The 72089-nt window shown below is 44.8% G+C and overlaps 3 protein-coding genes across 3 annotated transcripts in view; 2 read left to right on the top strand and 1 right to left on the bottom strand.

Annotated features, from left to right (window-relative positions):
• LOC145354060 (fructose-bisphosphate aldolase B-like) overlaps window positions 1-3277 on the top strand; it is a 10215-nt gene extending 6938 nt beyond the window's left edge. The window contains exons 5-7 of the mRNA XM_080205189.1: window positions 96-249; window positions 419-618; window positions 2808-3277. Coding sequence (XP_080061315.1) covers window positions 96-249; window positions 419-618; window positions 2808-2903 — 450 coding nt within the window. The 3' untranslated portion in view covers window positions 2904-3277. The remainder of the gene's footprint in view (window positions 1-95; window positions 250-418; window positions 619-2807) is intronic.
• Window positions 3278-12414: 9137 nt separating this feature from the next.
• Window positions 12415-36199, bottom strand: LOC145353711 (sialic acid-binding Ig-like lectin 13). The gene is made up of 6 exons (XM_080204479.1): window positions 36168-36199; window positions 29251-29507; window positions 22628-22957; window positions 21631-21936; window positions 17756-18022; window positions 12415-12560 (listed from the first exon to the last, which is right to left on the bottom strand). The coding sequence occupies exons 1-6, from the start codon at window positions 36197-36199 to the stop codon at window positions 12415-12417; spliced, it is 1338 nt and encodes a 445-aa protein (XP_080060605.1).
• Window positions 36200-36409: 210 nt separating this feature from the next.
• Window positions 36410-54617, top strand: LOC145353710 (B-cell receptor CD22-like). The gene is made up of 10 exons (XM_080204478.1): window positions 36410-36455; window positions 36837-37214; window positions 37858-38163; window positions 41447-41704; window positions 43451-43717; window positions 44670-44720; window positions 45087-45236; window positions 46954-47035; window positions 50910-50997; window positions 54453-54617. The coding sequence occupies exons 1-10, from the start codon at window positions 36410-36412 to the stop codon at window positions 54615-54617; spliced, it is 1791 nt and encodes a 596-aa protein (XP_080060604.1).
• Window positions 54618-72089: the final 17472 nt, after the last annotated feature.

Below are 72089 nucleotides of genomic sequence, written 5' to 3'. Positions count from 1 at the left end.
GATTGGGATCTCTCTCTGTTCTCCTCAGATTAACCAGCTCGCTCTCTCTCTCTCTCTCTGTGTCCCCTCTCCAGGTTCTTGCTGCCTGCTATAAGGCTCTGAATGATCACCATGTGTACCTGGAGGGAACGCTGCTGAAACCCAACATGGTGACAGCTGGACACTGCTCTACCAAGAGGTACAGCCCCGAGGAGATCGGCATGGCAACCGTCACCGCGTTGCGCCGCACCGTGCCAGTGGCAGTGCCCGGTGAGAGCCTGAGAGAAACGCCCTACCCTCTCCGTCCCACCCTCTCTGTCTCCCCGCCCCACCCCTCCCTCTGTGGCTCAATATTGGTGGTATTTGGTAAACACTAAGTCATTGGTTCCGGTTCAGTGAATGTTTCCTCTCCCTCTCTCTCTCTCTCTCTCTCTCCCAGGTATCTGCTTCCTGTCGGGGGGTCAGACTGAGGAGGAGGCGTCTGTGAACCTCAACGCCATCAATCTCTGCCCCCTGCCCAAGCCCTGGAAGCTGACCTTCTCTTTCGGCCGGGCCCTGCAGGCTTCGGCCCTCATGGCCTGGTCTGGAAAGGATGAGAATGCGGAGCTGGCACAAGAGGCCTACAGCAAGCGGGCAAAGGTGGGTGAGGAGGGCAGGAAGTCAGAGGGGGAGGGGCAAGGGGGCAGGGAGGAAAGAGGTGTTCACATTTGTCTCGAGACTTGGTGCTAGTGATAGTGTTGCAGGTAAAATAATATCTCAGAGACTGTTAGTGAGTCAAACTACGGTGGTTTTTATTTCAAAGCTCTGGTGTTCATTCAGAAGCTTTGGGAGAAGCAGGGACTACCGAACTTCTCATAGAACACAAACACAAGTGGGCATTCATACATCGTGAGTCTTAGTGTCGATCACGATTCCCATTCCGGCCAGAACTCCAGGTCTTCCTCCCTTGGTCGGGATACGGCCCCCCGATTTAAGCAGGAATCACAGTCCAGCTGGCAGCTACAGTCACGACACCGGTTTAATCCGGTCACGGTTCCAAACCCCTTCCGCAGCAATACCGGCATTCCGGTTTTTGAAGTTACTTGTGCGATCGCGGCTGTCCCAGCCGGATTCTTCCTGTTAAAATCCGGGATCGCGATCTGCCATCAGCAGCTGTCAAAAGCCGGCATCGTAAACTACCATCCGTGTAACGACGTCCAACTAATATAAACAGGTAAGATTTGCAAAGTCTACAAAATAACAGCCATGTTAAACTATCTGCCTTTATAAAAATGAGAGTTAAAGCATGTAATACATGAACAAATAACTTATATTACTGTCAGGAGCAGTGTAAGCTAAAGGAGATCAGTCATGATGAAGGGCTACGTTTGTGACATATTCGAAATACAGAATCCATTAATCCTTTCCCTTCAGGGACAAAATGCATTCAGCTTTTCCCTACTTCAATAACCAGGTGCAGCCAAGTGTGCAAAGTAAGATCCCAGGAAACAAAAGCATTGTTGGAAATTGGCCCATCTTTGACAGTGGGCGTGGGGTGGGGGTGCGGGGGGAGGGTTGGGGAGGAGGGTTAGTGGTGGTGGTGGATTGTTTCAAACTGCATCACCCAAACCTGGAAATCACTTTAACGGTTCAAAATAGTTCCTGCTGACAGTGCGGCGCTCCCTCGGCACTGACCCTCTGACGGTGCGGCGCTCCCTCGGCACTGACCCTCTGACGGTGCGGCGCTCCCTCGGCACTGACCCTCTGACGGTGCGGCGCTCCCTCGGCACTGACCCTCTGACGGTGCGGCGCTCCCTCGGCACTGACCCTCTGACGGTGCGGCGCTCCCTCGGCACTGACCCTCTGACGGTGCGGCACTCCCTCGGCACTGACCCTCTGACGGTGCGGCACTCCCTCGGCACTGACCCTCTGACAGTGCGGCGCTCCCTCGGCACTGACCCTCTGACAGTGCGGCGCTCCCTCGGCACCGGCCCGCTGACAGTGCGGCACTCCCTCAGTACTGACTCTCTGACAGTGCGGCACTCCCTCAGCGCTGACCGTCTGACGGTGCGGCACTCCCTCAGCACTGACCCTCTGACAGTGCGGCACTCCCTCGGCACTGACCCTCTGACGGTGCGGCACTCCCTCAGCGCTGACCGTCTGACGGTGCGGCACTCCCTCAGCACTGACCCTCTGACAGTGCGGCACTCCCTCGGCACTGACCCTCTGACGGTGCGGCGCTCCCTCAGCACTGACCCTCTGACAGTGCGGCACTCCCTCGGCACTGACCCTCTGACAGTGCGGCACTCCCTCGGCACTGACCCTCTGACAGTGCGGCGCTCCCTCACTAATGCAGGCTGGCATCCCAGTTTTGTGGTTGAGACCAAGAACCGAGTCACAAGTGTGGCTGACACTCCCTGAATCAATTGCCCGATTTAATGGACAGCACAGTGGTTAGCAGTGCTGCCTCACAGTGCCAGGGACCCAGGTTCGATTCCCGGCTTGCGACACTCTGCATGTTCTCCCGTTTCTGTTTGGGTTTCCTCCGGGTGCTCCGGTTTCCTCCCACAATCCACAAGATGTGCTGGTTAGATGCATTGGCCGTGCTAAATTCTCCCTCAGTGTACCCCAACAGGCGCTGGACTGTGGCAACGAGGGCATTTTCACTGTAACGTCATTGCAGTGTTAATGTTAGCCTACTTGTGACATGAGTAAATAAACTTTTTTCAAAAATAACTTTGAAGTAAGGGAGTGTCCCTAAAGGTAGCCTTTTCCATTCAGTCTTTGCAACGTGTAAAAGTTAGGGACCGTGTCTAAATGGTGATTTCTTTTTTTCTCTCCGCATGCAGATTAACAGCCTGGCTTCCAAGGGAGAATATTCTCCCTCAGGAGACACGAGTATTGCTGCTAACTACTCGCTGTACACCGAGAACTACACTTACTAATGGACCAGCAACAAACTTATACAGAATCCCAACGTTTCCCCCTCTCCCCGTCAGTTATCACTGCCCCCTCCCCCCCCTTGATTGTAGTATGACCCCCTACCACCCTGTCTCCGGGTGTTATATTTCTCACCCTCGCAAGTGGAGGGACGCTCGATCCTCCTCCAGTCTCCCACTACCTCACACGTCTTGCGAACGGAAGGAATATCGAGCGGGTGGGACGAGAAGGGGGGGGCCTTCCCTCCCGCCCTTTTCCCCACCCCACCTGTGAATCAAGTTTCCACCTCGCCCCATGGTGGCCCCTCCCCTCTGTGTCGATGGGAGTCAGATACTTTCTGGAAATCTAAATGACAATTAACGCAAGTTGTAAAACTGCTCACGCCTGTGTGTTTGTGTGCCTTTTATTTCATGTATTTAGCCTTGAATAGCACTTAGAAGAGACATGCTGCCAAAGTTTTTCACCTCACACTCATCAGGACAAATGCAAGAAAGTCAGATTTCATAGGATCCCAACTATTTTCACTGCAGGAGAAACGTGTGTTAATTGGTTGGCCAATCCACTCTGGTTGGGATGTCATCAGTGTCCGGGTCCTGGGCCTGGACCAGAAATCTAAGACATATTGTGAAACCGGACTAAACCACCTCCCCCACCAACAATTTTTCTATTTGGCAAAAATATGAGGATACTTCCAGGAATGATTTTGTTGACAAAGTAGGGATCTTTATAGTGAAACCAACTTTACTTAATAACACAGTTTTTATAAAGCTCTAATAAATGAATCAATTTAACTATTAATAGTTGAACAACATTTAAAAATGAAAAGGAAACAAGTTTAATTTCCAACGTATCACTGTTTCAGTTACAAATAAGCAACATTCCTCTTATAGACTTAAAGGCCACTTTAGCGATTGTAAACATACGTGCTATAAATGAGTGTTGGCTTTCAGAGGGAGAGTTCCAGAAGCTTTCAAAATCATTCTAATTTCAACCAGGCTTCAGCTGCAAAGTAAATTCCTTTCTACAAAACCTGGTTCTCTCTCTGCTACAGACCCAGGACTGCCCAGAATCCATATCATCACATGACCCTGTCTAATCCCAAGTCCCAGGGGAAATTAGATAAACAGAAGTCCACTAACTCAATTTAAAATAACCACTTGAAATGAGTAATTATCCTGTTCTCCCAAAATCTGAGCTGCATTCCCACCAGACATACCCACAGCCTGTAGCAAAAAGCTGAACTTTTATACATTATTCTGAAACATAAAGAAAACAAAATATTTGTATGAATTGTGCCACTATCATCACATGATGGAGAGAGCAACAGAGAATTATTAGCTCCTCCAGCTCGTCAAGTGTGTGCAAAAGGATTAAAAAGGTTCTTTTGCCAATAACCCATCCTTTCGTACGAATGTAGGTAAGATTTGAGCATGTATAAATAAGCCATGTGGCAGGCTTGACCAATTAGCTTAAGTTCATTGTTAGTATATAGTTATTAACACACTTGGGATTGTTCAGCAAGTGATGCCCAATCACAGAATCAAATCTGACACTGCATGTTTCATGTTTGATCACAGGCTGATTGTACACATTCTTTACCCTGCCTCTTAAGAATACCCAAAGAAATGTTGCTTGGATTATATTACCTTGAAAGGTATGCCTATGTCTCCCAGGATGTCCCAATATGAGCACATTCCAGATCCTTATGCAGGAAGTTCAAACTCAATTGCTGGTTTTAGCTGGGGCCGAGATTGGCCACGCTGGCTTGCACTGTGCGTTATATACTTACCCTGGCTTTTACACAGGTTTACTCAGAGATTAGCAAAGGAGGTTTCAGTGAAAGTAAATCTATTGGAGTATCAAAGCACAGCAACAAGCACCTCCACCCCCTCAATCCCCCAACAGCGCGGACCCTATTCTGCACATTGGAGAGTATTTAACCTTTCCCCTCCTCCCCCCACTCCTTCCCAAAGACTGCTTAAGGCAATCCTACCCCTGACACTGCTCACGGCAACTCCCCCACCCCACCAGACACTGCTTAAGGTAATCCTACCCCCCGACACTGCTCACAGTGACTACTACCCCCTCCCCCAGGCACTACTCACAGCAATCCTTTCTCCACCCATCCCTGACACTGCTTACGGCAAATCCCCCCCTACCCTGACACTGCTTATGGCAATTCCACCACCCCCCCCCCAAAAAAAACACACACAGCAATTCCCCCCCTTCCTCCCAGACACTGCTTACAGTAATTCTCCTCACCCCCCCTCCCGGACATTGCTGACAGCAATTCACCCCCACCTCCCCCAAGCCACTGTTCACAGCCATTCTCCTCTACCCCTGCCCCCAGCAGGGAGGCTATCAGCACAGTTGGGAGGGTGGAGGATATTAGTGCGATTGGAGAGTGAGGGGGGATTAACACTGTTAGAGGGTGGGGAGAGAGTAACACTGTCGGGGCAGTGAGGGGAATAAGTGTTGTCAGGAGGGTGAAGCAGAGTAGTTTTGGATTTTGAATAGCTCCAGGCAATCTTAAACCCAAGATTTTCTTCCCTCAGTCTCGTGTTCGGTCTGAGAGCTGGGAGTAATTTGAATTGGCAATACTGGCTGTGCCACATACTTAGTCATTGCAAATAGTGAAAATCATGTCTTCTGTGAGAAGTAGAGCAGGAAAGAGCAAAAATAATCCAAGCTTTGGTAGATTCAGACCCCTAGTTTCCGAAAAATGCCAGCTAGTCTGGTTAAGAACAGGTCTGGTTAAGAGGTATGTCTGCTTTTCAATAGAGCAACCAGCTTTGGAAGCCTGGAGTTATAAAATGCTGCCAGGAAAGGGTATATTTGACTTCCTGAGATGAGCAGCAGTTGGAACCGTTCAAACGCTAAGCACTAGACTTGGGCCTTGCTTTTAGATTTGCTCAGTCCATCACTAGGACATAGCGCCATCATATTACTATCCAACTTCACACAATCACCAGAACTCTACCATCTCGTCCACCACAGAATCGGAGTGCCTGACAATGGAAATCTCTGTTGACCTCAGGCAGGAATTTGCGGTCTTGATCTACGAGGCCGTAAAATCCCACCCCATGCGTTTTGATCCTTGACCAGACCCTGGGATGTAAGGGAGGGGGAGGGAGATCCAGTTAGGCAGCAATAATGTTTTGTTCAAATTTGATAAAGGTTGTGGTTCATACCTGCCATGGATAAAAAGCCACAAGAATCCACGGGTGTGAACAAACAAAATCAAACTTTACAAGGTCAGAAAGATAAAACAGTTTGCCATGTGGATTATATCCTCTAACATTCAGAGTAAGCTTGACGTTTATGTGAAAAAGCAGACGAACCGTGGTCAAATACATCGCATTACAGGGGAAATGACACAAGTGACCAAGACAGAGTCCATGGATTTCTCAAGAACCCACTCGGATGTCAAATAATCTTGAAACTGTGAGCTTTGCCTTTGTGGATCTCTCCTCTGAATCTGGTCCACAGATATTGTTCTCACTCAAGTGTTGGCCCCCTCACGGGGTTCTAATCTCGCCTTCCAAGATTCCCCATCCTTGGGTTTCCATGTGCACTCAACTCACAAGCAGAGCGTCAGATCTATGGCTATGACAGGCAGCACTCCACTGCTCCAAAGGGGCACCTTTGCCCTAACAATCCTCCCTACTTAAAACCTGCCACAGAATCCCACCACAGAATCAGAGCAGGCGAGGGTCCGATAAACGGAAAATCCTCGTTGACCTGGGGCGGCAATTTCCAGTCTCACCCGAGTGAGGTTGTGCAATCCCACCCCACAGCCCTTTCGTTGACTTAATGCCACCCATTCCAGTCCCTGTGTCTGTGACAGACTCCCTCAAACTGACTGCCTCAAGGAGTGATGGTCACTGACTTTTGAACTGATCAGCTGACCTACCAAAGCATTCGCAGAGGATCCTGCCCTTTTTAACTAGATGGGAATCAATGTAACAAATATCGGAACATCTGTAATTGTTGCAAACCCCACAGAATGTGAATTAAACACACAGGGACTGGGATTCTCCGGCTGTTCATGCTGGTGGGATTCTCTGGTCCCTGTGGAAGGGCATCCTGTCCATGTCAGCATGGGGGTGCCATCAATGGGAATTTGGTTGGAAGATCAGAGAATCTCAACCAGGGAATTTAGCACCAGGGACAGGGAATGAATCAATTTCATAGAAAATGTTATGTGACTGCAAAAACATTGATTTTGACTTGACAGTAATACCCTTTCAGAGAAGGATACCACTTGCATTGCCATTGCATAGAAGCAGCATGTAATAACCTATATATCCACTTGGTCAAATTATTTCAGACACTTTGCCTTTCCCAGTTCACTGGAAGTAGTCCAGGGATTTTTTAGGTACTTAAGTCACAGTCTCTTGCACAGTAAACAGTGAAGAATGAACTGATCAGAATAGACAATGTTCCACAGAATAGTTTACATCTCTATCCCTTCATTAAGTGAAAATAGTGGTTGGAATTATCGAGATAGGGAGGGCAGTAGGGGCTGGAGGAGGTTACATAGAGAGGGAGGGGTGTAGGGGCTGGAGGAGGTTACATACTGAGGGAGGGGTGTAGGGGCTGGAGGAGGTTACATAGTGAGGGAGGGGTGTAGGGGCTGGAGGAGGTTACAGAGATAGGGAAGGTTGTAGGGGCTGGAGGAGGTTACAAAGGCTGGAGGAGGTTACAGAGATAGGGAGGGTTCTAGGGGCTGGAGGAACTTACTGAGATAGGGAGGGTTGTAGGTGCTGGAGGAGGTTACAGAGATGAGGATTTGTAGGGATTGGAGGAGGTTACAGAGATAAGGAGGGGTGTAGGGGCTAGAGGAGGTTACAGAAATAGGGAGGGTTGTAGGGGCTGGAGGAGGTTACAGAAATAGGGAGGGTTGTAGGGGCTGGAGGAGGTTACAGAGATAGGGAGGGTTGTAGGGGCTGGAGGAGGTTACAGAGGTAGGGAGGGTTGCAGGGATTGGAGGAGGTTACAAAGATAAGGAGAGTTGTAGGGGCTGGAGGAGGTTACAGAGATAGGGAGGGTTGTAGGGATTGGAGGAGTTTACAGAGATAGGAAACAGTGGGGCCCTGGAGGATTTTGAAAATATGGATGATTGAATCCTAGGCAGTGATGTTCAACAGAACCACGGAGCAGCTCTCTCTGAGGTTAGGCACCTTGACCCAAACAGGCGCCGGGGTGTAACAACTGGGGGGATTTCATAGTAACTCCATTGCAGTATTAATGTAAGACTTACTTGTGACTAATAAATAAAACTTCAAAAAAAGTGATTTTGACTGTTGTTTGCAGCAGACCAGTACATCTTGCTGAGTTTGGTGAGCAACTGAGATCTCGCCCTGCACCTCCCTTTCTGCAGCAAGGATTAAGCCACAGGATGATCGTGTAGAGCTGTTAGTCTGTTGGTGCTATCTGTATGTCCCTGTCATTCAAGAATAACTGGTTTATGGTGAATGAGACAAGAACCTACAACAACACAAGGAAATGTTTATTTGCACAGTGAGAAGTTAGCTAAGGGTGGGTGTGTTTTTGTGTTGATAGAAGAGAGATTGTGTGTGTTTGTGCTTCTGTCTTTTATTTTTGATTTATTATTGTCACATATATTAATATACGGTGAAAAGTATCGTTTCTTGCATGCTGTATAGACAAAACGTACCGTTCATAGAGAAGGAAAGGAGAGAGTGCAGTGTTACAATCATAGCTAGAGTGTAGAGAAAGATCAACTTAATGCGAGGTAGATCCATTCAAATGTCTCACGGCAGCAGGGAAGGAACTGTTCTTGCATCGGTTGGTACGTGACCTCAGAGGTGGAAGGCGGAGGGGGACATATGTGGGGTCCTTAATTATGTTGTCCACTTTGCTGAGGCAGCGGGAAGTGTAGACAGAGTCAATGGATGGGAGGCTGGTTTGGTGATGGATTGTGTATGTGTTTGTGACAGGGAGTGTGATTATGAAAACACACTTTTCGTAAAGGGAGAAAGATTGCTGAAGTTGAGGCTGTATTTGTGTGTGTGTGAGTGCATGTGTGTGTGTGTGTGTGTGACTGCATGCATGTGTGAGTGTGTGTGTGAGTGCATGCACGTGTGAGTGTGTGTGAGTGCATGCATGTGTGAGTGTCTGAGTGCATGCATGTGTGAGTGTGTGTGTGAATGAATGTGTATGTGTGTGTGTGACTGCATTTTTGTGTGAGTGTGTGTGTGTGAGTGCATGCATGTGTGAGTGTGTGTGTGAGTGAATGTGTATGTGTGTGTGACTGCATGTGTGTGTGAGTGTGTGTGTGAGTGCATGCATGTGTGTGTGTGTGAGTGAGTGTGTGTGTGTGCATGCATGTATGAGTGTGTGTGTGAGTGAATGTGTATGTGTGTGTGAGTGCATGTGTGTGTGTGTGAGTGAGTGAGTATGTGTGTGTGTGAGTGCATGTATGTGTGAGTGTGTGTGTGTATGTGTGTGTGTATGTGTGTGTGTGTGTGTGTGTGTGTGTATGTGAGTGTGTGTTTGTGTGAATCTGTATTTGCGTGTTTGCATTTTATGTGTGTGCATGTATGTTTGAATAAGTATTTGTGTGTGTTTGTGTTTCTATATTTTTGTGTGTGCTTTTGAGCTTATGTCATTGAATCCAGACCACAGCTCATGTAATGGGGACCCAGGGTTCGAATCCTGCCATGGCAGATGTTAGAATTTGAATTCAATAAAAATAATCTGGAATTAAGAATCTAGTGATGGCCATGAAACCATTGTCGATTGCCGGAAAACCCATCTCGTTCACTAATGCTGTTGAGGGAAGAAAATCTTGCCTGACCTGGCCAACATGTGACTCCAGAGCCACAGCAATGTGGCTGATTCTGAACTGTCCTCTGTAATGAACTAGCAAGCATTCAGTTCAAGGGCAACTAGGGATGGACAATAACCGCTGGCCAGCCAGCGACACTCATATCCCATGAATTAATAAAAAAGTATAGTTCAGACCCTTCAGCCCACCAAGACTGCACTGATAAAATAACAATCAACATTATGGGTGGGATTTTCCAGCCACACTGCGAAACTGGAAAATCCTGCCCAAGGTCTGCCCCTCACCTGCTACGACTGCTGTGGCAGGCAGAATGGGAAAATTCATCCCATGTACGTGTTTGGGTATATATCTGTGTGTATGCACACTGGGCAAGTTAAGTGTAGGAAAATGCTTTAAAATGGCGGCGCGGGCTTGTTGGGCCGAAGGGCCTGTTTCCCGTGCCAGGTTGTTCTTTGTTTGTTCTTTGTATGTGTGTGTGTTTGAGTATATATCTGTGTGTATATATGTGTGTGTTTGAGCATATATTTGTCTGTGTATATGTGTGTGTTTGAGTATATATCTGTATGTATATGTGTGTGTTTGAGCATATATTTGTCTGTGTATTTGTGTGTGTTTGAGTATATATCTGTGTGTGTGTGTGTGTTTGAGCATATATTTGTGCATGCACATGTGTGTGTTTGAGTATATATCTGTGTGTGTGTGTGTGTGTGTGTGTGTGTTTGAGTATATAACTGTGTGTGTGTGTGTGTGTGTGTATATCTGTATGTATATGTGTGTGTGTTTGAGCATATATTTGTCTGTGTATATGTGTGTTTGAGTATATATCTGTGTGTATCTGTGTGTTTGAGCATATATTTGTGCATGCACATGTGTGTGTTTGAGTATATATCTGCGTGTATGTGTATGGTGTTTGAGTATATATTTGTGTATGTACGTATGTGTATTTGAGTATAAATCTTCGTGTACTGTCAAAATCTCGACTTCTGAGTTCGACCTTAATACAAATATACACCAGCACAAGATAATTAACTGACAGATTGTCTTTATTTATTTATTAGCAGGGGGGTAGGTTCTCAGCACAACGGGTCAAGACACTACTCCACCAGACAAAGAAAATCATTTTGGTTTATACAATTCTGCAGCTCACAGTCAGTTCCACACAATCCAATCAAAAGTGTTACAAATGACATACTTTACATATTGACCCCATAGAATGAAAATACTGAACAACCCTGATCTATGCGATCATGATACCTGGTGGGATACCCCCATATATCATCTCTAAGCCTGTCCTCTAGTCTCTTAATCAAACATTATGTCTCTAATTTGATAACAGCCTCATCTTCATTAAAACAGTCTCACATGAACTCCTTTAATTAGTAAAGGGGGCCTACAGAAACCATTAGTATACTATGGCCTTGTCAGTGAAGTTAACTGAATCTCTAAGGGATGTGGTCAACTCAATCTGCCTTCGGGATATTCCCCAATTATAGCCTTGATAAGTTTGTTTATTGCCAACATAATGAAACACACGTGTGTACATTGCTTATCAATCCAATGACTCAGCTTTTTTTCACTACCTACAACTAAAAGGGGTGTCATTATGTTAACATTAATCCTTGTCAGTTCCTACTAAGTCCCCAACTATAACTCTTTCATTAGCTCAGGCACTAATATCTTTCTGACTCTGTTTTGATTAGAAACTGTGAAGGCAGCCTCATTAAAACTCACTCTTGTATCAGTTATTTCTGATAAGGTGTCTGGTAAGATAATTAAATCTCCTTTATGGCCTTATTATTCCAATAGTTGGGTGCTTTAAAGGAATGTATCTATGTTTAATATCAAAGGGCGTTCTGTAACTGTGCATCAAAGTTTCTTTGTTTAACTTCTAAAAATGTATAGAAGATATATTTATGGATGAATAAAAGGTTATTACATGTATCTTTAAAATTACAAAGTATTTAAACACCTCATTACAATTACGAAAAAACTTGCTCCCCATTGATTTAAAGTGAATTCTACATCTAAGTTGATTAAACAAAAACTCTGGCAGAATCTGCCAAATTTCTAGTAGACTTTTTCCTTTCTATCTTTCTGCAGTACGTGCTTGTGTTTGAGTCTATATTTGTGTGTACATATGTGTTTGAGTATATATCTGTGTGTGGATGTGTGTGTGTGTTTGAGTATATTTCTGTGTGTGCATGTGTTTGAGTGTATTCCTGTGTGTGTAAATGTGTGTGTTTGACTATATTTCTGTGTGTGGATGTGTGTGTGTTTGAGTATATATGTGTGTTTGAGTCTATATCTGTGTGTGGATGTGTGTGTTTGAGTATATTTCTGTGTGTGGATGTGTGTGTGTTTGAGTATATATGTGTGTTTGAGTATATATCTGTGTGTGGATGTGTGTGTTTGAGTATATTTCTGTGTGTGTGTGTTTGAGTATATATTTCTGTGTGGGTGTGTGTTTGAGTATATTTCTGTGTGTATAAGTGTGTGTGTTTGTGTATATGTCTGTGTGTGTACGTGTGTGTGTTTGTCTGTGTGTGTAGATACAATAGCCCCCTAATTTCCTCGTGAAGCACTTAAATTCACAGAACCCTCCCTTCCACATCTCTTCATTACGACTCAGGACCAGTGCTAACCATGTCTAAATTATTTCAAGTAACAGAGTCCCAGATGTTTAAATCCTGATCGCACAGTCTTTAGGAATCTGTCTGTTGCTGCCACGGGGTTTGATACCTTTTATACCTGTGTGAATTCATGTCCATGATCACCAAGACAACCAGGGCAAAGGAGATGACAATTGCGACGGCTACTCTTATTGGGAAGATAAAATCCCAAAATGACCCTGAAATAATCAAAAGACAATATTACAATGAAGCTTCAGCAGTACATACATACACTATTCTTTTTATTCATTCATAGGATGTGGGTGTCACCGGCTGGCCAGCATTTATTGTCTGTCCCTAGTCGCCCTTGGACGGCAGTTGAAAGTCAACCAAGTTGCTGTGACCCTGGAGTCACATGTAGGCCAGACCGGGTAAGGACAGCAAATTTCCTTTCCTAAAGGACATTAGTCAACCAGATGGATCTTTCCAGCAATCGACAATGGTTTCATGGTCATTAGTAGATTCTTAATCCAAGATATTTTTTTATTGAATTCAAATTACTCCATCTGCTGTGGAGGGATTCGAATCTGGGTCCTCAGAACTTGAGCTGAGGATTAAAATTGGAACGATGCAAAGTAGGTTAGCATTGCCCTTGAACAAGGAGGACAAGCAGGTATAATAGACAAGGTGCAATGGGGAAAGGCCACAGTATAAGGCCTTTCAGCCAATGTAGACCAAGGGGCTAGTAACTGGGTAAAACCCCTCGGACTACCTATATTATTAAATGTGTGCAACTTTATTGAAACACTTAAGTTGCCACATGGCCAATGTATATAGTTTGTAAAGAATGTACAAACCCTGTAATGAAAATATTGAAAGCTATGTAATGTCCTCATTACTGAACTGAAGCAGCTCAGCGTACATCTTGGTCTCTGGAGAAAATGTAAATATCACCGTACTTTACAGTAATAATAATTGGAAATGTTTTGTAATCTGTTGTTCAGGTTTTGCATGATGCAAATATATTTTTAAGAAAGCAAAGAAGGTTACAACGTCACATACAGAGATTATTTAACGCCTTTCACTCAGAGAAAAAATACATTCATTACTGTCACAACCAGTTGTTAAAGATTGCTACATCGCCTGTTTAATGCTAACACCCATCAGTTCTCACAAACAAGGTGATGAAAAATTGACTGAAGAGGTCATGAGCAGTCTCAGGCAAGGCGAGGGGAGGTGGGGTCTGCCTCCTAATCAAAACCTTGTGGTGTCGAGATGTAGTAGCACTGACAAGTTTTTCTCCCCATACCTGACACTAAAATGTCCCCCCCAATACCTTCTGAGGGATTTCACCTCCGTTATCCTAACAGCAGCTCACATCCCACACCATGCGGACGTGAAGATTGCGCTGGACAAAATATACACAAATAGCCTTGAGACAAAACATCTCAAGGCCTTGCTCATGGTGGGATTGCTGTTGATATGGGCTCGATGGACCAAAAGACCTTCTCCTACACTGTAGGGATTCACAGAATCTGTGATTCTAACTGCAGCAAAACATCCCTTCTTCTATCGAAGGCGCTGACGAAGGGTCATCTAGCCTTGGACTGTTGGCTCTATTCTCTCCGTATAGATTCTGTCAGGCCTGCTGAGATTTTACAGCATTTTCTGTTTTTGATCCCTACTTCTACATTCCATTCCCCTTGCAATAAAACACTGCATTCCATTTGCCTGCTTAATCATTTGCATATTAAAAAACATACTAACATGCGAGGGTGAGGATATTTCAGGATGTACCTGGTGAGTGGAGCCGGTATTCTCTGGAAAATGCTGGTATTTTCCCTGGACTAGTAATCCAGGGTAATGGACTGGGGACCCGGGTTCAAATCCCACCACAGCAATAGGATTCTGGAATTAAATGATGACTGTGCTGATTGTTGTAAAACAAAAATCTACTTCACTAATGGCCCTTTAGGGAAGGAAATCTATTGTCCTTACCTGGTCTGGCCTACATGTGACTCCAGAGCCACAATAATGTGGTTAACTCTCAAATGTCCTCGGAAATGGGGCAATTAGGGATGGGCAATAAATGCTGGCCCAGCCAGCAATGCCCACATCCCATGAATGAATTTAAAAAGTATGTTAACATAAATATATAATTATTGTTAAAGTATATAGTTATTCAATCCTAAAACTCAGGATTTTACAATTTTTATACAACCCTCCTGAAGTGGTTTAACAATGCATTGGGAATCCTTCACTTCAGTAAATAGAGGGTAGCGTTTAAACTCTTTATAAGAATCGAAACTGGATTTCACACATCTTCAGGCCTTTGTGTCTCGTGTTAAGCTGAAATTAACATTTTGGGCAGAATTCTCCCGTACTTTAGGAATCATAGTTGGGGGGGTTGCAAACTGTTGATCTTGGGCAGGATTTTCCAGTCTTAGCGTGAGCAAACCTGGAAAATCACGCCCTTTAAGTTGAACACAAATAATTAAATCCATGTTGAACTGAAATAATGTTAAAGCTAATTGGAAAGTGCGGCACAATGTCACTCACATCCCTAAGGGCGGAATTTTACCGGGACGTCCACCCAAGTTTCGCACAATCCCGCCCAAGGCCAATGGAGAATGCCGTTCTCCGAGCCGAGCCCACGCCCCGGAATCGGGACTGGAATGTCGGTAAAATTCCGGCCAAAGTCTGCCCAGCAAGTCACGAATCTCCCAATGCAACCAAACTGCTTTGCAAACTGTAACATCAGTCCCGAACACAATTACCCAGAACCAAACACACAGAGCAACATATACACAACCAGGGTGATACCTAACTCCACAAGGTGAGATTAACATTGTCATTTGGATTCTATCTCTAGGTAGAACCCGGGTATGGAGAACACATCCACATTCTACTTTAAAGGTCGGATTTTCCAGCCACACCCACCCCAAAACTGGAAAATCCCACCCAATATCAATGGACCTTTGCCTGATCTACCCCATACTCGGTACGATTCCCACAGCGGGCAGAACAGGGACATTCCGGCCTAACTGATTAGATATTCAAAAATGAATACTGGGACGTACGGTAGCACAGCGGTTAGCACTGCTGCCTCACAGCACCAGGGACCTGGGTTCAATTCCCAGCTTGGGTTACGTGTGGAGTTTGCATGTTCTCCCCGTGTCTGTGTGGGTTTCCTCCCACACACCAAAGTTGTGCAGCTTAGGTGGATTGGCCACGCTAAATTGCCCCTTAGTGCACTGCACTGTAAAGATTCTATGAGCGAGATGCTTTTACATTAATTAATCCTGATTTTGCCAAAATCGGAGAATACACTGAACCTCGTTTCAGTGAGACACTGACCCAGACATGGAATGGACACTGAGTCTGCTCAAATTGACAATGGACTCAGTATAATGTCAAAGATTATTTTGCTATTTCCATCTTGGCAATTTGAAAACCCCAACACATTTGTCAGTGAGGGAACAATCTGTATTTGCTTCTGTTCAAGATATTCTGGTAAATCCAGCTGGTATTCCCTCACACTGACACTGTGCTCATTCTCTGCCATACACAAGATCAGATTTTTAGATCAAGGTTCGCAGAATGGAATTCTCCACTGGCCTCGTGCGGGATTTAATCTGCTCACCCGAGCGAGGTCATAAAAGCCCGGCAGTGATGTTTAGTTATTCCCCTGTCAATATATAAATTATCCTTTCTAGGACCAATCGGCATTGTTAGGGCTGGGTGCATCATCCATCCTGGGTTGTAGATTTTAATTTGATTTTAATGTTTTGATTTTTTTGTCACAGTGCCCTCACCACCCTCAGGAGCTCTCTCACCCCTGCCATGCTACCCTCTCATTACTTTATCTTTGATTATTGTTTTTAATTAAAATATTGTTCATTACATTTGTTGGTCGTTAGCATAAGTTCATAGAATCATAGGATCCCTACAGTGCAGAAGGAGGCCATTAGGCCCATCAAGTCTGCATTGACAACTATCCCACCATCTATCCCCGTTATGCCCACATATTTACCCTTCTAATCCCCCGAACACTAAGGGGCAATTGAGCATGGCCAATCCACCTAATGCATACATCTTTGGAGTGTGAGGGAACTGGAGCACTCGGATGAAACCCACGCAGGCACAGGGAGAAATGTGCAAACTCCACACAGACAGTGACCCAATCCCACCCAGGCCTAACCCCATATACCCACATATTTACCCGCTAATCCCTCTAACCTATGCATCTCAGAATATTAACGGGCAATTTTAGCACAGCCAATCAACCTAACCCGCACATCTTTGGACTGTTGGGGGGGAAACTGGAGCACCTGGGGGAAACCCACGCCGACACGAGGAGAATGTGCAACCTCCACACAGACAGTGACCCCAGCTGGGAATCGAAGCTTCATCCTGGAGCTGTGAAGCAGCAGTGCTAACTACTGTGCTACCGTGCTGCCCCAACATACCAAACAGGAGAAGAAATAGGCTATTCAGCCCCTCAAGCCTGATCTGCCTCCCAATTCTTCTTAACTCCATAGAGTACAAGGCCAACCTACACAACCTTTCTCATTGGATAATCCCTGGAACCCTGGAATCAACGGAGTGAACCTTCTCCGTATTGCTTTGAAGGTAATTATATCCTTTTGCAAATGACACAAAAACTGTACGCAGTGCGCCAGATGTGGTCTTAGCACCCCCCTGTATAACTGCAGCAAAACATAAGAACATAAGAAATAGGAGCAGGAGTAGGCCATCCAGCCCTTCGAGCCTGCCCCGCCATTCAATAAGATCATGGCTGATCTGTCGTGGCTCAGTTCCACTTTCCCGCCCTCTCCCCATAACCCTTAATCCCCTCTCCTATCAAAAACCCATCAACCCGCGTCTTAAAAATATTTAGCGAGGCAGCCTCCACCACTTCAACGGGCAGAGAATTCCAGAGATTCACCACCCTTTGAGTGAAGAAGTTCCTCCTCAACTCCGTTCTAAACCGCCCCCCCTTTATCTTGAGGCTGTGCCCCCTAGTCCTATTGTCTTTTTTGAGCGGGAAGAGTCTTTCCACCTCTATCCTATCCATCCTATTCATCATCTTATACGTCTCAATGAGATCTCCTCTCATTCTTCTAAACTCTAACGAGTACAAGCCCAGTTTATCCAGCCTCTCCTCATAGCTCAACCCCCTCAACTTCCTCAACATCACTTCTTCTATCGAAGGCGCTGACGAAGGGTCATCTAGACTCGGACTGTTGGTTCTATTCTCTCCGTATAGATGCTGTCAGGCCTGCTGAGATTTTACAGGGTTTTTCTGTTTTTGATTCCTACTTCTACATTTCATTCCTCTTGCAATAAAACCCTGCATGCCATTTGCCTGCTTAATCATTTGCGTATTAAAAAACTTACTAACATGCTAGAGTGAGGATATTTCAGAATGTACCTGGTGAGTGGAGCTGGTATTCCCTCACACTGATACCGTGCTCATTCTCTGCCATACACAAGATCAGATTTTCAGATCCAGTCGGGTGAGTCAGTCTCAGGGAACTCTGCCACAAGTGGAGTGCAATCTCTGAAACATTCCCAGTGATGTAGCTCCCACCGAGGTTCCATGTGATGTTTGCTGCGGGATTGGCTTTGACACGGCAGATACAGTAAACCTCATTCTCCAAACTGGTGCACTTCGAACCTGATACTATTGTGGGTCTATCTATAGAGAATTAAAAGAGAGGGTTGAATTTAAGAATCTTTCACTCATTCAGTTTTATTTTATAAATCTATCCGACTAAGGCCAGCACGGCGGCACAATGGTTAGTACTGCTGCCTCACAGCGCCAGGGACCTGGGTTCAATTCCGGCGCTGGGTCACTGTGTGTGTGGAGTCTGCACATTTCTCCCTGTATCTGCGTGGATTTCCTCCGAGTGCTCCAGTTTCCTCCCACATTCCAAAGATGTATGCATTAGGTGGATTGGCCATGCTCAATTGCCCCTTAGTGTTTGGGGGATTAGAAGGGTAAATATGTGGCGGTTACGGGGATAGATGGTGGGATAGTTGTCAATGTAGACTTGATGGGCCCAATGGCCTCCGACTGCACTGTAGGGAGCTTATGATTCTCTGAACTTATGCTAATGACCAACAAATGTAATGAAAGGGTTGTCACTAACAATATTTTACCCTTTTAATTAAAAACAATAATCAAAGATAAATTAATGAGGGTGTAGCATGGCAGGGGTGAGAGAGCCCCTGAGGGTGGTGAGGGCACTGTGACAAAAAAAACCAAATATTAAAATCAAATTAAAATCTACAACCCAGGATTGATGATGCACCCAGCCCTAACAATGCTTATTGGTCATAGAAAGAATAATTTATATACTGACGGGAATAATTAAACATCACTGCTGGGATTTTATGACCTCGCTCGGGCGAGCAGATTAAATCCCGCACGAGGCCAGTGGAGAATTCCATTCTGCGAACCTCGCCCACCCAATTCCGGGGCCAGCGAGGTGGTAAAATTCCAGCCCATAAGTCACTCCAGAGGCATATTAGCAAACAGAAATTAAGACCAGTCACATAAGAAGATTTCTTTTAGACAAACACAAAGCTGATTTTAAACGGCACCTCAAAGGAGGAGAGTAGCTCAAGAGAATGTCTGGGATGGGGAATTTAAAACATTCGCGCCCAAGCTGCTGAAGTCCTAGTCAGCAATGATCTAGTCATTAAAGTCTGGGGTGTACAAGAGACCCAGAGGTTGGGGAGGGTGGAGACTCGGAGGTTTCTGGGGCTGTGGGAGGTTATAGAGATACGGAGAGAAGAGCTCATGGAGAGATTTAAAATTAAGACAGTTATTTCTAATCGAAAAATAAGGCTTTGCTGGACTGGGAGTCCCAGGTGTTTAATATGAATCAATCACATTAAACCAGTTAATGGTTTGTCAGCATGGCCATTTTCCTAATCTGTAATAACTCAGTAAGCCAGTTGTAAGTTTATAATGAGCTGTGAGATAAACTGTCCTAGAGGTGATGGACTATCCCTGGGATACACACTCTGTATAATCCCAAAGTCGCTTTGGGAATCTGTCAGTTCTGAGCAACACCTCACCAGCATTCAATCAGGTTACTCCCTCAAACATCAGGGTCCAGCCAGGGGAATCTCAAAAAGCCTCATGTGTTGAAAGCAGGAATCGGCCGAGCTCCCTCACAGTCCCATCCCCTGGGAACAAACTGCTGCCTCTATACTTGCCTCATATCCCACCATTCGGCTGACACTCAATCAGAAATACATTTCCAAGGACCGGGTTGGGTTATTCCTCTGTTTCTTTAATTTCCCTGACCTTTCTGGGAATATTCCTAACACTGGCCCCTGTTGTAATTGTATGTTTACACTGGGAAACATCAAACCCGTTACTAATCAGGGGAGTGACATTATTGATGTCCCTGTGTGTATCTGATGGGTCTCATTCATCACTTACATTGCACAGAGATGTTTGTCGAACTCCTGGCAGTGCCCAGATTATTTGCAGCCTCGCACCAATATTCCCCTTCATCTTCAGAACTCACATTGTGAATGAAGAGGTTCAGCTCCGCGGTGGAAGAGTTACTGATCTCTACCCCATTTCGGCTCAATGTTAAATTGACTGGAGGGATCCCCAGAGCTTTGCAATACAATAAGAATGAACTTCCTTCCACTGTTACTGTAGAGGAATTGATGATTGGTTTGCAAAGCCCACCTGAAACACAAAAGTTTGTTGGTGCGATAAGAAAATGAAGATTAAAATAAAAAAAAAACAAGAAAATAAGAATATCTTCTAGATATGGTGTTGAATTTGTTAAATAAACTGGAAAAATATTGCTGTCTAATTGCTAAAGCGTAAGTTAAACTTAACCATCTATTCACTTGACATGTTTCCTTCAGTTAGTTGTCCAACTACCTGACTGAACTTCTAATCAATAAACTTTTCAACCCAGAGACCATCCTTCCCAGATTGAGAGTTCTTAACTTTCCCAACGGAGTTGAACTCAGTTTTAGCCTCAAGACCAACACCCCAGGCAGCTCCACACAGAAACTGATGATCATTTGATTTTCTGACTTACACTATATCAGTGATTAATCAAACTGTGGGATAATAGTGCTGGCACGATGGCACAGTGGTTAGCACTGCTACCTCACAGCACTAGGGATACTGGTTTGATTCCTGGCTTGGGTCACTTCTGTGCGGAGTTTGCATGTTTTCCCCATGTCTGCGTGGGTTTCCTCTGAGTGCTCTGGGTTTCTCCCTCAGTTTGAAAGACATGCTGGTTAGGTGCATTGGCCAAGCTAAATTCTCCCTCAGTGTACCCGAACAGGTGCCGGAATGTGGCGACTAGGGGATTTTCACAGTAAGTTCATTGCAGTGTTAATGTAAACCTACTGTGACACAAACAAATTGACTTCAACTGAAGAAACAAACATCCATGAGCCACACATGTCACTCCATGTGTCAGCGACAATATTAAATATAATGGACCAGTAATGGCTGAGAGTTTGATTGATAGACAACGGGGAGAAGCGACCTCCAGTCTTTACAAATAGGTCATGGTTGCTCAGTATTTTAGTAGTGGCTGGTATCAGAGTATTTCATCTCCACCTAGTCATCGAGGTTTACAGCATGGAAACAGGCCCTTTGGCCCAACTTGCCTAAGTTGCTTTAACCACTAAGCTACTCTCAATTGCCCGCGTTTGGCCCGTATCCCTCTATACCCATCTTACCCATGAAACTGTCTAAAAGCTTTTTAAAAGACAAAATTGTACCCATCTCTGGCAGCTTGTTCCAGACACTCACCACCCTCTGTGTGAAAATATTGCCTCTCCGGACACTTTTGTATCTCTCCCTCTCGCCTTAAAACTTTACTCTCTAGTTTTAGACCCCCCTGCCTTTGGGAAAAGATGTTGACTATCTACCTCATCTGTGCCCCTCATTATTTTATAGACTTCCACAAAATCACCCCTCAGCCTCCTACGCTTCACGGAAAAAAAAGTCTCAGTCTGTCCAGCCTCTCCTTATAACTCAATTATCAAGTCCCGGTAATATCCCGGTTTATCTTGTCTGCGCTCTTTCTAGTTAAATAACATCTTTTCCGTAAAGAGTGATGAGAACTGTAATCAGTATTCTAAGTGTGGCCTTACAAATGTCTTGTACAATTTCAATAACACGTCACAATTTAAAAATGAAATCTCGCAATCTCAGTTTTACAAATGTTCAGATTTCCAGGTGAGGCTCAGACAGATTCTGATATGATTTACCAGCAGGGTGATTGAATAAATCCCAGCACAGATACCTACACTGCACATCCAGTCTCAGAGATTCTTGGATAGTTGTCTGCCCATCGCTACTGATGAGTTTACAGGTCAGGGATTTCCCATGCTGGTCCAGTGATGGGGTGAAGGAGAAAGTTGATGAAACCGTCCAGGAACCCTCCAAACTGTTCCTGATGTGTTGTGAAGTTAGAGCGCCCGACACATTGAGAGATTCTTCTCCACTCCACTCCAGTTTAAACTCCGGAGCTGAACAACTCTGGGTGAGTGAGCAGGTGAACTGAGCTGGTTTTCCAGCTATCAACTGTCCTGGGTCTGAGATCCGCAGTTTCTCTGTCAGGAACAGAAGAAATTCGAGTTATCCAAGATTCCAACTCACAAAACTAAATGAGAGGAGAGCAAAGTCTGAGAAATAATCACATTATTAAGTCGATTATCTGATTATTCTCTTTGTTATTGGCTATAGGTTAAAATCCCTAAACTCGCCCAAGTCAATCGGAACACAGTTGTGTTCATTCTGATAATAAACAGTGATGAATCTGTTTGGAATAACCTGAGCTCATGAAAGGCGCTATTTAAATGCAGGACACACTTCTGCCTTCATTAAACGGAGGGATATTAACGACTGGATTTCTCCCATGTACTGACCGTGTGTCCATCCGTCCATTCAGAGTGTGAATCCACGCTCAATGTTCAGTCCCTATTAAGGGTTGTATTTTGTTGCTGTTCTGTACAGTTCCAAACCTTTTCCCAAGTTACACTTAGTAAGTGGACAGCGGGGGGAATTTCTGCGGGTTTGGGATGTCAGTAACCTGTTTGAGTTCAGGTCAATAACATGACGCACACCTGGATATGGTTCACTGTACCAGCCCTGGAGCTGAAGACTTTAACATTCGCCAACAGTAACAGCACACAATGATACCCTCTCACTGAGAAAGCGGAATATAAACTCCTCACAAATGAATGGAAAACCTACCCAGAATTGAGAGAGAGACGTGATTATTCTGAAGGTGATCTTCTGTACCATTCCAGGGAGTGATCATCTTCACTCTGATATAATAATCCCCTTCATCTCCGCCCCTGATGTCCTTTATTAATAAGGAGCACTGTTTCTCTGTCACCTTCCCCTTCAGCTCAATTCTCCCTCTATACCCCGGGGCTGCTGTCTCTGGCTTTGCGGAATCATAGATAACAGAACCAGGGGTACGAGGATCAGAACCCCGCTTCAGCCACTGAATCCGCGGATTGCTGTAAGTGTCAGGATAATCAAACGTACACGGGATTTCTGCACACGAGCCTATCACAGCCGTCACTTTCCAGGGAATCTTCACAGACCATCGGGAACTATGGAGAACTGATAAACAAAAATCAATTTCAGTAAATAATGATTTCGCCAATGATAAACCGAATAAAATAATCCCAAAATTACAGCTCAGCACTGTTACATTTCCCTTGAAGCATCCGCTATATTATATAAACCACCAATAACTACAACTCTGCAAGTTCCCATTGAAACTATTCAAATTCTAGTAAATATTTCATTCAAACACAGTGAAGTCAGAATTCTGTGAATTCAGTAAAATACAGAATAGAATTTCCAATATGAAATGTATACAGCCTCAACATTAATTTACAAATCTTCTTTTCACCATTCTTATCTCTATAGGTCATGAATATGTTATTTTATTCACTAGACGGATACACGCTCAATCGGAAATTATTAAGAGAATCTTGTACCTTGGATAAACATCAGGATGAGGGGAACACACTTCATCATAACCATCACTACAGAATATTCACCATTGGAAGAAGGAACTGATTTCAGATTAAAACCTGGTGCTGAATTCCAGTCGCTGCTAATCCATTGCTGATCGATTACACTGGAATCGGAGCTGCTGGGCACCCCCTCACTGGGAATCCATTTAACCTCGCACAGTTTGGCAATCTCACTCCCTCTCGGTGACCGCCACGAGCTGTCTCAGACAGCGACAGCATGGAGCTGGGCAGTAATGTGTTACTCACACAGTTAGTGGGTGAGATGGTGTCAGACTAGTGACAAAAGCTCACCAACTGAGAATGATCCCTTCATTGTGTACAGACAACAGGACAGGAACCAAGACTTTAGACTTCAATGCCAAAAATAGCCCAGCACACAAGCTTCAGCCCGCTATCTCCACATCTTTATCTACTTATCAGTCAATGCGCTCTGAATGTGATGTGGTTATTTCTGTAACCGCCGCTTGCAAATCTTCAGCATTCAGCATTTCACACCTTCAACATTTTGAGCCAAAACAGGTATCTTAAACGTCAATGGGACGTAAGCATTTTCTCAGTCAATACTCTTCCGCAGTTGAACTGTTACTTTTCGATGTGACCTCATGTTAATTCTAACATTTGACAAAATGATATTTGGTCGAATTAATCCCAGGCGTACAAGAATTCTCTTCAAATTGTTTTTTCTCCAGATCCCAATGTTGGATATGGAACCATTTTTCATTCCTTCATGGGACGTGGGTGACACTGGCTGGCCAGCATGTAGTGTTAATCCCCAATTGACTGAGGGCAGCTGAAAGTTAACAACTTCGCTGTGGCTCTGGAGTCACACGTAGGCCAGACCAGGTAAGGACAGCAGATTTCCTTCCCTAAAGGACATTGAGTTGTGCTTTATTTTGGGGGTTACGTTTTTGGTTGATTTCCACAAATGGAGACAGTGGAATGTGTTTACTAACGTGAAACTGTTTATTAATAGTCAGTCCAGGCAGTAATAGTTCATTTATTCGTCACAAGTAAGGCTTACATTATCTCTGCAAATGTAGTTACTGTGAAAATCCCCTAGTCGCCACACTCCGGCGCCTGTTGAGGGTCAATGCATCTAACCGGCACTCTCTCAGAGTGTGGGGGGAAACCGGAGCACCCGGAGGAAATCCTGGCAGACACGGAGACACAAATGCTGCTAATTTCTCTGTTTCTTTCGATCCGATAAACAAATTCTAGATAGCATGGACGGAATTAACTATATCCAGGTCAGGTTTATTTGACAGCGATTCTCCTGTGCTTGTTTAATGGGAGAGAAATACTCAATGTCTGGGTTCCTCACCAGGGATTAAAGTTAAAAGTTACTGTTTAATCATTAGTGTCACAAGTAGGCATACATTAACATTCGAATGAAGTTACTGTGAAAACCCCCAAGTCGTCACACTCCATCGCCTCCTCCCTTTTGGTCTTTCCGAGTATTTACTGAGAGAAAATGCTTACGTGCCATTGACATTTAAGATACCTGTTTGGGTTTAAAACCTTGAAGGTGCCAAAGCGACTTATTTGTAAGCAGCGGTTAGAGAAATAACCACAACATTGCATTCAGACCGTATCGAGAGAAAAGTAAAGATGTGGAGATAGCGGGCTGAAGCTTGTGTGCTGGGCTATTTTTGGCTTTGAAGTCTAAAGTCTTGGTTCCTGTCCTGTTATCTGTACACAATGAAGGGCTCATTCTCAGTTGGTGAGCTTTTGTCACTAGTCTGGCACCACCGAACCCACTAACTGTGTGAGTAACACATTACTGCCCAGCTCCATGCTGTCGCTGTCTGAGACAGCTAGTGGCGGACACTGAGAGGGAGTGAGATTGCCAAACTGTGCGAGGTTAAATGGATTCCCAGTGAGGGGGTGCCCAGCAGCTCCGATTCCAGTGTAATCGATCAGCAATGGATTAGCAGCGACTGGAATTCAGCACCAGGTTTTAATCTGAAATCAGTTCCTTCCTACAATGGTGAATATTCTGTAGTCCTGGTTATGATGAAGTGTGTTCCCCTCATCCTGATGTTTATCCAAGGTACAAGATTCTTTTAATAATTTCCGATTGAGGGTGTATCCGTCTAGTGAATAAAATAACAAAATAATGCATCTCATATTGGAAATTCTATTCTGTATTTTGCTGAATTCACAGAATTCTGACTTCAATGTGTTTGAAATATTTACTAGAATTTGGATAGTTTCAAAGGGAACTTGCAGAGTTGTAATTATTGGCGGTGTTTATATAACACAGTGGATGCTTCAAGGGAAATGTAACAGTGCTGAGCTGTAATTTTGGGTTATTTTATTCGGTTTATCATTGGCGAGATCATGATTTACTGAAATGGATATTTATCAGTTCTCCATAGTTCCCGATGGTCTGTGAGGATTCCCTGGAATGTGACGGCTGTGAGAGGCTCGTGTGCAGAAATCCCGTGTACATTTGATTATCCTGACAGATTCAGCAATCCGCAGATTCAGTGGTTGAAGGGGGAATCTGATCCTCGTATCCCTGCAGGCACTGTTATCTATGATTCCGCAAAGCCAGAGACAGCAGACCCGGGATATAGAGGGAGGATTGAGCTGAAGGGGAAGGTGACAAAGAAACAGTGCTCCTTATTAATAAAGGACTTCAGGAGCGGAGATGAAGGGGATTATTTTATCAGAGTGAAGATGATCACTTCCTCTCAATTCTGGGTAGGTTTTCCATTCATTTGTGAGGAGTTTATATTCCGCTTTCTCAGTGAGAGGGTATCATTGTGTGCTGTTACTGTTGGCGAATGTTAAAGGCTTCAGCTCCAGGGCTGGTACAGTGAACCATATCCAGGTGTGTGTGATATTATTGATCTGAACTCAAACAGGTTACTGACATCCCAAACCCGCAGAAATTCCCCCCGCTGTCCACTTACTAAGTGTAACTTGGGAAAAGGTTTGGAACTGTACAGAACAACAACAAAATACAACCCTTAATAGGGACTGAACATTGAGTGTGGATTCACACTCTGAATGGGCAGAGGGACACACACAGTCAGCACATGAGAGGAATTCCCTCGCTAATTCCGGACCCCCGCCCCGACCCCGAGCTTCCGTTTAATGAAGGTAGGAGTGTGTCTTGCATTTAAATAGCACCTTTCATGAGCTGAGGTCGTTCCAAACAGATTCATCGCTAATGAAGTGTCGCTGCCCTAATGTACTCAGCCTCGGCAGTGGGATTTGAACCCACGTTTCAGTCGGATAAGAGAGTCCCACAACCTGAGCCCTAACTTTTTGTTCAAGGCAAGTTATCCATTGGCTGTGAATTGGCGCGATACAGGGCCGAAAAGTGTTACCATCGAATGCAAAGTGGAAACATTAATTTATAATGTCAAAAAAATTCTTAATGTCAGAACCTTGCTTTGAAGATTGGTTATCTGGGAGATCTCACTGAATGTTAATGTCCAAAAAATCCAGTGCGGAGTGAAAAATCCATGGATAATGTCCAAAGCTCCCTCAGGAAGTAGAATTCAATATTAATAAAATGTTCCCAAGGCAAGGACAAGAAACTGAATGAGGGGAAATATAGTTCCCAGGTAGAATAAACAGACTGGTGTATAACCAATTAGGTGAGGTGCATAGTGGGAAGGTTATTTTTCTATTTTATCCAGTTTTCCCCGTTAATTATCACCCTGTTTGGTCAGGACCATGGCATCCAGGGACAATTCTGACAAATAAGGTGATACACTCATTGGTAAATTCTTCAGAAAGAAGAATTATTAACAGAATGAACACAAGTGTGTTCTGATTGACTCGGGGAAATTTAGGGATTTTAACCTGTAGCTGATACCAGAGGGAATAATCAGATAATTGATTTATTAATGTGATTATTTCTCTGGCTTTGCTCTCCTCTCATGTGGTTTTATAGAACCCTATGGTGCAGAAAGAGGCCCTTTGAGTCGGCACCAAACACAATCCCACCCAGGCCCTACCCCCATATTATACCCACTAATCCGTCTAACCTACACATCCCTGGACACTAAGGGGCAATTTCTTAGCATGGCCAATCAACCTAACCCGCACATCTTTGAGAGGAAACTGTAGCATCCAGGGGAAACCCACACAGACACAAGGAGAACATGCAAACTCCACACAGACAGTGACCCGAGCCAGGAGTTGAACCCAGGACCCTGGAACTGTGAAGCAGCAGTGCTAACCACTGTGCTACCGTGCTGCCCAACTTTGTATGTTGGAATCTTGGGTAGCTCGAATTTCCCCTGTTCCTGACAGAGAAACTGCGGATCTCAGATCCAGGACAGTTGATAGCTGGAAAACCAGCCCAGTTTACCTGCTCACTCACCCAGAGTTGTTCAGTTCCAGAGTTTAAACTGGAGTGGATTGGAGAAGAATCACCCATTCTGCTGGATGCTCTAACTTCACAACACATCAGGAACAGTTTGGAGGGTTCCTGGACGGTTTCATCAACTTTCTCCTTCACCCCATCACTGGATCAGCATGGGAAATCCCTGACCTGTAAACTCATCAGTAGCGATGGGCAGACAACTATCCAAGAATCTCTGAGACTGGATGTGCAGTGTAGGTATCTGCGCTGGGATTTATTCTACCACCCTGCTGGTAAATCATATCAGAATCTGTCTGAGTCTCGCCTGGAAAACTGAACATTTGTAAAACTGAGATTGTGCATTTCATTTTTTAAGTTGTGTCGTTTTGTTGAAATTGAACAAGACATTGGTAAGGCCACACTCGGAACACAGTTTACAGTTCTGTTCACCGTATTAGAGAAATAATATTATTAAACTAGAAAGACTGTAGAAAAGATTTACTAGGATGCTGACGGGACTTGATAGTTTGAGTTATAAGGAGAGGCTGGATAGACTGGGATTTTCTTCCCTGGAAGGTAGGATGGTTAGGGTTGTTCTTATAGATACCTATAAAATAATGAGGGGCATAGCTAAGGTAGATAGTCAACACCTTTTCCCAAAGGTAGGGGAGTCTAAAATTAGAGGGCATAGATTTAAGGTGAGAGAGGAGAGATACAAAAGGGTCCAGAGGGGCAATTTTTTTCACTCAGAGGATGGTGAGTGTCCGGACTGAGTTGCCAGAGGTGGGAGCAGAGGTGGGTAAAATAATGCATATACCATTTTAAATAAACCCAATAATCAAAAATAAACTTGGGGGGTTGCATGGCGGGGTAGAGAGGATGGGGGGGTAGGGAAGTGTAACAGTCACTGGCGAGACACTATTAAAAAAATCAAAACTTAAAGGAAACTTACAAAATCAGATTACAATTCCATAAAACCAGCCCAATGGTGCCTATTGGTCATGGAAGCAATAATTTCTATACTGCCATTGGAATAATAAAACATCTTAAATCACTCCAGAGGCATCTTTGCAAACAGAAGTTGAGACCAGCCACATAAGGAGATGTCTCAGTGGCAACCAAAACAGGGCAAGGGCCTGATTTTAAACAGTATCTCAAAGGAAGAGAGTGGCTTGAGAGAATGCCTGAAGATGGGGAATTTAAAACGTTCGCGCCCAAGTGACTAAAGTGCTGGCTGGCAATGATCCAGTCATTAAAGTCTGGGGTGTACAAGACACCCAGAGGCTGAGGATGGAACATATTGCTGCATCTGTACTTGCCACATATCCCACCATTTAGCTGACACTCAATCTGAAATACATTTCCAATGATCGGGTTGGGTTATTTCATCAGTTGGTCCACTTTCTCCAATTTCCATGCCCTTTCCGGGAATATTCCTGACACTGGCCCTTGTAGTAACTGTGCGTTTACATTGGGGAACAGCACACCCGTTGCAATTCATGGGAGTGACATTATTGATGTCCCTGTGTATCTCACTCATCACTTACATTGCACTGAGATGTGTGTCGAACTCCTGGCAGTGCCCAGATTATTTGCAGCCTCGCACCAATATTCCCCTTCATCTTCAGAACTCACATTGTGAATGAAGAGGTTCAGCTCCACGGTGGAAGAGTTACTGATCTCTACCCCATGCCGACTCAACGTTACATTGAGTGGGGGATCCCCGAAGCTTTGCAATACAATAAGAATGAACTTCTTTCCTCTGTTACTGTAGAAAAATTGAGGATTGGTTTGCAAAGCGCACCTGAAATACACAAGTTTGTTGGTGCTTTAAGAAAATGAAGATTAAAATTTAAAAAAAACAATTTTTCCTCAGTGTAACTGAATACTGGTTAGTGACAACTTGGGGATTTTCACAGTGACATAATTGTAGTGTTAATATAACCCAACTTGTGACACTAATAAATAAATAAGTCTTCACTTCAGTTAATTGTTTAACTACCTGGCTGAATGTCTAATCAATAAACCCGTTAAGTCCAAAGACCATTCTTTCCAGATTGAGAGTTTTTAACTTTCCCAATGGTGTAGAACTCAATTTTAGCATCAAGACCAACACCCTAGCAGATCCACACAGAAACTAATGATCATTTGATTTTCTGACTCACACTGTACCAATGATTAGCAATGTCGAAGGACAACCAACATTCAATCAGGTTATTCTCTATCTAATGTTGTAAAACTGTTTGCTTCTGAATTGAGAACAATTTAGCTAAATGTAATTTAGCTAAGAAGATAACATAAGTTTAGTTTCAGCAATAGATGGGGAGGGAAGAGATAAAATGATTCTTACTCCCTGGTGGTCCAGTGGTTAGGATTTGGCGCTTTCACTGCCACAGCTTGGTTTGACAGCACGGTGGCACAGTGGTTAGCACTACTGCCTCACAGCGCCAGGGACCCGGGTTCAATTCCAGCCTTGGTTGACTCTCAGTGTGGAGTTCTGTCCATGTCTGTGTGGGTTTCCTCCCACACCCCAAAGATGTGCAGGTTAGATGGATTGGCCATACCAAATTGCCCCTTTGTGTCAGGGGGACTAAGATGGTAAATATGTGGGGTTACGGGGATTGAGCTTGGGTGGGATTGTTGTTGGTGTGGGCTCGATGGGCCAAATGGCCTTCTTCTGCACTGTAGGATTCTGTAAAAAACTTTGGATAGCAATGGTTTTTAATTCTGTGTGAGTGCATTTATTTGAAGTGAAATTATATATTATGACTCTGTTTATGAAGTATTTTTATTTAACCAAGAAAACATCTTTTCAGCAATATATTAGTTAGAATTTAACATGTCTGTGTCTCTGTAAAAATGCTAACACTGCAAATATTCCAAGCATTTAGTTAAAAATGCAGAAGTGGCAGTGATGGAATTTGAATGTTCATGATCTGCTTAATACTGACATCGTGTTTCAGTATAAGAACAAACAATGCAACATTGAATTTGGAATATAATTAACAAGCCTGAGATAATGTCAGATCCAAGGGCTTCGGATTTGATATTATCAAGATGCTTTGGAATTTATGTCACAGATAATAAAAGAAAGGAATGGCATCTTCAGATTGTGCCAAATAGGTGGCAATCAGATATTCAGAATCATAGAATCAGAGAACCCCACAATGCAGAAGAGGCCCCTTGGCCCATCGAGTCTGCACTGATGCACATAATGCCCTCTTCATCTAATCTCATTTGCCAGCATATGGCCCATAGCCTGATGGATATTGGGATAGCCCAATAGAAACATCACTATGTCACTAAAGAGTGATGAATCTGTGGAACCCTTTGCACTGAAGGCTGTGGAGGTCGGGACAGAGATAGGTAGGTTCTTAATCAATAAGGGGATCAGGGGTTATGGAGAAAAGGCAGGAGAATTGAGATGAGAAAAAAAAATCAGCCAAGATTGAATGGCGGAGGAGACTCGATGGGCTGAGTGGCCTAATTCTGCTCCTATGTCTTACGATCTTATATTGGGTGGCATATTGCAATTGACTACGATATTTGACATGATAAAGAATGACAATTTGACAATGAAATAGAAATAAACTAAAGACTTAACTAAGAAAAAACTACAATAGTATTTTTTTGAATGATTTGATCTGATTTATTATTGTCACATATACTAACATACAGTGAAAAGTATTGTTTCTTGCATGCGACACAGAGAAAGCATGTCGTTCCGAGGGAATGAAATGAAAGATTGCAGAATGTGGTCTTATAGTCATCGCTAGGGTGTAGAGAAAGATCAACTTAGTGCAAGGTAAGTCCATTCAAAAGTCTGACAGCAGCAGGGAAGAAGCTGTTCTTGAGTCAGTTGGTACGTGACCTCAGACTTTTGTATCTTTTTCCTAACGGAAGAAGGTGGAAGAGAGAATGTCCAGGTGCGTGAGGTCCTTAATTACGCTGACTGCTTTGCCAAGGCAGTAGGAAGTGTAGACAGAGTCAATGGATAGGACGCTAATTTGCATGATGGATTGGGCTACATTCATGAACTTTTATGGTTTCTTGCACCTTGGCCAGAGCAGGAGCCATACCAAGCTGTGATACAACCAGAAAGAATGCTTTCTGTGGGGCATCTGTAAAAATTGGTGAGAGTCACAAGGTTGGGATTTTTGGAAGGCTTAGTGGTATTCTGTAACTTGGCTATTTGAGGATTTCCCTTTGGCCACTTTTTTATGTTCTTGTCTGTCTATGTAAGTTTCATATGTTTTTTTAAATAAATCTTGGTACGCTTTTAAACTGAAGAATTTTGCCTTTGCAAGATTCAATTTTCAAAATATTTAGTTTTTCTAAGGAAGCAGGCTGTCATTCGAAAGATCCCCACTTCAAGCAACCTGTGGGATAATAGTGGGTTAGAAGCAAACCCATTAAACTACCAATATCATTCCGTGTGGTCAGTGACAATGTGAAATAATATAATGGACCAGGAATGGCTAAGCGTTTGATTGATAGACAATGGGGAGAAGTGACCTCCAGCCCTTACAAACAGATTATGGTGACTCAGTACTTTAGTGGCAGTTGGTGTCCCTGTACTTAAAATGAAATCTCGCAATCACAGTTTAACAAATGTTCAGTTTTCCAGGCGAGGCGCAGACAGATTCTGATATGATTTACTGGCAGGGTGATTGAATAAATCCCAGCCCAGATACCTACACTGCGCATCCAGTCTCAGAGATTCTTGGACAGTTGTCTGCCCATCGCTAATGATGAGATTACAGGTCAGAGATTCCCCATGCTGATCCAGTGATGAGGTGAAGGAGAAAGTTGATGAAACCGTCCAGAAACCCTCCAAACTGTTCCTGATGTGTTGTGAAGTTAGAGCATCTGGCAGAATGGAGGATTCTTCTCCAATCCACTCCAGTTTAAACTCCGGAGCTGAACAACTCTGGGTGAGTGAACAGGTAAACTGGGCTGGTTTTCCAGCTATCAACTGCCCCAGGACTGAGATCCGCAGTTTCTCTGTCAGGAACAGAGGAAATTCGAGCTACCCAAGATTCCAACCAATGAATTGACCAGTGAGTGCATTGAGCTGAGGTACAGAGAGAGATTGAATAGGTTAGGACTTTATTCCCTGGAGCGTAGAAGAATGAGGGGAGATTTGATAGAGGTGTATAAAATTTTGATGGGTATGGATAGAGTGAGTGCAAGCAGGATTTTTCCACTGAGGCAGGGGGAGAAAAAATCCAGAGGGCATGGGTTAAGGGTGAAAGGACAAAAGTTTAAAGGGAATATTTGGGGGGGCTTCTTCACGCAGAGAGTGGTGGAAGTGTGGAATGAGCTGCTGGATAAAGTGGTAAATGCGGGGTCACTTTTAACATTTAAGAAAACCTTGGACAGGTTCATGGATGAGAGGGATGTGGAGGGATATGGTTCAAGTGCAGATCGGTGGGACTCAGCAAAAAATGGTTCAGCACAGACAAGAAGGGCCAAAAGGCCTGTTTCTGAGCTGTAATTTTCTATGGTTCTATGGAACATTGCAACAAGCCAAGGATTTGCTTCCATACCCACATTTATCCTTGGCTTGCTGCAATGTTCCAGTGAAGCTCAATACAAACTGGAGGAACACATTTCACCTTCCAGCTCAGCACTTTACAGCCTCCCAGTCTCAACATCGAATTCAACAACTTCAGATGATTTGCTCTACACCACCTTGACCCCTTTGTTTTCATTCCAATTTATTTAATTTGTTACTGTTGTCTACCTTTTATTTCTTTATGGTCTTTCTTCATTTTTCTCTCACCGCCTCCCCCACTCTTTCCTTCCCCCTACTTCATCCCCTTTTTCTTCCTCCCGCTCACCTTTTCTACATTCTACCTCTGACCAATTCCTCTTCCCTCCACACCCCCCCCCCCACCCCCCGCCCCCGCGCCTCCAAATCTCCATCTGGCACAGTTTACAGTTTTTCTGCCGCTTGGCCATTCACTCCCTTTATTCGCTCTGGGAACAGCTATGAGCAGTATTTTCCCCTGGCTTCTATGGCTATGACTCATCTTTCATTCCCTTCCCCTGCAGGATAAATATCTCCCACTTGCTATGCCTTTTAGCTCAAAGGATCATCTGGACTCGAAACGTCCTCTCTTTCCTCTCCTTACAGATTCCGCCAGACCTGCTGAGATTTTTCCAGCGTTTTCTCTTTTGGTTAAACTCCAGTCTGTTTCCTCGACCTGGGAACTATATTTACCCTCATTCAGTTTCTTGTCGTTGCCTTGGGAACATTTTATTAACATTGAATTTTGGATATTATTGGATCTTTCACTCCACGCTGGATAATAACATTTTCTCAAACATTAACATTCAGTGGGATCTCCCAGATAACCAGTCATCAAAGAAAAGTCCTGACATTAAGTTTTTTTGATATTGTGAATTAATACTTCCACTTTGTATTTAATGTCAGGATAATCAAATATACACGGGATTCCTGCACACGAGCCTCTCACAGCCGTTACGTTCCAGGGAATCTTCACAGACCATCGGGAACTATGGAGAACTGACAAATACACATTTCATGAATAATGATCTCGCCAATGATAAACCGAATAAAATAATCCCAAAATTACAGCTCAGCACTGTTACATTTCCCTTGAAGCATCCACTATGTTATATAAACATCACCAATAATCACAAGTCTGCAAGTTCGCATTGAAACTATTCAAATTCTAGCAAAATTTCAGTCAAACACATTGAAATCAGAATTCTGTAAATTCATAAAATACTGAATAGAATAGAATTTCCAATATGAGATACATTACAGCCTTGACATTAATTTACAAATCCTTTATTAACCATTCTTATCTCTATAGATCATGAATATTTTATCTTATTCACTAAGCAGATACACCCTCAATCGGAAATTATTAAAAGAATCTTGTACCTTGGATAAACATCAGGATGGGGGTAAAAAACTTCATCATAACCATCACTACAGAATATTCACTATTGTAGGAAGGAACTGATTTCAGATTAAAACCTGGTGCTGAATTCCAGTTGCTGCTAATCCATTGCTGATTACACTGGAATCGGAGCTGCTGGGCACCCCCTCACTGGGAATCCATTTAACCTCGCACAGTTTGGCAATCTCACTCCCTCTCAGTGCCCGCCACTAGCTGTCTCAGACAGCGACAGCATGGAGCTGGGCAGTAATGTGTTACTCACACAGTTAGTGGGTGCGATGGTGCCAGACTAGTGACAAAAGCTCACCAACTGAGAATGAGCCCTTCATTGTGTACAGATAACAGGACAGGAACAAACATTTTAGACTAGAAAACCAAAAATAGCCCAGCACTCAAGCTTCAGCCTGCTGTCTCCACATCTTTCTTTACTTATCAGTCAATGCGTTCTGAATGCGATGTTGTGGTTATTTCTGTAACCGCTACTTGCAAATAAGTCATCTTCACATCTTCAGCGTCTTGAGCCAAAACAGGTATCTTAACTGTCAATGGGACATAAGCATTTTCCCAGTAAATACTTTTCTGCAGTTAATCTGCTACTTTTCAATGTGACCTCATATTAATTCTAACATTTGACAAAATGAAATTCAGTACAATTAACCGCAGCCGTACAATTATCCTCTTCAAATTGCTTTCTCTCCAGATCCCATTATTGGATATGGAACAATTTTGTTTTCATACCTTCATGGCTCATGGGTGACACTGGCTGGCCAGCATTTAGTGCCCATCCCCAATTGACCGAGGGCAGTTGAGAGTCAACCACATTGCTGTGGCTCTGGAGTCACATGTAGGCCAGACCAGGTAAGGACAGCAGATTTCCTTCCCGAAAGGACATTGACTTACACTTTATTTTTGGGGTTAAGTTTGCTCAAGTCATTTGAGGAGGACTGTTAAGAGTGAATTCCATTGGTGTTGTGGGTCTGGAGCCAGATGTAAGTCAGGCCTGGTAAGGGTGGCATATTTCCTTCCCAACAGGGCATTTCAATAATGGTTTCATAGCCATTAGATTTTTAATTCCAGAGTTTATTGAATCTGTAATGGGATTCAAATAGAACATTGTTCTGGCTTTTGGTGACTGTATTTCCAAGTCAGACAATGAGTGACAGTACCACTAGTGACAATACCACTCTGCCATAGCCTCCCCTCCCAGGGTCTTTCTGAGAATTTACTGAGAAAATGCTTACATCCCATTGACATTTAAGATAGCTGTTTTGGCTAAAAATCTTGAAGGTGCGAAGGCCACTTATTTGCAAGCAGCGGTTACAGAAATAACCACAACATCACATTCAGAGCGTATTGACTGAAAAGTAGCGGAAGATGTGGGAAATAGCAGGCTGAAGCTTGTGTGCAGGGCTATTTTTGGTTTTCTAGTCTAAAATGTTTGTTCCTGTCCTGTTATCTGTACACAATGAAGGGCTCATTCTCAGTTGGTAAGCTTTTGTCACTAGTTTGGCACCATCGCACACACTAACTGTGTGAGTAACACGTTACTGCCCAGCTCCATGCTGTCGCTGTCTGAGACAGCTAGTGGCGGACACTGAGAGGGAGTGAGATTGCCAAACTGTGCGAGGTTAAATGGATTCCCAGTGAGGGGGTGCCCAGCAGCTCCGATTCCAGTGTAATCGATCAGCAATGGATTAGCAGCAACTGGAATTCAGCACCAGGTTTTAATCTGAAATCAGTTCCTTCCTCCAGTGGTGAATATTCTGTAGTGATGGTTATGATGAAGTGTGTTCCCCTCATCCTGATGTTTATCCAAGGTACAAGATTCTTTTAATAATTTCCGATTGAGGGTGTATCCGTCTAGTGAATAAAATAACATATTCATGATCTATCGAGATAAGAATGGTGAAAAGAAGATTTGTAAATTAATGTTGAGGCTGTATACACTTCATATTGGAAATTCTATTCTGTATTTTACTAAATTCACAGAATTCTGACTTCAATATTTTTTGAATGAAATATTTACTAGAATTTGAATAGTTTCAATGGGAACTTGCAGAGTTGTAATTATTGGCGATGTTTATATAACACAGTGGATGCTTCAAGGGAAATGTAACAGTGCTGAGCTGTAATTTTGGGTTATTTTATTCGGTTTATCATTGGCGAGATCATGATTTACTGAAATGGATATTTATCAGTTCTCCATAGTTCCCGATGGTCTGTGAAGACCCCCTGGAATGTGACGGCTGTGAGAGGCTCGTGTGCAGAAATCCCGTGTACATTTGATTATCCTGTCAATTTCAGCAATCCGCGGATTCAGTGGCTGAAGCGGGGTTCTGATCCTCGTACCCCTGGTTCTGTTATCTATGATTCCGCAAAGCCAGAGACAGCAGCCCCGGGATATAGAGGAAGAATTGAGCTGAAGGGGAAGGTGACAGAGAAACAGTGCTCCTTATTAATAAAGGACATTAGGAGCGGAGATGAAGGGGATTATTATATCAGAGTGAAGATGATCAATCCCTGGAATGGTGGAGAAGATCACCTTCAGAAAATTCCCGTCACTCTCTCAATTCTGGGTAGGTTTTCCATTCATTTGTGAGGAGTTTATATTCCGCTTTGTCAGTGAGAAGGTATCATTGTGTGCTGTTACTGTTGGCGAATGTTAAAGGCTTCAGCTCCAGGGCTGGTACAGTGAACCATATCCAGGTGTGTGTGATGTTATTGACCTGAACTCAAACAGGTTACTGACATCCCAAACCCGCAGAAATTCCCCCCCCTGTCCACTTACTAAGTGTAACTTGGGAAAAGATTTGGAACTGTACAGAACAACAACAAAATACAACCCTTAATAGGGACTGAACATTGAGCGTGGATTCACACTCTGAATGGACGGATGGACACACAGTCAGTACATGGGAGAAATCCCGTCGTTAATATCCCTCCGTTTAATGAAGGCAGAAGTGTGTCCTGCATTTAAATAGCGCCTTTCATGAGCTCAGGTTATTCCAAACAGATTTATCACTGTTTATTAACAGAATGAACACAAGTGTGTTCCGATTGACTTGGGCGAGTTTAGGGATTTTAACCTATAGCCAATAACAAAGACAATAATCAGATAATCGACTTAATAATGTGATTATTTCTCAGACTTTGCTCTCCTCTCATTTAGTTTTGTGAGTTGGAATCTTGGATAACTCGAATTTCCTCTGTTCCTGACAGAGAAACTGTGGATCTCAGACCCAGGACAGTTGATAGCTGGAAAACCAGCCCAGTTCACCTGCTCACTCACCCAGAGTTGTTCAGCTCCAGAGTTTAAACTGGAGTGGAGTGGAGAAGAATCTCTCAACCTGTCGGGCGCTCAAACTTCACAACACATCAGGAACAGTTTGGAGGGTCCCTGGACGGTTTCATCAACTTTCTCCTTCACCCCATCACTGGACCAGCATGGAAAATCCCTGACCTGTAAACTCATCAGTAGCGATGGGCAGACAACTATCCAAGAATCTCTGAGACTGGGTGTGCAGTGTAGGTATCTGCGCTGGGATTCATTCAATCGCCCTGCTGGTAAATCATATCAGAATCTGTCTGAGTCTCGCCTGGAAAACTGAACATTTGTAAAACTGAGGTTGCGAGATTTCATTTTTAAATTGTGACGTGTTATTGAAGTTGTACAAGACATTTGTAAGGCCACACTTAGAATACTGATTACAGTTCTGGTCACTCTTTATGGAAAATATACTATTTAACTAGAAAGAGTGCAGAAAAGGCAAACCGAGATGTTACCGGGACTTGGTATTTGAGTGATAAGGAGAGGCTGGATAGACTGAGACTTTTTTCCCTGAAGCATAGGAGGCTGAGGGGTGATGTTGTGGAAGTGTATAAAATAATGAGGGGCACAGATGAGTTAGATAGTCAACATCTTTTCCCAAAGGCAGGGGGGTTTAAAACTAGAGAGTAAAGTTTTAAGGTGAGAGGGAGAGATACAAAAGTGTCCGGAGGGGCAATATTTTCACACAGAGGGTGGCAACCTCTGGCAAGAGGTTGGTACAATTTTGTCTTTTAAAAAGCTTTTAGACAGTTACATGGGTAAGATGGGTACATAAGAACATAAGAACATAAGAAATAGGAGCAGGAGTAGGCCATCTAGCCCTTCGAGCCTGCCCCGCCATTCAATAAGATCATGGCTGATCTGTCGTGGCTCAGTTCCACTTTCCCGCCCTCTCCCCATAACCCTTAATCCCCTCTCTTATCAAGAACCCATCAACCTGCTTCTTAAAAATATTTAGCGAGGCAGCCTCCACCACTTCAACGGGCAGAGAATTCCAGAGATTCACCACCCTTTGAGTGAAGAAGTTCCTCCTCAACTCCGTTCTAAACCGCCTCCCCTTTATCTTGAGGCTGTGCCCCCTAGTCCTACTGTCTTTTTTGAGCGGGAAGAGTCTCTCCACCTCTATCCTATCCATCCCATTCATCATCTTATACGTCTCAATGAGATCTCCCCTCATTCTTCTAAACTCTAACGAGTACAAGCCTAGTTTATTCAGCCTCTCCTCATAGCTCAATCCCCTCAACTCCGGTATCAGCCTAGTAAACCTCCTCTGCACTCCCTCCAGGGCCAAAATATCCTTGCGCAGGTGCGGCGCCCAAAACTGCACACAGTACTCCAGCTGCGGCCTCACCAATGCCCTATACAGCTGCAGCAAGACCTCCCTACTTTTATATTCAATCCCCCTCGCTATGAAGGCCAGCATCCCATTCGCCTTCCTGACCACCTGCTGCACCTGCAAGCTGGGTTTTTGCGACTCATGCACAAGGACCCCGAGGTCCCTCTGCACCGTCGCCTGCTGCAGTTTTTCGCCACGTAAGTAATAGTCCTTCCTACCATTCTTCCTACCAAAGTGGACCACCTCACACTTGCCAACATTAAATTCCATTTGCCATTTCCTGGCCCATTCGCCCAGCCTATCTAGATCCTTCTGCAGACTCTCCACACCCTCCGCACAATTTGCCTTTCCCCCAATCTTGGTGTCATCAGCAAATTTCGACACCCTGCACTCGGTTCCCTCCTCCAGATCATCTATATAAATGGTAAATAGCTGAGGCCCCAGCACCGACCCCTGGGGCACCCCACTAGTCACCAACCGCCAATCCGAATAGCACCCATTGACCCCCACTCTCTGCCTCCTATTTGACAACCAATCCTCTATCCACGCTAACACCCTACCCCCAACTCCATGTCCCCTGACCTTCTGCAATAACCTCTTGTGAGGTACCTTGTCAAACGCCTTCTGAAAATCCAGAAAGACCACATCCACCGGCTCTCCTCTATCCACTGCCCTAGACACATCCTCATAGAACTCCAGTAAATTTGTCAGACACGACTTCCCTTTAATGAAACCATGTTGCGTCTGCCCTATCAAGCAATTCCCTTCAAGATGCCTCGCAATTTCCTCCTTAATGACGGATTCCAACATTTTACCTACCACAGATGTTAAACTAACCGGCCTATAATTCCCCGCCTTTTGCCTGGCACCCTTCTTAAACAACGGCGTAACATTAGCCGTTTTCCAATCTTCCGGCACTTCCCCGGAATCCAGCGACGTCTGGAAAATAACCACCAAGGCATCCACTATAACCTCCGCCATTTCTTTCAGAACCCTCGGATGCATTCCATCCGGTCCTGGGGACTTGTCCACAATCAGCCCCTCCAGTCTGTCGAGCACCACCTCTCTAGTAACAGTAATGTCATTAAGACCGTCCATTCCTACCACCTTTCCATCGCTAACACCCGGCAAATTATTCACGTCCTCCTCCGTGAAGATGGGCCAAACGCGTGCAATTGAGAGTAGCTTAGTGGTTAAAGCAACTTAGGCAAGTTGGGCCAAAGGGCCTGTTTCCATGCTATAAACCTCGATGACTAGGTGGAGATGAAGTATTCTGATACCAGCCACCACTAAGCAACCATGACCTATTTGTAAGGGCTGGAGGTCGCTTCTCCCCGTTGTCTATCAGTCAAACTCTCAGCCATTACTGGTCCATTATATTTAATATTGTCGCTGACACATGGAGTGATATGTGGGGCTCACGGATGTTTGTTTCTTCAGTTGAAGTCAATTTGTTTGTGTCACAGTAGGTTTACATTAATACTGCAATGAAGTTACTGTGAAAATCCCCTAGTTGCCACAGTCCGGCAGCTGTTCGGGTATACTGAGGGAGAATTTAGCTTGGCCAATGCACCTAACTAGCATGTCTTTCAAACTGTGGGAGAAAACCAGAGCACTCAGAGGAAACCCACGCAGACATGGGGAAAACATGCGAACTCCGCACAGAAGTGACCCAAGCCAGGAATCGAACCAGTATCCCTAGTGCTGTGAGGTAGCAGTGCTAACCACTGTGCCATCGTGCCAGCACTATTATCCCACAGCTTGATTAATCGCTGATATAGTGTAAGTCAGAAAATCAAATGATCATCAGTTTCTGTGTGGAGCTGCCTGGGGTGTTGGTCTTGATGCTAAAACTGAGTTCAACTCCGTTGGGAAAGTTAAGAACTCTCAATCTGGGAAGGATGGTCTCTGGGTTGAAAAGTTTATTGATTAGAAGTTCAGTCAGGTAGTTGGACAACTCACTGAAGGAAACATGTCAAGTGAATAGATGGTTAAGTTTAACTTACGCTTTAGCAATTAGACACCAATATTTTTCCAGTTTATTTAACAAATTCAACACCATATCTAGAAGATATTCTTATTTTCTTGTTTTTTTAATTTTAATCTTCATTTTCTGACAGCACCAACAAACTTTTGTGTTTCAGGTGGGCTTTGCAAACCAATGCTCAATTCCCCTATAGTAACAGTGGAGGGAAGTTCATTCTTATTGTATTGCAAAGCTCTGGGGATCCCTCCAGTCAATTTAACATTGAGCCGAAATGGGGTAGAGATCAGTAACTCTTCCACCGCGGAGCTGAACCTCTTCATTCACAATGTGAGTTCTGAAGATGAAGGGGAATATTGGTGCGAGGCTGCAAATAATCTGGGCACTGCCAGGAGTTCGACAAACATCTCTGTGCAATGTAAGTGATGAATGGGACCCATCAGATACACACAGGGACATCAATAATGTCACTCCCCTGATTAGTAACAGGTTTGATGTTTCCCAGTGTAAACATACAATTACAACAGGGGCCAGTGTTAGGAATATTCCCAGAAAGGTCAGGGAAATTAAAGAAACAGAGGAATAACCCAACCCGGTCCTTGGAAATGTATTTCAGATTGAGTGTCAGTCGAATGGTGGGATGTGAGGCAAGTATAGAGGCAGCAATTTGTTCCCAGGGGATGGGACTGTGTGGGAGCTCGGCCAATTCCTGCTTTCAACATGAGGCTTTTTGAGATTCCCCTGGCTGGACCCTGATGTTTGAGGGAGTAACCTGATTAAATGCTGATGAGGTGTTGCTCGGAACTGACAGATTCCCAAAGCGACTTTGGGATTATACAGAGTGTGTATCCCAGGGATAGTCCATCACCTCTCGGACAGTTTATCTCACTGCTCATTGTAAACTTACAACTGGCTTACTGAGTTATTACAGATTAGGAAAATGACCACTCTGGTAAATCATTAACCGGTTTAATGTGATTGATTCATATTAAACACCTGGGACTCCCAGTCCAGCAAAGTCTTAACTTTTAGATCAGAAATAACTGTCTCAATTTTAAATCTCTCCATGAACTCTTCCCTCCGTATCTCTATAACCTCCCACAGCCCCAGAAACCTCCGAGTCTCCATCCTCCCCAACCTCTGGGTCTCTTGTACACCCCAGACTTTAATGACTAGATCATTGCTGGCTAAGACTTCAGCAGCTTGGGCGCGAATGTTTTAAATTCCCCATCCTAGACATTCTCTTGAGCTACTCTCCTCCTTTGAGATACTGTTTAAAATCAGCTTTGTGTTTGTCTAAAAGAAATCTTCTTATGTGACGGGTCTTAATTTCTGTTTGCTAATATGCCTCTGGAGTGATTTATGGGCTGGAATTTTACCCCCCCGCTGGCCCCGGAATTGGGTGGGCGAGGTTCGCAGAATGGAATTCTCCACTGGATTTTATCCGCTCGCCCGAGAGAGGACATAAAATCCCGGCAGTGATGTTTAATTATTCCCCTATCAATACATAAATTATTGTTTCTATGACCAATAAGCATTGTTAGGGCTGGGTGCATCATCCATCCTGGGTTGTAGATTTTAATTTGATTTTAATGTTTTGTTTTTTTTGTCACAGTGCCCTCACCACCCTCAGGGGCTCTCTCACCCCTGCCATGCTACCCCCTCATTAATTTATCTTTGATTATTGTTTTTAATTAAAAGGGTAAAATATTGTTAGTGACAACCCTTTCATTACATTTTGTATGTCGTTAGCATAAGTTCATAGAATCATGGGATCCCTACAGTGCAGACGGAGGCCATTGGGCCCATCAAGTCTACATTGACAACTATCCCACCCATCTATCCCCATAACCGCCACATATTTATCCTTCTAAACCCCCGAACACTAAGGGGCAATTGAGTATAGCCAATCCACCCTACCCATACATCTTTGGAATGTGGGAGGAAACTGGAGTATTCAGAGGAAACCCACGCAGATACAGGGAGAAATGTGCAGACTCCACACACACAGTGACCCAGGGCCGGAATTGAACCCAGGTCCCTGGCGCTGTGAGGAAGCAGTACTAACCATTGTGCCGCCCTGCTGGCCTTAGTCGGATAGATTTATAAAATAAAACTGAGTGAAAGATTTTGAAATTCAACCCTCTTTTTTTATTCTCTATAGATAGACCCACAATAGTATCAGGTTCGAAGTGCACCAGTTTGGAGAATGAGGTTTACTGTATCTGCTGTGTCAAAGCCAATCCCGCAGCAAACATCACATGGAACCTCGGTGAGAGAAACATCAGTGGGAACGTTTCAGAGATTGCACTCCACTTGTGGCAGAGCTCCCTGAGACTGACTCACCCGACTGGATCTGAAAATCTGATCTTGTGTATGGCAGAGAATGAGCACGGTGTCAGTGTGAGGAAATACTGGCTCCACTCACCAGGTACATCCTGAAATATCCTCACCCTCGCATGTTAGTATGTTTTTTAATATGCAAATGATTAAGCAGGCAAATGGCATGCAGGGTTTTATTGCAAGAGGAATGAAATGTAGAAGTAGGAATCAAAAACAGAAAAATGCTGTAAAATCTCAGCAGGCCTGACAGCATCTATGCGGAGAGAATAGAACCAACAGTCCGAGTCTAGATGACCCTTCGTCAGCGCCTTCAATAGAAGAAGTGATGTTTTGCTGCAGTTATACAGGGGGGTGCTAAGATCACATCTGGCGCAGTGCGTACAGTTTTTGTGTCATTTGCAAAAGGATATAATTACCTTCAAAGCAATACGGAGAAGGTTCACTCCGTTGATTCCAGGGTTCCGGGGATTATCCAATGAGAAAGGTTGAGTAGGTTGGCCCTGTACACTATGGAGTTAAGAAGAATTGGGAGGCAGATCAGGCTTGAGGGGCTGAATAGCCTATTTCTTCTCCTGTTTGGTATGTTGGGGCAGCACGGTAGCACAGTAGTTAGCACTGCTGCTTCACAGCTGCAGGGTGAAGCTTCGATTCCCAGCTGGGGTCACTGTCTGTGTGGAGTTTGCACATTCTCCTCGTGTCAGTGTGGGTTTCCTCCAGGTGCTCCAGTTTCCTCCCATAGTCCAAAGATGTGCGGGTTAGGTTGATTGGCTGTGCTAAAATTGCCCGTTAATATTCTGAGATGCATAGGTTAGAGGGATTAGCAGGTAAATATGTGGGTATATGGGGTTAGGCCTGGGTGGGATTGGGTCACTGTCTGTGTGGAGTTTGCACATTTCTCCCTGTGTCTGCGTGGGTTTCATCCGAGTGCTCCAGTTCCCTCACACTCCAAAGATGTATGCATTAGGTGGATTGGCCATGCTCAATTGCCCCTTAGTGTTCGGGGGATTAGAAGGGTAAATATGTGGGCATAACGGGGATAGATGGTGGGATAGTTGTCAATGCAGACTTGATGGGTCTAATGCCTCCTTCTGCACTGTAGGGATCCTACGATTCTATGAACTTATGCTAACGACCAACAAATGTAATGAACAATATTTTAATTAAAAACAATAATCAAAGATAAAGTAATGAGGGGGTAGCATGGCAGGGGTGAGAGAGCTCCTGAGAGTGGTGAGGGCACTGTGACAAAAAAATCAAAACATTAAAATCAAATTAAAATCTACAACCCAGGATGGATGATGCACCCAGCTCTAACAATGCCGATTGGTCCTAGAAAGGATAATTTATATATTGACAGGGGAATAACTAAACATCACTGCCGAGATTTTATGACCTCACTCGGGTGAGCAGATTAAATCCCGCACGAGGCCAGCGGAGAATTCCATTCTGCGAACCTTGATCTAAAAATCTGATCTTGTGTATGGCAGAGAATGAGCATGGTGTCAGTGTGAGGGAATACCAGCTGGATTTACCAGAATATCTTGAACAGAAGCAAATACAGATTGTTCCCTCACTGACAAATGTGTTGGGGTTTTCGAATTGCCAAGGTGGAAATAGCAAAATAATCTTTGACATTATACTGAGTCCATTGTCAATTTGAGCAGACTCAGTGTCCATTCCATGTCTGGGTCAGTGTCTCACTGAAACGAGGTTCAGTGTATTCTCCGATTTTGGCAAAATCAGGATTAATTAATGTAAAAGCATCTCACTCATAGAATCCTTACAGTGCAGTGCACTAAGGGGCAATCCATCTAAGCTTCACAAGTTTGGTGTGTGGGAGGAAACTGGAGCAAACCCACACAGACATGGGGAGAATGTGCAAACTCTGCACGTAACCCGAGCTGGGAATTGAACCCAGGTCCCTGGTGCTGTGAGGCAGCAGTGCTAACCGCTGTGCTACCGTGCCGTCCCAGTATTCATTTTTGAATATCTAATCAGTTAGGCCGGAATGTTCCTGTTCTGCCCGCTGTGGGAATCGTACCGAGTATGGGGTAGATCAGGCAAAGGTCCATTGACATTGGGTGAGATTTTCCAGTTTTGGGGTGGGTGAGGCTGGAAAATCTGACCTTTAAAGTAGAATGTGGATGTGTTCTCCGTACCCGGGTTCTACCGAGAGACAGAATCCAGATGACAATGTTAATCTCACCTTGTGGAGTTAGGTATCACCCTGGTTGTGTATCTGTTGCTCTGTGTGTTTGATTCTGGGTAATTGTGTTCGGGACTGATGTTACGGTTTGCAAAGCAGTTTGGTTGCATTGGGAGATTCGTGACTTGCTGGGCAGACTTTGGCCGGAATTTTACCGACATTCCAGCCCCGATTCCGGGGCGTGGGCTTGGCTCGGAGAACAGGATTCTCCATTGGCCTTGGGCGGGATTGTGCGAAACTTGGGTGGACGTCCCGGTAAAATTCCGCCCTTAGGGATGTGAGTGACATTGTGCCGCACTTTCCAATTAGCTTTAACATTAGTTCAGTTCAACATGGATTTAATTATTTGTGTTCAACTCAAAGGGTGTGATTTTCCAGGTTTGCTCATGCTAAGACTGGAAAATCCTGCCCAAGATCAACGGTTTGCAACCCCCCCAACTATGATTCCTAAAGTATGGGAGAATTCTGCCCAAAATGTTAATTTCAGCTTAACACGAGACACAAAGGCCTGAAGATGTGTGAAATCCAGTTTCGATTCTTATAAAGGGTTTAAACGCTACCCTCTATTTATTGAAGTGAAGGATTCCCAATGCATTGTTAAACCACTTCAGGAGGGTTGTATAAAAATTGTAAAATCCTGAGTTTTAGGATTGAATAACTATATACTTTAACAATAATTATATATTTATGTTAACATACTTTTTAAATTCATTCATGGGATGTGGGCATTGCTGGCTGGGCCAGCATTTATTGCCCATCCCTAATTGCCCCATTTCCGAGGACATTTGAGAGTTAACCACATTACTGTGGCTCTGGAGTCACATGTAGGCCAGACCAGGTAAGGACAATAGATTTCCTTCCCTAAAGGGCCATTAGTGAAGTAGATTTTTGTTTTACAACAATCAGCACGGTCATCATTTAATTCCAGAATCCTATTGTTGTGGGATTTGAACCTAGTACATTATGCTAGAGTACTAGTCCAGGGAAAATACCAGTCTGCCACTGCCTCTTCGTTAGGTGTAACAGTGTATTTGCATGCAGATGTACATTTTATCTCATTGTCATGTTGTAATCTTAGAACTATAACGCCCAACAAGTTTTTTTTTGGGATATTTTAGGAACTTTTCTCTGGTGGATCATCATCCTGACAGTTACGGCTGCAGCTATTATTCTGATTCTCATCGCGCTGAAGGTGCAGAGGTATGTGTGTGCTTCCTAAATACTGAAACTCACACGGTAATCATAAATTTGAAAGGCTTTCGGGGGGCTGAGAGAGGGTTGTCAGGATTTCTGCAGATGCCGAACAATTGTGCTGTAGTGTTCTATGTTCTATTCAGAAGTTGCAGCATGACATAGATAGGATGCAAGACTGGGCGGAGAAGTGGCACATGGACTTCAATGCGGATAAATGTGTAGTGGTCCATTTTGGCAGGACCAACGGGATGCAGGAGTACAATATCAAGGGTAGGAGTCTTAGCTGGGTTGAAGAGCAGAAGGATCTTGGGGTCCGGGTCCATAGGACTCTTAAATCGGCCTCGCAGTGGAGGATGTGGTCAAGAAGGCGTATGGTGTACTGGCCTTCATTAATCGAGGGATTGAGTTTAGGAGTCGGGAGGTAATGCTACAACTTTATAAGACCCTTGTCAGACCCCACTTGGAGTACTGTGCGCAGTTCTGGTCGCCTCACTACAGGAAGGATGTGGAAGCTATTGAGAGGGTGCAGAGGAGATTTACAAGGATGTTGCCTGGATTGGGAGGCAGTCCTTATAAAGATAGGTCTCTTCTCCCTGGAGAGACGAAGGTTGAGAGGTGACCTGATAGAGGTTTATAAAATGTTGAGAGGTATAGATAGAGTGGATTCTCAGAGGCTATTTCCCAGGGCTGAAATGGTTGCTACGAGAGGACACAGGTTTACAGTGCTGGGAAGCAAGTGCAGAGGAGATGTTAGGGGAAAGTTTTTCACTCAGAGGTTGGTGAGTGAGTGGAATCGGCTGCCGTCGGTGGTGGTAGAGGTGAACTTGCTGGGGTCTTTTAAGAGACTTCTGGATGAGTATATGGGATCTAATGGCATTGGGAGTTACAGATAGTTCTATGGCTTTGTAGGTATAGATGTGATCGGCGCAACTTTTGGGCCAAAGGGCCTGTTTGTGCTGTAGTGTTCTATGTTCTAATTGCTCAAAGTGGTATGCCCGGAGATTCCCTGAAAAGTGTTGTGAAGGGGGAGAGTGAATGGAGGTCTTCATGTGGGGAAGATAGGGGATCGGCAAATTCTCCAAGTTCCCTGGTCAATCACTGGGTTCTGCTGGCAATCATGTTCTAGACTTTTGGGTTAGTTGATCCTTTGTGTTATATATTTAAGTGGTTGAAGGATTGCTTTAGGAGTAGGTCACATGATTTGATGGTGATGCCACTAGGGTGTTTCAGAGGCTCCTGCTTTTATGTTCAGTTTGTCCTCTGTGCAGGCAAGAGCTCCTTCAATAAATTGTTGTTGTTACTCTGAATCTACATGGGCAAATTACATCTTTTTTCTTTTTGTGTAAAATTAGGACATTACACTTCCCCTGCAGTGTTGTAAAATAAAATATAGGTTTAGACTTCAAAATTAAGTATAAAAACAGAATATCCCCCTCACGGTGAACCGCAGTGGGGCATTGTGAGAGATGCTGTCTTTCCTAATAAATATGTAACCCAAAACACCCTCATTTAGCTGAAACAATATTGGTGCAAGAGGACTGAAGTTCTATCACGATCATCCCAAACAGTCAACCCACTGCAATAGAATAATTGATCAGTTGTCATCTCGCTGTTTTATGGGGACCAGGGTTGCATTAAAGGATTTCCACATTTGAAACAATTCCCATAAAATTCAAGGACAATTGAGATGTGCATTTGTGATGCCAAGGCATGCAAAGCTACGGACCGAGTGCTGGGAAATGGGATCGGAATAGGTGGTTTATCTTTGACTGGCACAGGCGTGATGGGCTGAAGGTGCTGTACACCTCTATGATGCTGACAATCTGGCTACACTTTCAAAATGAAATAATGACCTGGGCTCCTATCTGATTGCAAGTTTGTCCTGGCTGGTTTGGTCTGGAATAGTCGAACAACAGATTTGCATTATTGTAGCAACCTTATTCTTCCCCGAGGGTTTCACGGTGGGGTGGGGGAGGGGGAGGGTGGGAGACAGAATGGAAGATAGTGAGGAGGCAAATTCGAACAATGGATGGTGTGGGAGGCAAATTTCAAAGCAGCAGATAGTGTAAGAAGCAGTGACAACCCCATGCAAACAGTAAGAAGTCTCACAAAACCAGCTCAAAGTCCAACAGGTTTATTTGATATCACGAGCTTTTGGGACGCTGCCCCTTCATCAGGTGAGTCGTCTTGTGAGACTTCTTATGGTGCCTAGCCGAGTTCAGTGCTGGCACCTCCACATCAATCCAGTGCAAAGGCATTTGTTTATGAAGGAGCTTACCACTGGAGCATTCATACATTCAAATCAAACCTGTTTGACATTCACTGATCCATCAAATCCTGGATTGAGGCTTCAACACCATCTGAGATAGGGACAGTACGCAGTCTGGGTGATCAAGAGAGGTATCTGTCTGATTCATAGTCGGAATCTTCTTATTGATATCCACAAGCTTACTGTCAACATTTTTTTCTAACTCTGTTTAGTCTCCAAATGTTACATCCCAAAATTACATCTGAATACCTAAACTAACAATATGAATGGACTGGTCAATTCATCAAACAAAAAACTGGAACCAATCGAATTGAAATAACTCTAGAATTTTGGACAAGTGATGAATGCAAAGATATTAAACAATAAATCACAGGAGATGTTTGTGTTTGAAAAACGAAGACTTGCCCCTTACTTGAGCCCCAATGCTGGGTAACAATGACACACAGCTCGAAGATGTGTATCTTTTTTTTTAATTATTCATTTACGGGATGGGGGTGTCGCTGACTTGGACAGCATTTATTGTCCATCCCTAATTGGGAGTAAATAGAATCCATAGAATCCTTGCAGTACAGAGGGAGGCCTTTCAGCCCATTGAGTCTGTACCAACTGCAATTCCACCCATAACCCTCATTTACCCTGCTAATCCCCCTGACACTAGTCAATTTATCATGGCTAATCAACCTAACCCGCACATCTTTGGACTGTGGGAGGAAACCTTCAGTGTTCAAGGTAGTGGATGAAGTTTCAACCAAGTGGGATTGTTTTGCCCCAGATGGTGTTGAGCTTCTCGAGTGTTGTTGGAGTTGCGCCCAAACAGGCAAATGGGGAGTACTGCATCACATTCCTGAGTTGTGCCTTGTAGACAGTGGGCGGGCTTTGGGGGGAGACAGGAGGTGAATATCTCAATGAATTCTCAATATCTCAATGAGAAAAATATCAGCCATGACTGAATGGCAGAGCAAACTCAATGGGCCGAGTGGCCTGATTCTGCTCCTATGTCTTATGGTCTCTCACATGCATGAGTGAATGAAATGGTTTGTTGCCTCCAATTCACCAGAACAGAATGAAGAAACTGTAAACAATTTAACTTTGACGAAGTGATATTGGAAGCGTAAAATAGTATAACTGGGTGGAGGTGGGGACGGAGAGGCTGGGTGCAGGCTAGCTGCGAGGAGGAGATGGGAGAAGTTGGCGGGGGGGTTTGCACTTGGGAGGGAGGGAAGGTATATATGGCCATGGTAGCTCAAACATGGTAGAATAGGGTGCCTCTGGTTGGTCACCTGATCCTTTCTTGCTCATCGTAACCATTTGCTCCTGCATGGAAACCTTGCTGAAATTTTTAAAACTTTTTTTGTTGAGGCAGGGGTTTAAACTCTCCCGCCTGCTCTGTATTTAAAGAAACATACCTGAAAATCTTACTGGTTAACAAGATGGGATCTTACTACATGAAACACTTGCGTGCTGCTTAATACAATGTTAAGACTCTGGAAGAAAATCCAACACAGTGTTAGCAATCTGTAACTCTCCCTTATACTTATTAAAGCTGCACCAGGTTTCTCTTACAATAAACTACCCCTTATTTAAAAAATGAAACATTGTTTGTGCAACCAGGAAGAAGACAAATGACAACGTCTGTGCCCCAGAAATCAACGATGATTCAGTGATTTACGCTGTGGTGCGACATTCACAGAACACCCAGGTAAGGAAGGGAAAAGAAACTCACCAAGTGCAAAGGAGATATCTATCTCCAGAAAAAAATACCTGCATTTCATATCAAACATTCTCAGGTGGTTTCTTTCTGGAAGGAAATCATTAATTGACAGAACAGACAATGTTACTTGGGAAAAAATAATTCCTACAGTGCAGAAGAAGGCCATTTGGCCCATCGAGTCTGCACTGACTCTCCAAAAGAGCACTCTACCTAGGCCCACTCCCCTGCCCTATTCCTGTAGCCCCACACTCTTAGCATGGCCAATCCCATCTAATCTATACATCTTTGGACACTAAGGCACATTTTAGCATGGCCAATCCATCTAATGTACACATTTTTGAACACTAAAGGGCAATTTAGCATGGCCAATCCTCCTAACCTTGGTAGTGAATTCCACACATTCTTCACCCAGAGCATGCTGAATGTATGGAATTCATGACCACAGAAGGTAGTTGAAGCCAAAACATTGTGTGATTTCAAGAAGAAATTAGATATAGCTCTTGTCACTGTCTCGGGTCACTGTCCGTGTGGAGTTTGCACATTCTCCTCGTGTCTGCGTGGGTTTCCTCCGGGTACTCTGGTTTCCTCCCACAGTCCAAAGATGTGTGGGTTAGGTTGATTGGCCATGCTATGAAATTGCCCCTTAGTGTCCAGGGATGTGTAGGTTAGAGGGATTAGTGGGTATAATATGTAGAGATATGGGGGAAGGGCCTGGGTGGGATTGTGTTCGGTGCAGACTTGATGGGCTGAAGGGCCTCTTTCTGCACTGTAGTGTTCGATTCTATGATCTTGGGGCTAAGGGGATCAAGGATACGGGGAGAAGGGGGGGAATCAGGATATTAAATTTGATGGTCAGACACGATCAAAATGAATGATGGAAAGGCTCAAAGGCCGAATGGCCTCCTCCTGCTTCTAGTTTCTATGAAATTTGCACAGCATTGTACACTAAGGGTCAATGTAGCATGGCCAATCCACCTAACCTACACATCTTTGGACACTAAGGGTCAATTTAGCCTGGCCAATCCACCTAACCTACACATCTTTGGACTGTGGGAGGAAACCAGAGCACTCGGAGGAAACCCACACAGACATGGGGAGAACGTGCAGACCCCACACAGACAGTGACCCAAGCCAAGAATTGAGCCTGGGTTCTGTGCTGCCCTCTCCTGTTCGCTGCGTGAAGCAACTGCTGCTGTGTGCAGATAGTAGTCATGATGTGGGTATGCCGGCGTTGGACTGGCGTAAACACAGTAAACACAGTAAAAAGTTGTCAGACTTTTTGCTGTGTGAAGCCACAGTCTGGGCTGATGGCCTTTGGTCTCACTCGCCTGTGTGGATACATTGCCTTGCATTGCCTCATCACTCTGTGAAGCTGTTGCTGTGTCTGAGGGTGATTATTGGAGGATAAGGAGGGACATTAAACATTTTAGGAACTGATTTGACAGCAGGGACTGGACAGCCTAAAATCATTTCAGAAACAGCTAACTGCTGTGATGGAAGATCTTTTGTTTCTAAGCAATTGAATGAATTGAGAAAGAAGTTCAAAGCCTCTCTTTCCTCCCCACAAACCTGTTTCTCTATCTTGTGATTGAAGTGATACAATGCCATCCTCTGCTGATGGGTGGACGCTACTGCACAAGAGGATGGGGAAATCCCCAGAAATTCAATAAAAGGGACACCAGTTAAAATGACAGAAAAGTAACAACAGACACCTTCCAGTTACATTAGATCCTGCAGTTTGGATTCTCAGGTAGAATAAGGGGTTTGATAAAAAAAAACAAACAGCATCAGTGTATTTTGTAACCAGCTGGAATTTCAGCCTTGGTGCTGTTTTTATCCTGGGGAAGCGGGAGTGGGGGGAGGCTGGAAGGGTAGATGGGGGTGGGGGTGGGGGGGTTGCATTCATTCCCTGCCAAGGAAGTGAGTGAGAAATGGCCAACCACATGGGGGAAGTTGGGACTGTTTCCAGGGTAGAAATGTCATTTACCGGGGGATATACGTTAAAGGCAAAAGGGAGAAAGTTGAAAGGAGATGTGACAGGTACTTTTTTGTACACAGAGTGTGGTAAGTACTTGGAATGTGCTGCCAGAGGAGGTGTAGAAGCAGATACAACAGCGATGTTTAGGAGGCATCTCAAGAGATACATGAATAGATCATGGATCTTCATAGATCACGGAATTCCTACAGTGTAGAAGGAGGCCACTCAGCCCATCAAGTCTGTACTGACCACAATCCTTCCCAGACCCTTTCACTATAATCCCAAGCACTCAGGGACAACTTAGCATGGCCAATCCATCCAACCTGCACATTTTTAGACTGTGGTAGCAAACACGAGCACCCGGAGGAAACAGGTAGGGATTAGAGGGATACGGACCATGTAGAGACACTAGATCTTCAGTTTATAGAATCCCTATATTGCAGAAGGGGGCCATTTGGCCCATCGAATCTGCACCGAGCACAATCCCACCCAGGTCCTATCCCCAGAACTCCATTTACCCTGCTAGTTCCCCCTGACATTAAGGGACATTTAGTATGGCCAATCCACCTAACCCGCACATCTTTGGACTGTTTAGAAAGGCTTCATGTGTCGGCACAGGCTCGGTGTGCTGTTTCTGTGCTGTAATGCTCTTTGTTCTCCTTGGGGAGAAGGCTATAGGGAGATTCGATGGAGATGTTCAAAATCGTGAGAGGTCTGGTCAGAGTAGACAGGGAGAAACTGTTTGTGCTCGTAAAAGGATCGAGAACACAGATTTTAATGTGATTTATAAAAGAAGCAAATGCAATATGAGAGAAAATGTTTTCATGCAGTGAGTGGTTGGGGTCTGGAATGCACTGCCTGGAAGTGTGGTTGAGGCAGGTTCAACTGAAGCATTTGAGAGGGCATGAGATCGTCATTTGATAGAAACAAGATGCAGGGGTGCAGGTTGGGGGTGGTGGAGGAGGCTGGGGAGGGGAGGCAGGGAAAAGGTCATGAAATCATGACGTTTGTTTGGAGAGCCAGTGTAGACATGGGGGGGGCGGGTAGTCAAAGTGGCCTCCTTCTGCACCTTATTAATTCTGTGATTCTGAGCTGGCAGAGATTGGGATTGCCCCATTTCCATAAGGATTGTAACCCTGTGCAAGGTTTGAAATGAAGTTAATTCTCATCGAGAGGGTATGTTGGAGCTAAAATACCTCCAAACATCAGCAAAAATGGATTGTCGGGCCATTTGTAAAACAAGTTTTGGTGCAAATAACTCCAAAAGTAACTTATTGCCACTGAGATTCTGTAATGTTGTGCTCTTTAAATATAAGATAATGTGTATCGGAATTAAAAGTGATTTTTCCCTCACTAAGTATGAACAGTAGATTGGTATCAGTGATTGAATAAAGTAGATTATTCAGGTACAGATATTACACTCCCATCCACGTCATTATGTCTAACACACAGTTTTCTGCTACAGGACCAAGGCCTGGACAGAAATATTGATGGTCCAGGGACGGCATCCGAATCAGCTCAAAGTGAGGAGGTTCTGTACGCAGCACTCAGTATCGCAAACATTCACAAACCTAAAATGCATCTCCAGACCGAGGAGCCCAGTGTATACGCTGCAATTAAATGGAAATGAAATCGAGGTGGCCTGATTCTCATCAGCAGAGCTCAGCAATAGTTGAAGACGACATGTTTAATGGTGTAGAACAGCAAGTTCATATTGTCCAAAGTGCTTTGAGAACGGTGATCTTTGAAAGAACAAAGAACAGTAACACAAGAACAGGCCCTTCGGCCCTCCAAGCCTGTGCAATCATGGCGCCCTAATTAATTAAATTATAAAAAACCTTCTGCCCTTATTTCCTCCTCATGTACCCATCCAGGTGTCTCTTAAATGTTGTTGATGTATCTGCTTCCACTACCTTCTCTGGCAGTGCGTTCCAGGCACCCGGCACTCTCTGCATGAAAAACCTCCCCACACATCTCCCTTAAACTTTCTTCCTCTCACCTTGAACCTGTGCCCCTTTGTAATTGACACTTTCACCCTGGGGAAAAAGCCCCTGACTATCCACCCTGTCTGTACCTCTCATCATTTTGTAGACCCCTATCAGGTCTCCCCTCAGCCTCCGTCTTTCCAGTGAAAACACTCCGAGTTTATTCGACCTCTCCTCATAGCCAACACCCTTGAGACCAGGCAACATCCTGGTGAACCTTCTTTGCACTCTCTCTAAATCTTCCACATCCTTCTGGTAGTGAGGTGACTAGAACTGCACACAATATCCCAAATGCAGCCTAACCAAGGCTTTATATAACTAAACATGATTTCCCAACTCTTGTACTCAATGCCCTTGCTGATGAAGGCAAGCATACCATATGCCTTCTTAATCACTTTGGTCACTTATGTTTGCCACTTTTGGTGAACTGTGGACCTACATGCCCAGATCCCTCTGTATGTTAGGTTTCTGAAGAGTTCTGCCATTTACAATATAATTCACATTTAAATTTGATCCTCCAAAATACATCACATCGCATTCACCCAGATTAAACTCCTTCTGCCATTTTTGTGCCCAAGTTTCCATATCTATATTCTGTTATATTCTCTGACAATCCCTGGCACTATCAACAACTCCACCAACCTTTGTGTCATTTGCAAACTCACTAATCAGAACACCCACATTTTCCTCCAGATCATTTATATCTACAACAAACAACAGAGGTCCCAGCACTGACCCCTGTGGAACACCACTAGCTACAGATCTCCATTCTGAAAAACACCTTTCCACCACTACTCTCTGTCTCCTATAAGTGAGCCAGTTCTGTATCCATCTAGCCAGCCCACTCCGAATCCCATTTGATTTTACTTTTTGTACAGTCTGCCATGTGGGACCTTGTCAAGCGCCTCGCTAAGGTCCATATAAACGACATCCACAGCCCTTCCCTGACCGATTGTCATTGTCACCTCTTCAAAAAACTCAAGTTGGTGAGACATGACCTTCCCTGTATAAAACCACACTACCTGTCACTAACTAGCCCATTTTCTTCCAAATGTGCAGATATCCTGTCCCTCTGTATCTTCTCCAAAAGCTTCCCCACCACCAATATCAAGCTCACTGACCTATAATTGGCTGGATTATTCCTGCTTCCTTTCTTAAACAGGGAACAACATTGGCTATTCTCCAGTCCCCTGGAACCTTGCCTGTGGTCAAAAAGGATGTGAAGATATCTGTTAAGGCCCCAGCTATTTCTCTCCTTGCCTCCCGTAGCAACTTGGGATAGATCCCGTCTGGCCCCGAGGACTTGTGTATCTTAATGCAATTTAGGATATCCAACACTTCCCGCTTTGATGTATTAACATTCTCCAGAGCCTTCACACACCTAATCCTGCTAAAATGTTAAAATCTCACAGAGGGTGATGTTTATTGACAATTCCAAAGGCGTTTCCATTTCCCCACATACGACTGAATTGGAGCAAGGGCTAGGTCTTGGAAGGTCAGTCTAAACATTTAGAGTGTTTAAGATGCTTTAATAAAATAATTATTTTCATAATTCCAACTCTGTTACATATTCTTTCATTAAAGACTTCAAAACAATTAAAACGTCTCATTCTGAAAAATGCTACATTAAGATGCTGATGTGAAAACAGGTCAAAGTGTGTCTGTGTGTTTATTTATATGTGTTTGTGTGTGAGAGATTATGCCTGCCTGTTTGTGTTTCTCTCTGTTTGTGTATCTCTGAGTGGGTTTCACAGAATCATAGATTCCCTACTGTGCACAAAGAGGCCATTTGGCCCATCAAGTTTGTACCAACCAAAATCCCACCCAGGCCCTATCACCATAACCCCATGCATTTACCCCAGCTAGTCTCACTGACACTTTAGCACGTCATCTAACCCACAGACCTTTGAACTGTGGGAGGAAACCAGAGCACCTGGAGGAAATCCATGCAGACATGGGGAAAATGTACCGGTTCCACCCAGGCAGTGACCCAAGCCAGCAATGAATCCCAGCCCCTGGCGCTGTGAGGCAGCAGTGTTGACCACTGTGTCACCGTGCCACCCCAACAAAGGCAGGGTCAGCCAGCAACACCAACATCCCATAAATATAGAATCATTGAATCCCTACAGTGCTCAAGGATACCAGTCAGCCCATCGAGCCTGCACTGACAGCAATCCCACCCAATCCCTGTAACCCCTCATATTCATTCCACTGATGCACCAACACTAAAGGGTAATTTCAAATGTCAATCCATGTGTGACATGGTTTGTCTCTGTGTATCTGTTGTGTGTGCGTGTTTCTCTCTGCGTGTTTCTCTCTTCATGTATCTCTGTGACTGTATGTGTCTGGGTGTGTGTCTGTGCATGTGCATCCTTCTATTTTTCTGCGTCTCTCACTATGACTCTGAGCACCTGTGTGTGTCTGTGTATGAGAGAGAGAGAGACTGTGTGTGTGTGTCGGGGGTGGGGGGGGGATGCTTCAATAAGATGTATATAAAAGAGCTTGTGGATTTGTAAGTGGTGTATTAGCATGGGTAGAGAATCGGCTAAGTAACAGGAAACAAGAGTCTGTATAAATGGGTCATTTTTCGGTTGCTAGCCTGTAACTAGTGGAGTGCCACAGACATCAGTGCTGGGGCCTGAACTATTTACCAGCTATATCAATAACTTGGATGAATGGACGGACCTTATTGTAGCCAAATTTTCTGATGACACAAAGGTGGGTGGGAGAGTAAGCTGTGAGGAGGATACAAAATAATCTGTAAAGGGATATCGATAGGTTAAGTGAATGGACATAGAATTGGCAGATGCAGAATAATGTGGGAAAATATGAAGTAGATGGTGCTACAACCTTGAGACCACAATTCTTTGTGATGTTTACCTTTTGGCTAAGATTAAACATCAGATTAAGCTCACCATGAGGTGCAATGCTTTAACTTGTCAGCTTGGATCTTGTTTGTCTCTCTTGTGGGGACCATGAATTGGATTCAATTGGAATTGGGTTCTTTGGAGCAAGCAAGGAGATGGATTCGGAGCTTGTCTCGTTCACTCTGAGCACTGACTTTGTAACTCTGAGAAAGGAATTTAAAAATATGTCCCACCTTCTCGGGGCTGTGAAATCACAGATGCTTTATTTCCATCTCATTGTGGAGTGCGGTGCTTGACACGCCTTTTTAAAACTTGTTGAGCTTTTCACAGTCCATTCGATGCACTTTGCCATACATTTCCATGTTTTAAGTTTTTCAATGACTTCGCATTTTATCAAAACCTTTACAAGTTTTTTTTTCTCAGAGTTCCGTTAAGCACCGCTCGCCTCCCAATCTCTGCCCTGAACTTGTGGCTGTGTTGACGCTCCTATCGATGCCCCGGTTCCCCCGCCGCTTGTGCAGTAGCATCCAGACACTAGCAGAGGGTGGTGTTGTATCACTTTAATCACAAGACAGAGCTCAGGGTTCGCGAAAGCAGCATTTCTGCCTTTTCACAACTCAGATCCTTTCTACATTCTCACCTCGCATTCTCATTCAATTCCGCATTTCCCATCCTCTCTCTGTCTGTCTTTCTCTCTCTCTACCTTTCCTCTGTTCCTACCTTTTGCTCTCTCTCTGCCCTTTTCTTTCTCTCCTCCCGCTTTTCCTTTTTTTCTCTCTCTGCTTTTTCCTCTCACTCCCTTTTCCTGTTTTCCCCCTTTCCCCCTATGCCTTTTCCCTCTATCTTCCTGTCTTTTCCTCTCTCTTTTCCTATCTTTCCCCTTTCTCTCCATCTCTGCCTTTCACCCTTTGTTTTCGCCCTTCTATCCGCTCTGCTCTTTACTCTTTCTCCCTCTGAGCCCCCTCCCTCTGTGCCCCCCGTGCCCTCCCCTCCCTCTGTGCCCCCCGTGCCCTCCCCCCCCTCTGTGCCCTCCCCCTCCCTCTGTGCCCCCCCTCCCTCTGTGCCCTCCCCCTCCCTCTGTGCCCCCTCCCTCTCCCTCTGTGCCCCCTCCCTCTGTGCCCTCCCCTCCCTCTGTGCCCTCCCCTCCCTCTGTGCCCTCCCCTCCCTCTGTGCGCTCCCCCTCCCTCTGTGCCCTCCCCCTCCCTCTGTGCCCCCTCCCTCTCCCTCTGTGCCCCCTCCCTCTGTGCCCTCCCCTCCCTCTGTGCCCTCCCCTCCCTCTGTGCGCTCCCCCTCCCTCTGTGCCCCCCTCCTCCCTCTGTGCCCCCCTCTCCTCCCCTCTCCTCCCCTCTCAGTTGGCTTATTCCCCTTCTCTGCCTCTCCCATCTCTCTCTTTGTCCCGTTGTCTTTCTGTGTCTCAGTCTCTCAATTTCCAGTTCAGGTTCTGAGCAGGGAGCTGCACCAGCGCAAGCCTCCAACCTGCTGGAAAACACAAGTCAGATTTGACCTGACTCAGAGGAACAAATAGAACAAATGCATTCCCAAAACAGGCTGGGAAAGCACAAGACTGAGACCGTAATCCAGGAGCAGAAGTAAGCCATTCAGCCCATCGATTCTGCTCTGCCATTCACTGGGATCATGACTGATGTGATGTGATAATCCACTTTCCCCCCTAACCCCGTAACCCTTGATTCCCTGACTGATTAAGAATCTGTCGATCTCAGCCTTGAACGTTAATGACCCAGCCTCGACAGCCCTCTGCGGGAAAGAATTCCACAGATTCACTGCCCTCTGGGAGAAGAAATTCCTCCCTCTGTCTTTAATGGGTGACCCCTTACTTTGAGATGAAGCTCTCTGGTCCTAGGCTCTCCCAGAAGGGGAAACAATCTCTCAGCACCTACCCTGTCCAGCCCCCCGAGAATCCGATACGTTTCAATAATATCTCATTCTTCTAAACTCCAATGAGTGCAGGCTCAATCCACTCAACCTCTCCTCATAAGAAAATCCCTCGATACCTGGGATCAGCTTCCTGTGGACTGCCTGTAATGCCAGTGTAGAAAATCTACAGTGCAGAAGGAGACTGTTTGGCCCATGACACTTCAGGGCAACTCAACATGGCCAATCCACCTAACTTTGGACTGTGGGAGGAAACTGGAGCACCCGGAAGAAAGACACGAGGAGAATGTGCCAACTCCACACAGACAGTGACCCAAGTTGGGACTTGAACCCAGGTCCCTGGTGCAGCGAGGCAGCAATGCTAACCACTGTGCCACCATGCTGCCCCTGAGATAAGGGGACCAGAACTTTTCCAAGTATCCTAGGTGAGGTTTAGTACATTTGTACAGTGTTAACATGACTTCCCTAAATTTATACCCTATTCGCTTTGAAATAAAGGCCAACATTCCATCTGTCTTCTCTATTACCTGCTTAATTTGAATGGCAGCTATTTGTGATTTATGTACATTGGCCCCCCAAATCTCTCTAAGATGCAGCTTTCTGCCAACTTTCTCTATTTAAAAAAAAAGCTCCTTTATTCTTCCTACCAAAGTGCATTACTTCAATTTACCTTCTTTATATATCATCTGTCACGTTTTTGCCCACTTATTTAACCTGTCTGTAGATTCTTGTGTCATGATCAATAATTGTCTTCCCACCTATTTTTGTGTCATCCTCAACCTTGGCAGTCGTACATTCACTTTCCTCGTCCAGTTTATGAATATATATTTGGGGTGGCACAGTGGTTAGCACTGCTGCTTCACAGCTCCAGGGATCTGGGTTCGATTCCCAGCTTGGGTCACTGTCTGTGCGGAGTTTGCACATTGTCCTCGTGTTTGCATGGGTTTCCTCCGGGTGCTCCGGTTTCCTCCCACAATCCAAAAATGTGCGGGTTAGGTTGATTGGCCATGCTAAAATTGCCCCTTAGTGTTCTGAGATGCGTATGTTAGAGGGATTAGTGGGTGAGACCTGGGTGGGATTGTGATTGGTGCAGGCTCGATGGGCTGAAGGGCGCCTTTCTGTATGATTCTATATATTGTCAATAATTGTGGCCCCAGCACTGAACGTTGTGGCACTCCACTAGTTACAGGTTGCCATCCAGGAATAACCCCGCTTATCCCAACTCTGTGTATCCTACTGTTTAGCCAATCCTCTATCCATATACGATCTGCCCCTGAGGAAAAAGTGGTTTCGGAGGAAGTGAGAGAACAATAGAAGTGTCAGAGATTAGGCTCTGCTTACTGAACTTTGCTTGAAATAGCTGTTTACAAGCAGGAAGGGAGGGTCTCACCAAAAGCCCAGCCGTCAGCTGTTTTGCCCTCTTCAGCAAGTGCTCTTGTGATCTTCACAGGAGTAAGAATCCAGCGACAGGCGCGTCAGGAAGGGTTGCGTTGGGATGGAAGGATCTCGGCTTGTTGCACTGGTCGTTTGTTGTTCATTGATATCCTCTGGTGAGAATCTCTTTCTTAAATCCCCTGTTTCAATAATAGGTAGACTATTCCTCGTGGAATAAGGGGTTGGTGGTGGAAAACAATGTCAGTACAAAGGTACAGATAAAGGATAGAGCGTGGGGACAAAATATGAGTGTCAGAGTTGCTTCCTTCAGCTGCTTTCTTACTGGGAAGCAGGTACAGAGGAGATGTCAGGGGTAAGTTTTTCACTCAGAGGGTGGTGAGTGAGTGGAATCGGCTGCCATCTGTGGTGGTAGAGGCAAACTCGCTGGGGTCTTTTAAAAGACTTCTGGATGAGTATATGGGATCTAATGGGATTGGGAGTTACAGAGAGTTCTATGGCTTGGTAGGTATGGATATGATTGATGCAACTTGTGGGCCTGTTTGTGCTGGAGTGTTCTATGTTCTATGAAAGCAAAATGATCTAACGGTATTGTTTCCATAGTTGAGTTGCAGCCTTTCTACCTCATGGTGAAGAAGGAAGAGGTGAATGCGACAGTGGGTGACACTGTTGTACTGTCAGTCAGGCCTTCTGTTCCCGTCTCAGGCGGCTTCTGGAAGTTTGGTACAAAATCGATTGTGATTTGGACAGTGGAAGCCCCCTATCTCAATGTCGCTTACACCAAACGCCTTGTGCACTTGCTGGACAACACCTCCCTCCTAATGTTCTCCGTGACTCTGGCCGATAGCGGAGACTATTGGGTGACCATGGACTCACCCAAAGGAGATGAAGCCACAGCCAAGATCACCCTCAATGTGTTTCGTAAGTTCATTGACTACTGTGGTCAGTACTGGAAGGTGTGGGAGGTGGGTGGGGGGGTGGGGGCGGGGAGATTTACTAGCTCGCCAAATGATACTTCCACTCCTGATAGAATGGGTTGTTGGATGGTGCCAGAATGTTGTGTAAAATGGACAAATCAGGTTCTCGAATGCAGACGGACTTCACAATCTAGGATCTGCATGGTGCTACCTGTTCACTTTGTCAACTTAGTAACTTCTCCCCCCCCCCACCCACCCCCCCCACCTCCCCACCCACCCCCCACCTCCCCCCAACCCCCCACCCACCCCCCACCTCCCCCCACCCCTCCACCCACCCCCCGCCTCCTCCCACCTCCCCCCACCTCCCCCCGCCTCCCCCCACCCCCAGAACGATACTTTATTCATAAAATCCTACATCACAAAACACTTAAAGTTCAGGAATGACAGGAAATGGGAATAGAGTTTGACCTTCCTCCATATATCGTGTTCCTCCCTATGGCTCCTCCACACATCTTCAACCCTCCTTATATTCACAAAGTACATTCCATATCAGGCATGACAGCCTGAAAGAGTTCCACTTTGTTTCCAGCCCCACTATGGCCACAAGGTCTTAGACAACGACCTTCCCCCATTTAGCCCCTGCGGCCACTGCCCCAAGCTTTAGTGCGTCCCTCAGCACGGTGTCCTGGGCTTTGGAATGTGCCACTCTGCAAGAGTCCTTGCACTAGAAGTCCAAGAAGTTTCTGGTAGACCAAAAGGCATCTTTCAATCAGAATCTTTCTAAAATTAAATTCAATCATAATCCAAGTGGCATGATAGCACAGTGGTTAGCACTGCTGCTTCACAGCTCCTGGGTCCTGGGTTTGATTCCCGGCTCGGGTCACTGTCTGTGTGGAGTTTGCACATTCTCCTCATGTCTGTGTGGGTTTCCTTCAGGTGCTCCGGTTTCCTCCCACAGTCTAAAGATGTGCGGCTTAGGTTGATTGGCCATGCTAAGAAATTGCCCCTTAGTGTCCAGGGATGCATGGATTAGTGGGTATAATATGTAGGGATGTGGGGGTAGGGCCTGGGTGGGATTGTGTTCGGTGCAGACTCGATGGGCCGAAGGGCCTCTTTCTGCACTGTAGGGTTCTATGTTAAAGGTCAAAGTCTCAACCAGCGAGATATTCCAGATATTAAGCTGACAAAACAGGCTGGCCACTTCCTGTCTTGGGCTTGATTTACATGATCCAGACTGACTGGAGCACGATTTGCACCTTCTTCGAGGTTTGATCTCACTTGCATCTTAACCAAAAGGCCTTGACATGGTTTTTAAAAAGTTGCTTCAAATGAGGCCTCAGTGACTTCTACCAAGTGCAGGACAGCAGAACTACACTTGATCTGAGCCAAAAGGCTGAGAACCAAGGAAGTTCTGTGGTGAAGTTGTGCCTCTGCTAGGATGTTTCTTTTCCTGTTTATCCCTGGATGGGTTCTTCCTCTACCCACTACACAGACAGAGTGCTGACTTCTCTCAGAATGATCCTCAGTTACATCTCTCTGCCACCTCTTAATTCCAGATTTTTACTGAATTCAAATTTCACCATCTGCTGTGGTGGGATTTGAACCTAGGACCCCAGAGCAGTATCCTGGCTCTCTGGATTACTAGTCCAGCAACATTACCATTACGCCACTGCCTCCCCTTATGATGATGACAAACATTGCCAGAGTTGCTGCTATCACAATGCCTCAATCTAGATCATGCTCAGAATATGCTGACTCTCACTCTGATGGTTGTCTTGTTTCTCCGCCAGCAAAGCCTGTACCTTTTTCCATTGCGGTGAAACACAGTGAGATCAATACAACTGACGGGGACACAGTCGTCCTGTCCGTGAGTCCTTCGCAAGAGGTGAAAAACGGGAGCTGGACATTTGGCGGGAAAGATGTTATTATATGGAAAGGAACGGTTCCAGAGATCAGTGCTGATTACCAGAGACGTGTGGCAATACTGGCCAAGAATTCCCTGCAGTTGAAGTCAGTGCATGCCTCAGACACTGGAGAGTACAGAGTCACCATGAGCACAGACTCTGGCAACACAAGCACAGCAAAGATCTATCTGAATGTGCGCAGTAAGTTGATCCTGTTTCCCTCAAATTTGTCATGACTTGAATTTTAGTCACTAAGCTAACCACCATACCATTGTGAGTTCCACCTCTTAGTCCCTCCGAGTGCCACTTGCCGTTGAACACCTGGGACTGCTGTCTTCTGCCCACAACATGGAACTCCATTCCCTTGGCACTGATCCACCTCCTTTCCTTACCACTCTTTGATGTTTACCCCAAACTAGCCACAACCTGGGCTCCCCACTTGACTTCCAGTTCAGCTTTACATTGACCACCGCTAATCCCTCTAACCTACACATCTTGGGACACCAAGAGGCAATTTATCACGGTCAATCCACTAACCTGCTCATCTTTGGATGGAAACCCAGGAAAAACCCACACAGACATAGGGGAGAATGTGCAAACTCCACACAGACAGTTGCCCAAGACCAGAATCAAACCCGTGTGCCTGGCGCTGTGGGGCAGCAGTGCTAACCAGTGTGCCACCATGCCAGGAATTGAACCTGGGTCCCTGGCACTGTGGGGTAGTAGTGCTAACCACTATGCCACCATGCCGGGAATTGAACCTGGGTCCCTGGCACTGTGGGGTAGTAGTGCTAACCACTGTGCTACCATGCCTCACAGTGCCAGGAACATTAGCATTGAGTGACAAATTCAAATGTCCAACTTGTCAATACTGTCCGGGGTCTTAAATACCTCAATCAAGTCATCCCTCACTCTTCTAAACTGCAGTGGAAAGAAGCCCAGCTTCTTCAGCCTATCCTGATCAGACAATCTTCTCTGGGACTGCATGCTTTGATCTGATTTAATTTGATTTATTATTGTCATACCTTTTGGGATACAGTGAAAAGTATTGTTTCTTGTGCACCATTCAGCCAAAGAAAAACCATTCATATTGTACGTAGGGAGAGAAGGAAAAGAAAGGGTGCTGTGTGTAGTGTTGCAGTCATAGCTAGGGTGTAGTGAAAGATCAACTTTATATCAGGTAAATCCATTCAGAAGTCTGATGGCAGCAGGGAAGAAACTGTTTTTGAGTGGGTTGAGACATGATCTCCGACTTTTGTATCTTTTTCCTGTTGGAAGAAGATGGAAGGCAGTATGTCCGGGGTGTATGGGGGCTTTGATTATGCTGGCTGCTTTTCCGAGGTGCTGGGAAGTGTAGACGGAGTCAGTAGATGGGAGGCTGGTATACATGGTGGATTGGGCTACGTATATGATCCTTTGTAGTTTCTTGCGGTCTTGGCAGAGCAAGAACCATACCAAGCTGTGATACAACCAGAAAGATAGCTTTCTATGGTACATCTGTAAAAGTTTTTTTATTCATTCATGGGACATGGGTGTCACTGGCTGGTCAGTATTTATTGTCCATCCCTAGTCGTGAGAACGTGGTGGTGAGCTGGTGAGAAGGTGTGGGTTGATACACAATGCCGTTAGGGAGGGAATTCCAGGATTTTGCCCAGTGACTGTGAAGGAACGGCGATATATTTCCAAGTCAGGATGGTGAGTGGCTTGGAGGGGAACTTGCAGGTGGTGGTGTTCCCATTTATCTGCTGCCCTTGTCCTTCTAGGTGGAAGTGGTCGTGGGTTTGGAAGGTGCTGTCTAAGGATCTTTGGTGAATTGCTGCAGTGCATCTTGTAGATAGTGCACACTGCTGCTACTGAGTGTCGATGGTGGAGGGATTGAATGTTTGTCGATGTGGTGTCAGTCAAGCAGGGCTGCTCTGTCCTGGATGGTGTCGAGCTTCTTGAGTATTGTTGGAGCTGCACCCATCCTGGCAAGTGAGGAATATTCTATCACTCTTGTGCCTTGTAAATGGTGGATAGGCTTTGGGGAGTCAGGAGGTGAGAGTCGGAGTGGAGATGCTGTATTTCCTTAGCTTCCTGAGAAAGTAGAGGCATTGGTGGGCTTTCTTAAATATGGCGTTGGCGTGGAGGGCCCGGGACAGGTTGTTGGTGATCTGGATGCCTAAAACCTTCATTTTACAGACATTGAGGGAGAGATTATTGTCATCGCACAATTCACCAAATTCTCTCTTTCCTGTTTGCCGTCATTGTTTGAGGCCTGGCCCCATCAGCAAAAAGTCAGCAAGGGTCCGAGGTGGAGACGTCAGTGGGTTTCGGAAAAATTTCACGCTGTTTATTGACCAGCTGTTCTTCCCCCCCCCCAGCCAAACGGCAGCCAATCGATGTCCGGCCTGTGCTCAGTAGTATTAACGCGGAACGTGACGCCAAGGTCCTGTTGTCAGTGATGATATCGGGAGAAGTGAAGAACGGCAGCTGGAGCACTGGAGACCAGACGCTTTTTCAGTGGAACAGCACCATAGAGAATGTCACTCAACACCCTCTGTTTCTAATAGACCTCTTGCCAAATGCATCACTCCTTCTACTTTCTGTACATGAGTACAGCTTTCCATTGTACATCATCACTCTGGAATCCCCTTCTGGTGAGACAGCAACTGCAAACATCACCCTGAAAGTGTTCAGTGAGTAGTCCTTACAAGTTATTTGGTGATACTTGCTTCTCTCATTTGATTACTGAATTAACTATCTGCAATCTATTATTTGTTGCTGGGGCAACACGGTGGCACAGTGATTAGCATTGCTGTCTTAAATGCCAGGAACCCGGGTTGGATCACTGTCTGTGTGACGTTTGCACATTCTCCCTGTATTTGCATGGGTTTCCTCTAGGTGCTCCAGTTTCTTCCCACAGTCCAAAGATGAGTGGGTTGACTATGCTAAATTGCCCCTTAGTGTCAGGGGGACTAACAGGGTAAATGTATGGGGTTATGGACAGGTGGGATTATGGTCGGTGCAGACTCGATGGGCTGAATGGCCTTCTTCTGCACTATGATTCTATGATTCAGGCATTGGCATCTGGCTGGGTCAGTATTTAGTGCCCAACCCTAACTGCTCTTGAGAGGGCCATTAAAAGTCAGCCATGTTGATGTCCCATGTAGACAAGGGTGGAAGATTGCTTTCCCTAAAGGGCATGGCAAATCAAATGGGTCTCATTGTCATCATTAGATTTTAACTGCAAATTTTTGTTGGATTCAAATTTCCCCGTTGCTCTAGGTTTGTGGTTTACCAGCTCAGTGACCTGACCACTAGACCACATGAGAGATATTTTAGAATTCAAATTTGACCAGTAACCATGGTGGGATTTGAACCTAGAACCACAGAGTATTTCCCCAGGTTTGTGGTTTACCAGTTCAGTGATCTACACCGCTCAGCCACAGGAGGTATCTGTACAGGCCTCTTCATTCACTGAGATAGAGTAAAAGGCTGTCTCACTGAAATGTATAAAATTCTAACAGAGCTGGAAAGAGTAGACGCAGCAATGATGTTTCCCTGGCTGGAGATGAGGAGGATTCCAGAACAAGCAGTTAGTCTCATGGTTTTCTCATGACATATCATGACGTCAGGCCGGTGAGCTTGATGTCAGTGGTAGGGAAGTTGTTGGAGAGAATTCTTAGAGATAGGATGTATAAGCGTTTAGATCACGGCAAGCTGATTAGTGACAGGCAACATTACGCTCAAACTGGACCAACAGACGGGCAACACGACAGCTGAGTGACTATCACTGTTCGCTGTGCAGATACATGGACCTGGGTTGGATCTCCAACTTGGGTCGGTATCTGTGGGAGTTTGCACATTCTTCCCGTGCTTGCGTGGGTTTTCTCCGGGTGCTTCGCTTTCCTCCCACACCCCAAAAACGTGCTTTTCGGCTGATTGGTGTTCACAAATTGTCCCTAAATTAGACCTCCCTCAATCTGGCACACATATAATTCTCTAAGTTTGCACACCTTTATTGTGGAATCCTAGAGGCATAGGCAAAAGTCATAGATCGAAGAAGGATTGGATTGAGGCGTTTACTGAATGTTAAAATGGCGGCAAAGGCTTGTTGGGCAGAAGGGCCTGTTTCCTGAGTTTTAAAAATTGGCAAGTCATATTGCAGCTTTATAGAACCTTAGTTAGGCCGCAGTTGGAATATAGTGTTCAGTTGTGGTCACAATGTTACCAGAAGGATGTTGGAAGCTTTGGAGAGGGTACAGAAAAGATTTACGAGGATGTTGCCTGGTATGGAGAGAATTAGCTATGAGAAGAGATTGGAGAACGTTGGTTTGTTCTTATTGGAATGATGGAGGTTGAGGGGTGACCTGATAGAAATCTACAAGATTATGAGAGGCATGGACAGAATGGATATTCAGAAGCTTTTTCCCAGAGTGGAAGAGTCAATTACTAGTGGGCACAGGTTCAAGGTGTGAGGGGCAAGGTTTAAGGGAGATGTACGAGACAGATTTTTTTTACAGAGTAGTGGGTGCCTGGAACTCGTTGCCGGAGGAGGTAGTGGAAGCAGATATGATAGTAACTTTTAAGGGGTGTCTTGACAAATATATGAATAGGATGGGAATAGAGGGATATATTCCGTGGAAGGGTAGGGGGTTTTAGTTAAGTCACGCAGCATGGTCAGTGCAGGCTAGGAGGGCTGAAGGGCCTGTTCCTGTGCTGTTATTTTCTTTGTTCTTTGATATGGAGTGGGGGGGGGGGGGGTGCGAGGAGAAGGGGGGGAGGAGAGGGTAGGACATTTAGGACTCAGAGAGGAAACCTTTCTTCACCCAGAAAGTGGTGAACCTATGAAATTCTCTACCACAGAAGGCTGTGGAGGTCAAGTCACTGAATATATTTAAGAAGGAAGTAGATAGGTTTCTAAACTCTACAGTGTTCAAGGGGTATGGGGTAATAGCGGGAGTATGGTGTTGAGATAGAGGACAAAACGTGACCAAATTGAATGGCAAAGAAGGCTTGAAGGGGCCGAATGGCCTATTCCTGGTCCTACTTTCCCAATTTTCCCATGTTATCAATATGGTTTTTACCTCTATTGCCAGGCAGACAAATTGGTCCAATTTTAACCCAAACTGTGTCTTCCTATTAATGAATTCAAAAGCAGGAAAGCAAAAAAAGTGTAAAATGGTGTGTTATCCTGAGTTTTTGTCATGGTGGTGAGAGTCAACAGGTCTTCTCGCATCAAATTAATAAAGATGTCACCATGTAAAGCTCAGATCAATCCCAGCTCCCCCAATCTCTCCGAGTGATTGAAATGGGGTGGCATGGTGGTTAGCACTGTTGCCTCATGGCACCACGGACTTGGGTTCCATTCCCGGCTTGGGTCACTGTCCATATGGTGTTTGCATGTTCTCCCCGTGTCTGAGTGGGTTTCCTCCGGGTGCTCCAGTTTCCTTCCATGGTCCAAAGATGTGCAGGTTAGGTACATTGGCCATGCTAAATTGTCCCATAGTGAGCCAGGATACGTAGGTTAGAAAGGTTTAGCAGGATAAATATGGGGGTAAGGCCTGGATGAGATTGTTGTCAGTGCAGACTTAATGGGAAGAATGGCTTCCTTCTGACTGCAGGGTTTCTATGATTTATGTGTTGCATTCCTGGTATCCTCCTAGTAAACCTCTTCTTCAATTCCATGTTCTGTGTAAACTTCGTGTAACGTCAGTCTTAATGGTGGAATGGCATTTTTGCAACTGTGAGCTAAAATCTTGCAAACACAAGTTGGTCATGCTTGTGTTAGGAATGAACAAGACAATTTACTGAAAATGTACGCCATGGACTGGGGTGGAACTGGCCAAAACAGGGCCTGTATGACAATCAGGATATTGTTTGAAGGGTCACTAGTTCACTCCTCGCCAAACAGCATGTGGCAATAATAGGAGAGCCCTCAGGAAGAAAATTGCAATAGAGAGGGTGCAGAGTAGATTCATCAGGACATTGTCTGGGCTGGAGTGCTTCACCTATGAAGCTGGTTAGGCTGGGATTGTCTTCCTTAGAGCAGAGAAGGCTAAGGGGTGGGGGACAAATTCTGAGGGACATACATAGGAACGTTTCCCCTTAGTAGAGGGGTCAATAATCGGGAGTTGGTGGGGGGGCATAGATTTAAGGTCGGGGTAGGAGATCTGGAGGGAATTTGAGGGAAAAACCTTTTCGCCCAGAGGGTGGTAGGAATCTCGAATTCACTGCTCGAAAGGGTGGTAGAGGCAGGAACCCTCACCTTATTGAAGAAGCATTTAGATGATCACCTGAAAAGACATAGAATACAAGGCTACAGACCAAGTGCTGGGAAATAGGAATAGATTGGTGTTTGATAGGTGGCACAGACACAATAGGCTGAAAGACTTCCTTCTGTGATGTAGAGCTTTATGGCTCCATTGGGTTATGTTGACAACAGAGTTCAGTTCAAGATTAGATTTGTTAATGGATTAAAAATGACTCCAAAATATCATCTCTTCCAGGGTCCAGAAGTTCGTGTACAACCTACAATGTTGGTTTGACCATTTCAATTCTACTGACTTTGGTTTGCATTCTTGTATTTGCTAACCACATCTATACGAAACGTCAAACTGCTGGTCAAGAAGTCCATGGTAAGCATTAGACATTGCACCAAGGTCACCAGGGTCCAGGGTACTGATATTTATCCTATCTCACTCATTCATTAGCATGGAGACATGCTTCAGTCTGAGGTCAGTAATAAGTTTTCTGATTTGATTTATGATTGTCACATGTATTAGCATACAGTAAAAAGTATTGTTTCTTGTGCTGTATAGGCAAAGCATACCATTCATAGAGAAGGAAATGAGAGTGCAGAATGTAGTGTTACAATCATAGCTAGGGTGTATACAAAGTACAGTCTCCCTGACTGATCCATCAATTAGCCTCTTAATCAGGGAATTTGTATCCCAATAGGCCAACCTCAATGGTCTGATTAAAGTCTGAGATCACGTACCAACCGACTCAAGAACAGCTTCTTCCCTGCTGCCGTCAGACTTTTGAATGGATCTACCTTGCACTAAGATGATCTTTCTCTACACCCTAGCCATGACTGTAACACTACATTCTGCACCCTCTCCTTTCCTTCTCTATGAACGGTATGTTTTGTCTGTATAGCGCGTAAGATACAATATTTTTCCCTGTATACTAATACACGTGACAACAATAAATCAAATCAAATCCAAATGCCTACATCGAGCTATATTCTTTCCAAAAAAATACACTTTGTCAATACAATTTATAGAAGTGCATCCCCAAACATTTTAAATTGAAAATTACAATGTAATGGAACTCAACTTGTACACTGAGATCTATTTGTGTACTGATCTACGTGTATGGTATCTGAAGGCTGACAAGGGAGAAGTTCATTAATATTCCGATATGTAACGCAGAGAGTGAAAGAATGAGGAGAGTGAGGGGTGGCTAATATCCATAATGCACTGAAGGTGAATTGAGAGGATGGATAAAATGAGGTAATAACGCTAGACCCTGTTTCGAAGTGAGATAAAGGGATGGGGTGAAGTGAGGGAGTCACTGATAAAACAATAACACCTTTAACAGGAGGTAAAGGATAGAGTGGAGGTCTTGTTGCACAGTGGTATTGCCCTGCTTCTGAGTTGCTATGGTCTGAGACTCACCCTAGGACTTGATGGCTAAGGAAGGTGTGTTTGTAATGTGGCCACATAGGTCAAGTACACACGTCAATGGTGCTAAGAGTGGGAGAGATTCCTGGTCAGCCAGGAAAGAAAGAAATTGGAGTCTTTATCATCACCGTCCACAGCTCTGCGCAACAACAAGCAACAGTGAATGCAAGTCACTGTCACTTGGACCTCTGTGGTGACTGAATGGCTCAGTGCTAACAGCGAGGGTTTCGACCCCCATGTCTAACTGGGGTGAATTGGGGAACCTGACTCCTTAATTCCTACAGTGCAAAGGAGGCTATTCAGCCATCAAGCCTGCACTTATAGTAACCCCACCTATCTCCACATGTTTACCCTGCCAATTCTCCTTACACTATGGGACAATTTAACGTGGCCAATCAACCCAACCCACACATCTTTGGAGTGTAGGAGAAAACCGGAGATCCCAGAGGAAACTCATGGAGTCATAGTATCCTG

Source organism: Carcharhinus amblyrhynchos, chromosome 16, assembly GCF_965287045.1.
Source record: "Carcharhinus amblyrhynchos chromosome 16, sCarAmb.v2.hapA, whole genome shotgun sequence".
NCBI lineage: Eukaryota > Metazoa > Chordata > Chondrichthyes > Carcharhiniformes > Carcharhinidae > Carcharhinus > Carcharhinus amblyrhynchos.
Note: the sequence above shows the minus strand (reverse complement) of the source record. Positions and strands in the feature narration are given on the sequence as shown.

Bases quoted from the DNA above. Each gene is read 5' to 3' on its own strand.
- LOC145353710 (XM_080204478.1), top strand. From the start codon at position 36,410: ATGGTTATGATGAAGTGTGTTCCCCTCATCCTGATGTTTATCCAAG. The intron at 38,164-41,446 runs GTAGGTATCTGC...TTTGTGTTTCAG, and splicing joins TCTGAGACTGGGTGTGCAGT to GTGGGCTTTGCAAACCAATG. The intron at 45,237-46,953 runs GTGGAAATAGCA...GGGATATTTTAG, and splicing joins GGGGTTTTCGAATTGCCAAG to GAACTTTTCTCTGGTGGATC.
- LOC145353711 (XM_080204479.1), bottom strand. From the start codon at position 36,199: ATGGAGCTGGGCAGTAACGTGTTACTCACACA. The intron at 22,958-29,250 runs GTAAGTGATGAG...TTTGTTTATCAG, and splicing joins GACACACATCTCAGTGCAAT to TTCTCCATAGTTCCCGATGG. The intron at 18,023-21,630 runs GTAGGTATCTGT...AATTCTCTATAG, and splicing joins TCTGAGACTGGATGTGCAGT to ATAGACCCACAATAGTATCA.